Below are 72,089 nucleotides of genomic sequence, written 5' to 3' on the forward strand. Positions count from 1 at the left end.
CAGAACTTCTACATCTACATACATACTCCGCAATCCACGTGGCGGAGGGTACATCGTACAACAACTAGCATCTTCTCTCCCTGTTCCACTTCCAAACAGAACGAGGGAAAAATGACTGCCTATATGCCTCTGTACGAGCCCTAATCTCTCTCATCTCATGTTTGTGGTCTTCCCGCGAAATTTAAGTTGGCTGCAGTAAAACTGTACTGCAGTCAGCCTCAAATGCTGGTTCTTTAAATTTCCTCAGTAGCGATTCACGAAAAGAACGCCTCCTTTCGTCCAGGGACTCCCACCCGAGTTCCTGAAGCATTTCCATAACACTCGCGTGACGATCAAACCTACCAGTAACAAATCTAGCAGCCTGCCTCTGAATTGATTCTATGTCCTCCCTCAATCCGACCTGATAGGGAACCAAAACGCTAAACTTCCCCAGTTCACCATTCATCCCGTCAGGCTGTGGCCTTCGGCGGCTAGCCGGGGAGGTAGCCGAGCTCTGTCTCGCATACTGCATCTCCGCATAATCTTATAATTACAAAATCGCGTAATTCTCGCTGTATTACCTAGCCAGCGTGCCATACGTTTCCACATACAGGGTGTTTCAAAAATGACCGGTATATTTGAAACGGCAATAAAAACTAAATGAGCAGCGATAGAAATACACCGTTTGTTGCAATATGCTTAGGACAACAGTACATTTTCAGGCAGACAAACTTTCGAAATTACAGTAGTTACAATTTTCAACAACAGATGGCGCTGCGGTCTGGGAAACTCTATACTACGATATTTTCCACATATCCACCATGCGTAGCAATAATATGGCGTAGTCTCTGAATGAAATTACCCGAAACCTTTGACAACGTGTCTGGCGGAATGGCTTCACATGCAGATGAGATGTACTGCTTCAGCTGTTCAATTGTTTCTGGATTCTGGCGGTACACCTGGTCTTTCAAGTGTCCCCACAGAAAGAAGTCACAGGGGTTCATGTCTGGCGAATAGGGAGGCCAATCCACGCCGCCTCCTGTATGTTTCGGATAGCCCAAAGCAATCACACGATCATCGAAATATTCATTCAGGAAATTAAAGACGTCGGCCGTGCGATGTGGCCGGGCACCATCTTGCATAAACCACGAGGTGTTCGCAGTGTCGTCTAAGGCAGTTTGTACCGCCACAAATTCACGAAGAATGTCCAGATAGCGTGATGCAGTAATCGTTTCGGATCTGAAAAATGGGCCAATGATTCCTTTGGAAGAAATGGCGGCCCAGACCAGTACTTTTTGACGATGCAGGGACGATGGGACTGCAACATGGGGCTTTTCGGTTCCCCATATGCGCCAGTTCTGTTTATTGACGAAGACGTCCAGGTAAAAATAAGCTTCGTCAGTAAACCAAATGCTGCCCACATGCATATCGCCGTCATCAATCCTGTGCACTATATCGTTAGCGAATGTCTCTCGCGCAGCAATGGTAGCGGCGCTGAGGGGTTGCCGCGTTTGAATTTTGTATGGATAGAGGTGTAAACTCTGGCGCATGAGACGATACGTGGACGTTGGCGTCATTTGGACCGCAGCTGCAACACGGCGAACGGAAACCCGAGGCCGCTGTCGGATCACCTGCTGCACTAGCTGCGCGTTCCCCTTTGTGGTTGCCGTACGCGGTCGCCCTACCTTTCCAGCACGTTCATCCGTCACGTTCCCAGTCCGTTGAAATTTTTCAAACAGATCCTTTATTGTATCGCTTTTCGGTCCTTTGCTTACATTAAACCTCCGTTGAAAACTTCGTCTTGTTGCAACAACACTGTGTTCTAGGCGGTGGAATTCCAACACCAGAAAAATCCTCTGTTCTAAGGACTAAACCATGTTGTCCACAGCACACTTGCACGTTGTGAACAGCACACGCTTACAGCAGAAAGACGACGTACAGAATGGCGCACCCACAGACTGCGTTGTCTTCTATGTCTTTCACATCACTTGCAGCGCCATCTGTTGTTGAAAATTGTAACTACTGTAATTTCGAAAGTTTGTCCGCCTGAAAATGTACTGTTGTCCCAAACATATTGCAACAAACGGTGTATTTCTATCGCTGCTCGTTTAGTTTTTATTGCCGTTTCAAATATACCGGTCATTTTTGAAACACCCTGTAGATTTCCTACACCGTAATTTACAGCATTACTCCAACAAACAACAACTACTTATCTACAAAGCTATTGCGACGCTGTCAGTCGTTTTTTATTGACCCAAAGTGCTCGCAAGGCGACGGCCTTGGCGCAGTGGATACACCGGTTCCCGTCAGATCACCGAAGTTAAGCGCAGTCGGACGTGGCCGATACTTGGATGGGTGACCATCCGGGCCGCCATGTGCTGTTGCCATTTTTCGGGGTGCACTTAGCCTCGTGATGCTAATTGAGGAGCTGCTCGACCGAATAGTAGCGGCTCCGGTCAAACAAAACCATCGTAACGACCGGGAGAGCAGTGTGCTGACCACACGCCCCTCCTATCCGCATCCTCACATGAGGGTGACACGGCGGTCGGATGGTCCCGATGGGCCACTTGTGGCCTGATGACGGAGTGCTGAAGTGCTTGCAAAGTGATTAGACACGTTAAATGGACTCATGTAAGGTGCAAGACTGTTGCCACCTTACAACCTTTTTTTCAAACACCTTTTTTGACAGAATTTTTTAAACAAATGATCATAAAAACAAAGCAACTCAGGATATTTTAATTATTCTAGTTCCATGTGTGTTGAATCTCAGACTTGGCATGCTGTGAAGATTTCATGTCTCCACCGTCAGTAGGTCTTTAGAAAGCGGGTCATTTATTGCAAAAAATGTAGTTCAGAGATATTGAGGTTTAAAGCTTTATTACAAATTCTTATACAGACTTACATTTATGCGTCTTTTATGCACTAGAATTCCCCTGGCCCATAGTCTGTGCCTTCTTCAGTGTCACAGCAGACCATTGCTTGCCTCCTCCTTTTCTTTCTTGTTTCTTTTGTCATTTCCTGACCAGCTAACTTCACGTACACGAAGTAATCCAGTTCCCGCAGTCCTTTAGCTGTGTTCTGTCGAAATCTTACCCCTAATTTCTCCAGAACCTTAAGGCTTTCATGGTTCCCGCAATTGAAAGTTATTACAGCATCAGACACTGATAACTTTAGAGTCATAAGGCCAACAAATACGGTACCACACAACATAATGGAGGGACTCATTCCCATTCGGGTTCTTCCCATGTAAACACTTCTTTAGTAACTTCCTGGCAGATAAAACTGCGTGCTGGACCAAGACTCGAACTCGGGACCTTTGCCTTTCGCGGGCAAGTGCTCTACCAACTGAGCTACCCAACCACGACTCACGACCCGTCCTCACAGCTTTACTTCTGCCAGTACCTCGTCTCCTACCTTCCAAACTTTACAGAAGCTCTCCTGCGAATCTTGCAGAAACTAGCACTCCTGAAAGAAAGGATATTGCGGAGACATGGCTCAGCCATGGCCTAGCCCGCCCGCGAAAGGCAAAGGTCCCGAGTTCGAGTCTGGGTCCGGCACACAGTTTTATCTGCCAGGAAGTTTCATATCAGCGCACACTCCGCTGCAGAGTGAAAATATCATTCTGGAAACTTCTTTAGTAGCTCAGGATTTGCTAAATCGCTGTAAATAGGTTTGATTGCCTCCATTACTGCCAAAGGAAGAGAATGTTTACGTGTAAATTCACGCAGGGTGCCAGAAAATTCGGCTTGCCTATATTTACACCGAGTGTTTGGTGGAGGAGAACACAAAGCATGACATGGCTTTTCATCGGTTGATATTCGACGAAAGAAAGTTCTCCACACAGCTCTTTTCATCTTGTCTAAATTTTCACAGTTATCTCTAATGGCCTTCCAATAATATTCCCGTAATTCATCAATTACTTTGTCCGTTAGTCTTCCAGCACATTTTATTGTCTTGCCATCAGACAGTTTTGTGTTACCTAGCTTGGTTTTTAAGTTACACAGACGTGTTCCCATACTTTAATTGACGTGTCCAATGGACTCAAGTTTTTGTATAGGAGCATCATATGGCTTACTGTTTTGTACTGCAATGAAAGCCTCGCTGTCTCCATCACCTAAGTAATTCACATATGACACCTCTCTCCCGCTGCAAACGCTGGAAAATGGCAACTGCTCCTTTTACCTCCATTCCTCCACTTGTGCCATCATGACCTTTTATACATTGCTGCTTATGAAGTAATCTGTTCTTCTGGTTCACTGTACAACCTTGGCAGTACTTACTGAGAATTTCAAAATACAAAACTTTTCCAATGTCAACATTTATTCCAGATGTAAAACCATTTTTAGAATTAAACTCACGCTTTTGCCAGGATCCATCCACAGCAGTGCTGATGTCTGTGCCACCTTCATTTTGTTCAACAGCTTCTGATGTAGCAGGAACCATTGAATCTTCAGCCACAGCGTTTACAGAGTCCCCAATTGCTGTTACATATTTCATATACGTGAAGGGTGGTTTTGGCAAATTTAACACAGTGCATAGAAGATTACCAGCCCTTGCACCTTTACTAATGCATCTAAGGCCCCAGAACAGCCTCACGTTGGTTTCATACAATTCGTTACCTGAACACTTTGATGAAATATGAAATGCTTTTTCGTTTCTGCACTTCTGACCTTCAATAATTAATTTAGACACGACACCTATTCTAGCTCCAATATCCTCATAACGTTTAACTTCACCACCACAAAGACAGCAAGAGACAGTTTCAGAAAGAACTTGTGCAAGGCTTTCCAGATCAATAATGACGTTGTCCATAATATCATTACTTACACCACTGTTAGCCGTTTCTATACATACTTTCCTTTTCGATGCACTAGGGGGCGTGGTCACTTCAGCCAGGGGTCCTGATACTTTTGATCACATAGTGTATATTCTCCAACTGATGTTTTACGTTTGGAAATGACGACGTAATGTGACCTCTTTTTTTAAGAAAAATTTTATGTACTGTGGCTATCGCTTCACTATTTTAGTGTCAAATAGACCTTTAACTTATGTTATGGTCACACTCCTTCTAACAGTTATGTCGGAATATACACTACTGGCCATTAAAATTACTACACCAAGAAGAAATGCAGATGATAAACGGGTATTCATTGGACAATATATTATACTAGACTGACATGTGATTACATTTTCACACAGTTTGGGTGCATAGATCCTGAGAATTCAGTACACAGAACTACCACCTCTGGCCGTAATAACGGCCTTGATACGCCTGGGCATTGAGTCAAACAGAGCTCGGATGGCGTGTGCAGGTACAGCTGCCCATGCAGCTTCAACACGATACCACAGTTTATCAAGAGAAGTGACTGGCGTATTGTGACGAGCCAGTTGCTCGGCCACCATTGACCAGACGTTTCCAGTTGGTGAGAAATCTGGAGAATGTGCAGGCCAGGACAGCAGTCGAACATTTTCTGTATCCAGAAAGAACCGTACAGGACCTGCAACACGCGGTCGTGCATTATCCTGCTGAAATGTAGGTTTTCGCAGGGATGGAATGAAGGGTAGAGCCACGGGTCGTAACACATCTGAAATGTAACGTCCACTGTTCAAAGTGCCGTCAATGCGTACAAGAGGTGACCGAGACGTGTAACCGAAGGCACCCCACACCTTCACACCGGGTAATACGCCATTATGGCGATGACAAATACACGCTTCCAATGTGCGTTCACTGCGATGTCGCCAAGCACGGATGTGACTATCATGATGCTGTAAACAGAACCTGGATTCATCCGAAAAAAATGACGTTTTGCCATTCGCGCACCCAGGTTCGTCGTTGAGTACACCATCCAGGTGGTTCTGTCTGTGATGTAGCGTCAAGGGTAGCCGCAGCCGTGGTCTCCGAGCTGATAGTCCATGCTGCTGCAAACGTCGTTGAACTGTACGTACAGATGGTTGTTGTCTTGCAAACGTCCCCATCTGTTGACTCAGGGATCGAGACGTGGCTGCACGATCCGTTACAGCCGTGCGGATAAGATGCCTGTCATCTCGACTGCCAGTGATACGAGGCCGTTGGGATCCAGCACGGCGTTCCGTAGTATCCTCTTGAACCCACCGATTCCATATTCTACTAACAGTCATTGGATCTCGACCAACGCGAGCAGCACTGTCGCGATACGATAAACCGCAATCGAGATAGGCTGCAATCCGACCTTTATCAAAGTCGGAAACGTGATGGTACGCATTTCTCCTCCTTACACGAGGCATCACAACAACGTTTCACCAGGCAACGCCGGTCAACTGCTGTTTGTGTGTGAGAAATCGGTTGGAAATTTTCCTCATGTCAGCACGTTGTAGGTGTCGCCACCGGTGCCAACCTTGTGCAAATGCTCTGAAAAGCTAATCGTTTGCCTGTAGGTTTCATTTCGCGTCTGTAGCAGGTCATCTTCTTGGTGTAGCAATTTTAATGGCCAGTAGTGTGGATTCCAAACTCTTAACAGGAATTCAAAGAAAGTGATGTAGAAAAAAAAGGAAGGGAGCGGGGGGCGGGGATAGAAGCCGAATATCAGCTCGCAGCGTGCCCTCTCAGCAGGAGACTGCTGTTGAGTGAGCGCTGCATGACCTTTCAATCTACACCTCCTTTTCTTGTTGTTGCTACTGCCCATGATGGTGGGGACAGAAGATTCGAGAGGAGTAAGATTTACAAAAAACGTTTTACTTACACTATGTGATCAAAAGTATACGGACACCCCCAAAAACATATGTTTTCCATATTACAAGCATTGTGCTGCCACCTGCTTCTGGTACTCCATATGAGCGACCTCAGTTGTTAGACATCGTGAGAAAGCAGAATGAGGCGCTCCGCGGAACTAACGGACTTCGAACGTGGTCAGGTGATCGGGTGTCACTTGTGTCATATACGTCTGTACGCGAGATTTCCACACTCCTAAACTTCGCTAGGTCAACTGTTTCTGATATGATAGTGAAGTGGGAACGTGAAGGGACACGTACAGCACAAAAGCATAGAGCCTACCTGTCTGACACAGAAGAGGGCCGTAATGTGTAATAGGCTGACATCTATCCAGACCATCACACAGGATTTCCAAACTGCATCTGGATCCACTGCAAGTACTATGACAGCTAGGAAGGAGGTGAGAAAAGTTGCAGTTCATGGTCGAGCGGCTGCTCATAAGCCACACATCACGCCGGTCAATGACAAACGACCAGCCGCGGTGGCTGAGCGGTTCTAGGCGCGTCAGTCCGGAACCGTGCGACTGCTACGGTCGCCGGTTCGAATCCTACCTCGGGCATGGATGTGTGTGATGTCCGTAAGTTAGGTTTAAGTAGTTCTAAGTTCTAGGGGACTGATGACCTCAGATGTTAAGTCCCATAGTGCTCAGAGCCATTTGAACCATTTTTGAAACGACAAACGACGCCTCGCTTGCTGTAAGGAGCGAAAACATTGGACGATTGAACAGTGGAAAAACGTTGTGTGGAGTGACGAATCACGATACACAATTTGGCGATCGATGGCAGGGTGTGGGTATGGCGAATGCCCGGTGAACGTCGTCCGCCAGCGTGTGTAGTGCCAACAGTAAAATTCGGAGGCGGTGTTGTTATGGAGTGAGCTTTCACTCCTTGTTGTTTTGCGTGGCACTATCACAGCACAGGCCTACACTGATATTTTAAGCACCTTCTTGCTTCCCACTGTTGAAGAGCAATTCGGGGATGGCGATTGCATCTTTCAGCACGATCAAGCACCTGTTCATAATCCACTGCCTGTGGCGGAGTGGTTACACGACATTAACATCCCTGTAATGGACTGGCCTGTACATAGTCCTGACCTGGGTCCTATAGAACACCTTCGAGATATTTTGGAACGCCGACTTCGTGCCAGGCCTCACCGACCGATATCGATACCTCTACTCTGTGCAGCACTCCGTGAAGAATGGGCTGCCATTCCCCAAGATTCGTTCCAGCACCTGCTTGAACATATGCCCGCGAGAGTGGAAGCTGTCATCAAGGCTAAGGGTGGGCCAGGGCCATACTGAATTTCAGCATTACCGATGGAATGCGCTATGAACCTGTAAGTCATTTTTCATCCAGGTGTCCAGATACTTTTGATCATATACTGTATCTTTTCTCACACAGATGGCTCCAGTTCTTCATGTCTATGATTCTTGAAGCTTAAATTCTTACATTACAGGTTCTCATGGTTCAATTATCTAAATAATTTCGAAGAATGTCTTTGCAGAATTATTGTTCTCACGATAATTTATTGTTTCACGTTGTACTGTACCTTACTGTCTTTTGAATTTTAACACTAACAAAACTGTAATTACATTGTTCGTCTGAAATACAAAAATACGTCCGATCGTATCAGACGCAGGCTTACTAGTACTTCACTCCAGAGTGAATGAGATTTTCACTTTGCAGCGGAGTGAGCGTTGATGTGAAACATTCTGGCAGATTAAAACTGTGTGCCGAACCGAGACACGAACTCAGGACCTTTGCCTTTCGCGGACAAGTGCTCTACCATCTGAGCTACCCAAGTACAACGCACGTCCCTTCCTCACAGCTTTACTTCCGCCAGAACCTCGTCTCCTGCCTTCCAAACTTCACAGAAGCTCTCCTGCAAGCCATGCAGAACTAGCACACTTGGAAGAAAGGACACTGCGGAGACATGGCTTAGCCACAGCCTGGGGGATGGTTCCAGAACGAGATTTTCACTCTGTAGCGGAGTGTGCGCTAGTGTGAAACTGTGAAACTTCCTGGCAGATTAAAACTGTGTGCCGGGCCGAGACTCGAACTCAGGACGTTTCCCATTCGTGGGAAAGTGATAGTTCTGCAAGGTTCGCAGGAGAGCTTCTGCGAAGTTTGGAGGGTAGGAGACGAGGTACTGGCAGAAGTAAAGCTGTGAGTACCGGGCGTGAGTCTTGCTTGGGTAACTCTTATGGTGGAGCACTTGTCCGCAAAAGGCAAAGGTCCCAAATTCTTCGAGTCTCGGTCCGGCACACAGTTTTAATGTGCCAACAAGTTTCAATATTTCAAAGGGATTACATTTTTTCTTGCCACATGAATTTCTATTAGTTTGCAATAGCTTATTATTTTATAAATGAGTCCAGAAATAGACATAATAAACAGTAATAGATTGAGTAATTGATAACAGAAATTTTAAATTTGCCAAATATTCCGTAATTTACAATGTTTCTAAAAAAAAAATTCTAACTGTACATTCAGAGATGGTACATATCGATTGTAACAACGAAAACAAAGTAATACCTTTTCATAAATTTTAGCGTGAAATATAACATATTGAGTATACAATTATATGAAATTTTTCACGTAAACAGCAGAGATAATACTGACCTGTTCAAAATCCGAAAAATATTTCTGGTATCGACTACCACTGCTGAGGAAAAGTAATGCTAGAGGAGGATGTCCCTTTACAGCCTACAGGTCACATATCATACGTGATAATTAAAATTTTCTATTTGTAGGGATCCACAAGCTCCAGATGCTTAATATGCGTAGTAGTCCGTAATACGATATTTATTTCCGCGAACGACTAGCTAATTTCGACTAAGCGTCATTGTCAAGCGCGTTTTTAACATCTGTATTTCATGACATTTTCAAATCACTCTGATAACAAGTAAAAAGTAGCCATTTGCGTCAATTTAACGAAAGGGTCCAGTGACAGCTTGTAATATTACATTCCGAACTTTGGTAGCATACATCGTACTAAAATACAGTAACTGCCATAAACAGTAAGACATATTAACTTTTTTTAGAACCTCTATACAATTTGTAATTTATTCACTACAATGATATATAATTTGTTGTATGTATATTTTTTGCTTGTGTAGATTATTTAAGTAATAATTGTCAATAACACCCATTCTTATTAAGCTACAAATTAACAAAATTTCCTAAATATGAACAGAAAAAGGCTACTGTGGGGGCGGGGGAGTGTGGGATGGCCTCAGCTTGTCTTTATTTAGGCGTTCTCTTTTGAACAGAGAGTACAACAGCCTCTGCTTTCTCAGGCGTTTCTTAATCTCGTTATTAAACCGTGGTAGGTCTTTTCCGTCCTTAATTCACTTACTAGGCACGTAATTCTCCAGACCACGATTTAGGATCTGCTTAAATTCTACCCGTAATTCCTCTACGTCCAGCTTAATGAAGTAAACGATGTCAGATCATTGTCAAAGTGAGATGATAACAACCGCTTATCTGCTCTTTCTAGCAGAAACACTCTCCTAGTCTTCTTAAATGATTTGTGAACTTTCGTAGCCATAGTTGCTATAATGTCATCATGATCGCTAATCCCCATTTGTACACTTTTAACTAGGTGTTGACTTCCTCAGTGTTGGTTTGCTAATTTCTAAATTAACTGTTAGCTTTCTGTGGTAATCTCTTAGTTGCTAAGGCTATTTTTCTCTGCTGGCGTAATCGGCCTTGTAAATCATCTGCTTCTCTCCTCCCACCCTAAACTGTACAGCACACTAACTACTTTTCATCCTTTAATACAAAGGGTAAACTTTTCTTACAGTCGTCATATTGTGAGTCACATTCCCTCACAATGAATTAGGGGTGGGCAAGAAATCGCGTATCTGTTACAAATCACAGAGATTGAGATGTCACAGATATGACAATAACAACTTCACAAAATCTGGCTGCGATTTCAGTCACAGCTGAGTCGCAAGCAGCCTTTAATATTCAAGACCGAGTGCCGAATTTCGTACTTCTTCCTCTGAACCTCTTGTCTGGCTGCGATTTCCGTGACAAATCGCAAGTAGCAGTCGCAAGTAGCAACCAAAAAGAGCAGGTAACATTCAACGCCGTGTGTCGTCTGACAGCCTAAGTTCGTTCTACTGTCACGCTATTGACTCTAACTGCGATTTCCGTGACAAGTCGCAGCTAGAAGTAGCAAATAGCAATTAAAAAGCGCAGTTAACATTACAGGCCGTATGCGATCTGTTGTTCTACGTCCGTACTTTGTTCTGAGAACCTTGTGTCTCACGATATGGATGTATTACATGCTTATGGTCGAAGAAATGAACCAAGAAGCTAATTCGCTCTGAGAAAAAATTTATACTCTGTTGAGAATTGGTGCAGCCGAGGAATGTATGTGAGAGCCGAATAAAGATTGTGTCAACAGACAGACCATAAGCGTAGCCTGGAATTGCTGTGACACATTTAAACACACTCTTCATGATAAAAGCTAAAACTGCATGGTAATTTCAAGAACAGATAATGGATAAGTCTCCAATGAGTATTTTGATGTGTATTACACACGTATATCGTACATAATCTACTAATAATGCAATCTGGTGTCTTACTATGGAACTTTTACCAAATGTTTAACAGCTGCATTCACAAGACGGATATTTTTTCTGACAGTACAATATGCAGTTAAACTTTTGTCTGTATTTTCAGATATTGCATTAGTACTATTCCCAATATCAACTTGTAACTGTAAGATCAGTGCTTTCCTCTGTTTTCGCTTGCATATCATCAACCTTAAAACACGCAACGTTCCAAGATAACGTAGACCTCGGGCTAGTCTACAAGTCAGTCTGTCATCACAATCGACATTCAAGGCGGGAGGGATAGACATATCAGTATCACACTCTAGCAAGTCTTTAACAATAAATATATGGTAGAAAATTTTGGGGTATGGGATTTTCATTAATCACTCACAGTACAGTTCACATTTATTTATCATCCCTTTCACATAATGACTTCAATGACACACTATACAGATACTAATTTTGCTCACTTATGTTATCAATTACGGCTCTTTTATACTGTGAATTCTTCAAGAGTCGTTTTGAACCTTCACGATTATCTGTTCTAGATGTGGATGGGTACATGAAGCAGCCAGTAATCGAAATGGGAACTGCGTCTGGAAAATCACTAGGATTATTAAACTTTTGTATTCTACTAATTACTAGCAATTTAATTCACATTATGCAACTGTGATACGTCTGGTGATGCATGCACTTGAGTGGGGAGGTTTCACACTTTGCATAAACGATGCCCCTCCATTCATTCACAAACTTAGAAACTACCCTTACTTCTGACGAAGGCGGTGTAAAGACGCTGTGGCAAATTTTCCAGTTCTGTTGTCACTGATATTTTGAATTATCGCTATATCGAGTGACTGATAATATGGTTCAGATACTTGTGAACGTAACAACGTGGTTAGAATCCATATTCTAAACATGAATTCCTACGGTACTCTGTGGTAATTTGTGTTATGATTCTCAACATCACACTATTAATATTTTCACACTTGTTCCATTAATTTAAACTAAAGTCATAGGAAGAACATCTGTAAAATATACTTAATACTGATGGTGTTGAGATGAAATTTTGTCTGTGGGCAAGGGTTTCTTTCGTATATCTTGTAACAACTGAGGAAGAATCATTGGAAATATTAATGATACCATTTCAGGTAACTTTTTGTCAGTTAGGTTACCGAAACATTACTTTAGGCCTTCACAAATAATCGCCTGTACAGGCGAGAACATATTTCTGGGTTGCAGTGACACAGTTCACTTCTTACTTGCGAGTAATGACAGTGTAACATCTATAGTGATAAATCGCATAAAGCTCAAAAGTCACAGAAATGGCAGAAGTCACAGAAATGGCAGAAGTCACAGAAATGGGGCAGAAGTCGCAGAAATGGGGCAGAAGTCGCAGAAATGGGGCAGAAGTCGCAGAAATGGGGCAGAAGTCGCAGAAATTGGGCAGAAGTCGCAGAAGTGGGGCATAAGTCGCAGAAATGGGGCAGAAGTCGCAGAAATGGGGCAGAAGTCGCAGATATGGCAGAAGTCGCAGAAATGGGGCAGAAGTCGCAGAAATGGGGCAGAAGTCGCAGAAATGGGGCAGAAGTCGCAGAAATGGGGCAGAAGTCGCAGAAGTGGGGCAGAAGTCGCAGAAGTTGGGCAGAAGTCGCAGAAATGGGGCAGAAGTCGCAGAAATGGGGCAGAAGTCACAGATATGGCAGAAGTCGCAGATATGGCAGAAGTCGCAGACATGGCAGAAGTCGCAGAAATGGGACAGAAGTCGCAGAAATTGGGCAGAAGTCGCAGAAATGGCAGAAGTCGCAGAAATGGGGCAGAAGTCGCAGAAATGGGGCAGAAGTCGCAGAAATGGGGCAGAAGTCGCAGAAATTGGGCAGAAGTCGCAGAAGTGGGGCATAAGTCGCAGAAATGGGGCAGAAGTCGCAGATATGGCAGAAGTCGCAGATATGGCAGAAGTCGCAGAAATGGGGCAGAAGTCGCAGAAATGGGGCAGAAGTCGCAGAAATGGGGCAGAAGTCGCAGAAATGGGGCAGAAGTCGCAGAAGTGGGGCAGAAGTCGCAGAAGTTGGGCAGAAGTCGCAGAAATGGGGCAGAAGTCGCAGAAATGGGGCAGAAGTCACAGATATGGCAGAAGTCGCAGATATGGCAGAAGTCGCAGACATGGCAGAAGTCGCAGAAATGGGGCAGAAGTCGCAGAAATGGGGCAGAAGTCGCAGAAATGGGGCAGAAGTCGCAGAAGTGGGGCAGAAGTCGCAGAAGTTGGGCAGAAGTCGCAGAAATGGGGCAGAAGTCGCAGAAATGGGGCAGAAGTCACAGATATGGCAGAAGTCGCAGATATGGCAGAAGTCGCAGACATGGCAGAAGTCGCAGAAATGGGGCAGAAGTCGCAGAAATTGGGCAAAAGTCGCAGAAATGGGGCAGAAGTCGCAGATATGGGGCAGAAGTCGCAGAAATGGGGCAGAAGTCACAGAAATCGCGTAAATCGCAAGAGTAGTAAAAATCGCATAAGTTGCAGAAAAACCAGAGGGATACAAGTGCCGGCCACGGTGGTCTAGCGGTTCTAGGCGCTCAGTCAGGAACCACGCGACTGCTACGGTCACAGGTTCGAATCCTGCCTCGGGCATGGATGTGTGTGATGTCCTTAGGTTAGTTAGGTTTAAGTAGTTCTAAGTTCTAGGGGACTTATGACCACAGATGTTGAGTCCCATAGTGCTCAGAGCCATTTGAACCATTTTTTTGGATACAAGTAGTGAATTCATCAACTGCAATTTGTCACAGTTAAGAATTGCAGTTACTGAAAAGTAGCAATCACAGAAATCAAAGATATCGGAAAACCGCAGTTTAGCCCATCACTACAATGAGTACTCTCTGCTCCCCACTCCTCCATATTCGCTCCAACCTCTGTGCTTTGCACTATGACATATCTGGAACGCATTGCTTTCTCCAACCCCCTACCAATGTATGGGACCTCCCCCTCGCATACCAGAGTCCAAGGCAGCGGCTGTCCCTACTTGCAAAATTACAGCAGAAATGATTCGCGACGACTGTATGCTACAACTCACGCGTGCAAATGTGCAGTTTTTACCGGCCGACTTGACCGAGTTCAGATGCATATTTCAGGACCTCAGCTTTCATGTCGTACTACTGTCTGAGACGTGACTTAAGTCGAATATCACTTCCAGCTATGTAAGCCTCGATGGCTTTGTGCCTCTGAGACATGACGGGTGTAACAAAAGAGGTGGCGGTGTGGCTGCACATATGGGTGCAAACGACACCCCAATGTCCTGCTCACATCCAAAGACGAGGACAAACAACTGGAGTTTATGTTCATTGAAATTACGCCTCTCGATAGAAAGTGCCTTACCTCTGTAATTACAACGGCCTTGCCACAGTGCTAACACTGGTTCCCGTCAGATCACCGCAGTTAAGTGCTGTCGAGCTGGGCTAGCACTCAGATGGGTGACCATCCGGTCCGCCGAGCACCGTTGGCAAGCGGGGGTGCTCTAAACCCTTGTGAGGCAAACTGAGGGGCTACTTGATTGAGAAGTAACGGCTACAGTGTCATAAACTCACATACGGCCAGGAGAGTGGTGTGCTGACCACTTACCCCTCCATATCTGCTTCCAGTGACGCCTGTGGGCTGAGGATGACACGGCGGCCGGTCGGTACCGTTGGGCCCTACAAGGCCTGTTCAGACGGAGTTTAGTTTATCTGTATAATACGTACTATGCTGTGCAGCTCTAGCTTTGAATCTGCGCTCTCAGTTCTTGAATCTTTGTATGAACATGTAATTGTAGCCAGAGATGTGAACATAAACTTTATGAGCAACACTCCTTCAGTTTCAAAATTCAGGTATATGCTTTACTGCTCAAATCTTGCACTGCTTCCACTTGGGCCAACTCACCATACTGCAGACATACCTCTATCGATATTTTCGCGACCAAGTCCCCAAACAGAAATTCACACTGATCAAATTTCTGCACATGGCTTATCTGCTCAAGATGTAATATTCATGAATTATTCGTTGTAATGTCCAAGGAACAAACAGCAACTGGCCACTTTTAGAGATTTTAGCTTATAGCTGACGCCTATGATATCTCTTTGCAAGGAATGACCGGAAATAACTTCAACATGAATTATGAAGTGTTTAATTTCGCTGAGAGACTCAGTAATTTATAGAATATACATGCTTCGATAAAAACTCTAAGAGTCAGGAGACAACCTGCACCATGGTTTGCCAATCAACTGAAACACCTGATCACCATCAGAGACATGAAACACCTCATCACCATCAGAGACATAGTACACAGGAAATCTAAACGGCACCCGACCTCCGAGAATCATCTTGCCTAAAAGCGGCTGTGCACCCAATTCAGCCAGTCAGTGAGAAATGGAAAACTCAGACATGCCCACTCCTCAACTAAGGACTTTCACTGGCCCTTCATCATGCAGAAAAATCTGCAGGGGCTAGGAACAGGCAAATATCAGCGTACAGCTGAATCTCTGGTTTCTATTGAGGGTCCAAAAGAGTGTTTCTCCAAGACTACATCTCTACTTGACCAACACGCAAGGAGGCAAACCATTGAATTCCTTGAATTTTCTGCAGTGGGTACAAACGAAAAACCTTTTCTGCAGCTGGTAAGCCTTAACAGAGTCAGGAAGTCAACATTTCAATGTTACAATACAAATGATCAGTTTTCTCGTCGATTTATTACTGCCGATAATGGCGTATATTTTCAGACATTCACTGATAATTCAATGGCCTGGAAAAACGGAATTATTAAACCTCTACCTGAAAAAGAATATGTCAAAGAACCTTCTGACTACAGGCCCCGTAGCATTCCACCAGAATTATCTAAGGCTTTAGAATACGTAGTTCACAACCAGCTTACCACTTACTTAACCTCAAACAACCTTCTGCATGAATATCAATCTAGCTTCCGAATAAATCGTGGCATGACGATTGTTCTTGTAAAACTGACTGACGAAGCGAAACAAGCTATGGACAAACAGGTGGCGACCATTATGTGCTTTTTGGATTCCAGCAAAGCTTCTGACACCGCCGACTTTGGTATTCTTCTTGTTCAACTCAAAAGTCTACACTTTTCTTCAAGTGTGCTACAATGGATCCGCTCATACTTTACATCCCACCAATAGTATGTAATGATCTGAACAAAGGGTTCATAGTGGAAGGATGTTGTATCAGGGGTCCCACAAGAATCAGTATTGCGCCCATTACTTTACTCATTATATGTCAATGATGTGCTGACTATTATCTCCCATTGCAAATATCATTTATACCCTGATGACCTTCAGTTACATGTAGGTGCAAAACCAACAAATCTGAGTACAGCCAACCAGAACGCAAAACCTGACTTACTTGCTTTATCAGAACAGGCTCAAGACATAGGTTTGAAATTTAATGCATCTAAAACGCAAGTAACCTCCGTCATTCACAAAAGATTTATTACTCAACAGTTTAGAGTACCTTCTTTTCCATTGCAATGGCCCTTTGTATGTGAAAGTTTTCTTGCAATGTCAGGAGGTTTTTGTTGTGATTATTCGTTCTGTGATTATTCACATTTCATTTTGTTGAATGGTTCATGTCCATGTTTTATCAGGTGTTTGGTGAAGGTAGAATGACTGTTTTCATATTTCCAACTTCTTATATGTTCTTTACATCTAGTTATAAAGTTCCTGTTTGTCATCCCCAGATATACTGATTTACATTTCTGGCACTCTAGTTGGTATATGCCTGCTCCCTGGTATTTATCTGGTTTTTCTGTTGTTTGTAAATGTGACTGGAGTGTGTTTCTTGTTCTGTAAGCTATTTGTAATCACTGTTTTTTTAGTATATTTTCTATCTTGTGTGGTGCTTTGTGTTTGTATGTAAGAGTGTACAATTTTTTTCTGTTATTCATGTCATGAGTGTTATTGTTTTGTGTTTCTGTGTGTACTGTAGTGTCTGTGAGGTTATGTTCTCTCTGCTTGTTTTGATTTTTCTTTAGTTGTGTTTTAATTTTTTGATTGAGTTTTTGTACTATATGGGTGCTTTGTACTATATGGGTGCTGCAACCATTGTTAGTGGCTATGAGTTGTATTGTTTGTAACTCTTTTTCATAATTTTCTTTTTTCAGTGGGATATTATTTAGCCAGTGTAATGTGTCGTAGGGCTGATAATTTTTGATTTTGAGGGTAGTTAGATGATGCATGTATGATAATGTCTGTGGCTGCTGGCTTTCTGAAGAGGTCAAATATGTGTTTATTGTGCTCTCTCTTCATTGTTAGATCCAAGAAATGTATTTGCTTTTCTTCAATATACCCATTGTGGATGACGAACTAATAGTGCCAGACACAGCAACATTTGCCTCCTTTGACGTAGTAAGCCTCTACACCAATATCCCCTGGAAAGACACTCTCACAATAATACAAAAGAATCTAATCAAATACAAAAAGCTAAGCAATGCAGAAATTTATGAACTCATGATGTTGCTTGAATTAGTCCTCTCACATAACTATTTTTCACTCAATGGCAAATTTTACATGCAAAACCATGGTCTGGAAATGGGTAGCAGTCTTGCAGGCTTGCTTTCTGACATATTTATAGATAATCTGGAACAAAACTTCTTCTTAAAACACCCACAATTTACCGACAAAATTCTGTATTATAAAAGATATGTGGATGACACAATAATACTTTTCAATAGTCGAAAGAAGAACTAAATAACCTAGCAGATGAAATGAATAAAATGCACCAAAATATTAAATTCACAGTTAAACACCAGACCACTGAAGGAATTAACTTGCTTGACATGGCTATCTCCACTCACAATAACAAGCATACCTTCCAAATATACAGAAAACCCACTACCAGTGATGTTACCATTAGCAATACCTCACGCCACTCGAACAAACATAAAACTGCTTTCTTCAGGTCATCTGAAAACCATATGCTCAGCACGCCTATCAGTGAAGAAGATGCATGTAAAGAAATGAACATTCTTACATTTATAGCCCAAAATAATGGTTATAATTCATCTTTGATAAACACCCCTATCAGTGGATTCATGTAAAGAAATGAACATACTTAAATCTATAGCCCAAAATAATGGTTATAATTCATCTTTGATAAACACCCTATATGAAAAATCCAAAGTAAACTCAAGCAACCACCATCACCATAAAAAACTAAGACTGAAATGCCAAAATTTGTCTGTCTTCCATTCCTTGGCAAAGTATCATATAAACTTGCAAATCTGTTCAGTCCACACAACATAAAAATATCTTTTCACACTGACATTAAACTACAAAATAAAATTGTTCACAATAATAAAACCACTAGAGATTGGCATAAAAATTCTGGCATATACAATCTCACATGCTCCTGTTCTTCCTTCTACATAGGCCAAACAGGGAGAAATTTAACAACTCGCTACAGTGAACATATGGATGCCCTTCATCTCAAAAACTTAGATAAGTCCAGTTTTGCATCACATGTTGCTCATCATGAACACTCTGTTGATGATATCAATGACAGTCTTTCTGTGCTACACACTGTAGAGGAAGGGCTACAGATGGACCTCCTTGAACAATTAGAAATTTTCATGCACAAACTAAAATCACCCCAAAAATCCTGAATGAACAGACTGAGTCAACGCCAAACCTTTTCTTCCAGAATTTCCAGGCTATCCTGACAGCAATAAAACAACAAAAATGACAATAATTCGTCTTCATGCATAAATCTTGTTCGTCTCGCTGTGTAGCGACTATGGTATTGTATGACTTACAAAAACTTTTTAATTGTGTTTTAAATATTCACCTCTAACTGTTTACCTTTTGTATGCAGCTAGCAACATTTACTGAAATGTAAAACCAGTACTAGCAATATTTCTTTCATAATACAATGATGTCTTGCCAAAGACTATTAGTAAAGTGCAATATCTATCGTATCTGTGTTCTTTGAAAAAACATCAAACTTTCCACAAGGGTTTAGGGTTCTGTGATGCGAAGGTGCCGTTTGCGGCAGGCAACTGGCGTTTACTTTTTTTAATAATGAGACGTGCATTCTTTAAATTGAAATACCTAACCTTAATTCACATTACATTTCGTGAAGATAAAGGCCGTTACTCTCGATCATAATAAATTTAGTTAGTTTGTAAATGTTTTCTCGTAATGTTGTTCCCGTTCATGGTTTCATACACCCTGCGGTTGATTGTGCGAATCAGGATTTTTTTCTTTCATTTGTGCGTCCACAGTGATTGTAGATTCTGTTAGATTATGTATGGTATTTCAAAACCATCTTTGCAACTACATAGAAAAATGTGTGTTTAGTTCACAATGCTCGTTTCAACTTTTCCTTCTGGTAAATCAGCGTAATTGGCGCCAAGGGTGTTGATACTATTCTAACGTCCTTGGTTTGTTTTGTTCTTTCACTTTTATTGTCTTGGAGCATGTGGGTTCTGGCCATATTGACTATTGAGGAATGCAGAAATAAAGTTAAAGCTGTTGCAATCTCATGTTCTTGCAGAAACTCGTGTATTGCTTTTTCCAGGTATTAAATACGCGACTTAAGTATGACTCTAGGAAAAACGAATATATATTTTAGAACCAAGTTAATACTACATGTTTGTTGTATTTGATTTGGACGATTGAAGCAGTTTGACAGTATCTTGAAATGATCGTGTAACTGTACATGAAAGTAGGGTATGGGTTTAATGCTAGTTTCCAGTTGTTTACTGGACACAATTGAACGTTATTTTATTCCGTATGTAACTTGTTGTGATCGCACTACCGTTAGTTATGGTTTGGGACAAAGGTGTTAATTTCACATATAATTTTTTTCAGGTTATGTGGATTACAACTAAGAATTGCCTTTACTGAATATATGTTTTCCAAATACTAAATGGTAGAAAATATTTAAATAGGTATTTTAATACACACCAGTATCTGTACTCTTAATTACGAAAAATAGCAGGTCGTTATGTATGTATATCATATTTTCAAGTGCTTGCTATTTTCGCCACGCCGTATGAAAATTGCTACATGTGTCTACTGTGATTTCGTAAAAGATGCGTATCACATAGTGATACGTTGTTTGAAGCAGGTTCTGTATGCTGTGATCTCCAGCAATACTTTGTGAATGACAGGAAAAGCGCAAAGTGAAGTTTGCACCCTTCTAAATTCGTATGAGTCTTTATACCCCATGTGACGAAATGTTTGTGAAAGAACCACCAGGAATTAGAAGACTTTACTTAAACCTGATGTACTGCTCCTACAGACTGTAGCATGCCAAGTTACGTTGTCAGTACTTAAGATGTCAGTGCCCATTACCTCCTTGTAGGGATCCATTATTCTGGGACGAAAGAAAATGCTATGGAATGTTCCAGGAGTTTTCAATGTGCTTTGAGAATTAAAAGTTTGTTCTGCTGCATATTTTAGTACATCATATGCTTTTTAATGTAGTTTTCTATAAGAATAGTGGAACAGCCTCCTGGGAAGATAATTAAAAGCTGACCAAGGAAAGCTACATGTAATCAGGATAATCTTCATGGTTGCAATTAGGAGGAAGTCATTTCAAGAAATTCAGTTGTTTTAGAGAAAACTAAACCCATATTAAGATCAAGAATCAGAACTTTCGTAGTGCAGTGTCTAGTCTGCAGTATGTGTTATTCTTTAGTGAGCAGGTGATTTCTGCATGGTATTAGTTGCCCCAAACTGGGTAGCGATACACCCATGGAAAGTGTCAAAGTAACAGATGTGTGAAAAGTACATATTAAAATATCTGATAAAAATGTGGGTCACCAGCAGTCAACAATCTGTAGGGCTGGAATTTTATTTTGAATCTTTCAGCCTGAAATTAATTACTGCAGTGAGCAGAGTACTGATAGAAATGTGGGTGTAGTGGTAAACGATGTAAAGTGCAGCATGTGTGATTAACATCAGTCCAAATTGTATTGTTAATACCTTTTGTTAATGACATGATTATGGACCTTTCGGAGTGTAGTACATGTCCACAAGCATTTGCCTAGCAGGAGACAGCAAGCTCTGTAGTACCCGTTTGTTCTCCATGTGTAAAACAGAGGCCAGCTTTAGTAAATGGTTTTATTTAGAAAATTCACTTTGCCATTTTAGATGCCTTTATTGGTCTTGATGCTGAAATTAGTGGTCATGTGGGAAAGTACACATGGCGACTGTAGTTCAATCCATGGCAGTATACAGTAAGGCAGTGGGACAAAGGAACAACAGAAATCATTACTCATTTGTTGACATTACGTACCATTTTGAGACTCAATTTCTCCAGGCGTATTTCATGATGAAATAAATCTCGTGTGAACAACGGACCTTGTACACTCACACCAAGCTGTTCACTCAAGATTTATTACATCATGAGATATGCCTGGAGAAATTGAAGAATCATACTTTGAGATTGTTCAGACTCCTCACAACCTGAGAACTGTAAGTAATATTTTTCAGCTAGAGTCTGATTTAGCTCCTCAGCTGTGGGCTCATTTGCTACAACCAGTACTGGATAAAATATTGCCTTTAATCTGTACCTCATAGTAACAATGGCAACTGGATGCAACTGTTCGTCTGCCTGCTTGTTTTTCAGAGGTGTAGAACGGCATCAATTGACATGGAGGCGGTTCTAGGCGCTCAGTCCGGAACCGCGCGACTGCTACGGTCGCAGGTTCGAATCCTGCCTCGGGCATGGATGTGTGTGATGTCCTTAGGTTAGTTAGGTTTAAGTAGTTCTAAGTTCTAGGGGACTGATGACCTCAGATGTTAGGTCCCATAGTGCTCAGAGCCATTTGAACCATTTTTGACATGGAGACAATCTGGATAAAGGAAGAGAGGTCAGATGACGTCCCTAATGAGCCAGGTTCTGTGGTAAGTGGTTTACCACTGTTTAATTAATTTGTGTGCCATATGTAGGGGTGTACTTGGTTGTAGGATACCACCCGCCTGCTTTGTTTGACCTGTGGGAAATATGGAAGCGTCCGACCCCGCCCGTCTGCTTTGACCCATGACGTCACATATATGGCGGAAACGACCATAAACCACGATTCCAATATGGCGCATATAAAGTCGTTACATACACATTATGAGGACGAAAATACATTGAAAAACAAACACACACACTTTCCACAAAAAGCCTAATGACACTAACGGGACAAGCGCGGGAAATGGGGTGTTTTTGGGTGGGGGCAAACTAAATATAAAAAAATTTAGACACTCACCCCCATACTAAACCACACAAAACGACGAAAAAAACTGACATCACAAAACTCCCCAAATACCACTAAACACAATATCATCTGGAATGGGACACTTCCCTTGACCTATATAGCTCAACAGCAGCTCCCGATCCCATAAATTAGGATCAGACACTTCCCTTGGCCTATATAGCTCAAAAACATCTCCCAATACACACACACACACACACACACACACACACACACATATATATATATTGGGATCGAACACTTCCCTTGACCTGCGCACTCTTAATTTTATCCGTCATATCCATTCCTCAACAAAAACAACAACCGATTAATTTTACTAAAATTACCACAGGACATACAGCGAACAACACTAAATTAACCTTCACACAAAATCGTTAACTCACTGAAACGAATTCCACTACAAACAGCCTACACTCGAACAATTCTGGAGAATGAGCAAAAGCAAACTGAGCCCATAACACCACACAAACGAAAACCCTGAACATACCACCAGAGAGCACAACAAACCACAACACGACGACATCTACGAACACGCCACACTCACAAACCAAACTCCGCGCCGTCATGACGTCACACACGACAACACCCTTACGTCACGGGTCAAAGCCAATGCGTGGGATCGGACGCTTCTGTCGACCCGACCTGTGATATACACTCCTGGAAATGGAAAAAAGAACACATTGACACCGGTGTGTCAGACCCACCATACTTGCTCCGGACACTGCGAGAGGGCTGTACAAGCAATGATCACACGCACGGCACAGCGGACACACCAGGAACCGCGGTGTTGGCCGTCGAATGGCGCTAGCTGCGCAGCATTTGTGCACCGCCGCCGTCAGTGTCAGCCAGTTTGCCGTGGCATACGGAGCTCCATCGCAGTCTTTAACACTGGTAGCATGCCGCGACAGCGTGGACGTGAACCGTATGTGCAGTTGACGGACTTTGAGCGAGGGCGTATAGTGGGCATGCGGGAGGCCAGGTGGACGTACCGCCGAATTGCTCAACACGTGGGGCGTGAGGTCTCCACAGTACATCGATGTTGTCGCCAGTGGTCGGCGGAAGGTGCACGTGCCCGTCGACCTGGGACCGGACCGCAGCGACGCACGGATGCACGCCAAGACCGTAGGATCCTACGCAGTGCCGTAGGGGACCGCACCGCCATTTCCCAGCAAATTAGGGACACTGTTGCTCCTTGGGTATCGGCGAGGACCATTCGCAACCGTCTCCATGAAGCTGGGCTACGGTCCCGCACACCGTTAGGCCGTCTTCCGCTCACGCCCCAACATCGTGCAGCCCGCCTCCAGTGGTGTCGCGACAGGCGTGAATGGAGGGACGAATGGAGACGTGTCGTCTTCAGCGATGAGAGTCGCTTCTGCCTTGGTGCCAATGATGGTCGTATGCGTGTTTGGCGCCGTGCAGGTGAGCGCCACAATCAGGACTGCATACGACCGAGGCACACAGGGCCAACACCCGGCATCATGGTGCGGGGAGCGATCTCCTACACTGGCCGTACACCACTGGTGATCGTCGAGGGGACACTGAATAGTGCACGGTACATCCAAACCGTCATCGAACCCATCGTTCTACCATTCCTAGACCGGCAAGGGAACTTGCTGTTCCAACAGGACAATGCACGTCCGCATGTATCCCGTGCCACCCAACTTGCTCTAGAAGGTGTAAGTCAACTACCCTGGCCAGCAAGATCTCAGGATCTGTCCCCCATTGTGCATGTTTGGGACTGGATGAAGCGTCGTCTCACGCGGTCTGCACGTCCAGCACGATCGCTGGTCCAACTGAGGCGCCAGGTGGAAATGGCATGGCAAGCCGTTTCACAGGACTACATCCAGCATCTCTACGATCGTCTCCATGGGAGAATAGCAGCCTGCATTGCTGCGAAAGGTGGATATACACTGTACTAGTGCCGACATTGTGCATGCTCTGTTGCCTGTGTCTATGTGCCTGTGGTTCTGTCAGTGTGATCATGTGATGTATCTGACCCCAGGAATGTGTCAATAAAGTTTCCCCTTCCTGGGACAATGAATTCACGGTGTTCTTATTTCAATTTCCAGGAGTGTAGTTGTACTGAGCCATGATGTGTTGAGAAATTGAGCAGTGGTGTTTAAGATTGATAGTGAAATGTTGATGTAGTGTATGAAGATGCGAAGGCATAATTGTGAAGGCCGTGTGAGGTATGTTGTCCTATAAGCCTATTGTGCAACAGGAACGATATGGAGTATGGTTATTGTAGTAAAGATTCATTTGCTCTTCTGACTCAACCATCTCGAAATTTGTGAACTATGTGGCACAACATTCTACTCAATATAGCACTGAACAGTAAGACATACAACAAAGGAATTTCCATCAGTTACACAATAAACCCATGAGTGTGCAGGGATGCCAACCATATTTGACTACAACACACCATGGGCATGAAATTTTGAATGTTGTGGAATTTTTTGAACAGATCTTGTCACCCCACTGCCCAATATGTGGCAAACACATACATAGTCTTTGTGAACATCCTTCTTTGCGTGTCAACTGTGCAGCAATGGAGGAAATATGAATGTCTACATTCTGTGGGTTGTGGGTATGATATGTTGTGCTAACCTCACATCCATTGCTGCCCCAGCCTTGTCCCATCCTCCACCCTCTGCCTTCCCCACCACCCTCCTTTTCCGTTGTTCTCACAGCACCTTCTTAAGGAACCACTTCTTGCACGTGGCTGGAGAAATGTTCTCCTTTTTTGCTGTATACTGGTGACGAGGCCCCCTCTTGGGATCCCTCTCCCCGGTAACCCTCAGACCGGAGGCCCAATGGCAAATAATGGCCGAAGGAGCCACGACACGTGGATCCCAGGGCTATATGCTCATAATCTATCCCCATAATCAGTGCGGATATCCCCTTCAATGAACCTTGCCCACCAAATTGAAGGGGTAACAGTTGTGTAGGAAACATGTGACCATAATGCATAAGGTGAACAGTGCTGCACAAATACTCATAAGACATTGAAAGAAATGTTATCAGTTGGTGAACAAATGACATTAATATAAAGTGTTTGGGGTTCCCCCACAACGAATATTCTGAATATGTAGGATACATTACCATGAAATAATAGGTTATACCAGCAGTGACAACCTATATTAAGAAGCGCAAAAATTCGTTAAAACATCATGAAAGCATAACAAATAGACCATGTTGTTAAGATGAACTGAAAGTACATGTTGAGTACGTAACTGTCACAGAGAGACTGGTAGTGCTACATGGTGAAATCACAATGAAACTAAAACTACCAATTGGGGATGCTAGATTGGTCAAAGTGGCGCCTTCGTTGTAGAATAGGCAAGTGAAGCAAATATTGGAAATTTAAATAACAATACAAAATATATAACTCTTCAACTGAAGACAATTAATGCTGATTAGATATTCAGCAGGTCTGTTGTAGATTTAGCACAGGGCCCGAAGGACTCAGTCCCTCCTGAGGCCATCTGCCACTGCTTTCTTTCAATCCTTGCCACGTTTCAAGTTTCTGACGTTGTCTATACTGACATTTCGGAATGGTTGCTGGTCGTGTTGGTTATGTTCTTATTCTAGGGGATCATTATGAAAAACTCTCATTGCCGACTGGCTGCAGTGTTTTCACTGCCAAGCTGGTCGCCACCCCTCGCGCCCTAGAGTATATCTGCTCCTGCTCAGGTGAAACCTTCGTTATCTGTAGTGACTCCCTGAGCGGTTTACAAGCTATCGAACAGAGTTTCCCCCGCTCGTCTGGTGATGGCTATCCAGGAGTCCCTCCATACTCTTGCCTGTAGCAGCTGCTCTTTGGTCTTTGTGTGGACCCCGGGTCATGTCGGCATCTCGGGAAATGAACATGTTGACATGCTGGCCAAACAGGCTGTTGGTCCACCAGCCTTGGAGATTGGCCTTTCGGAGAGTGACCTCAGGTCAGTTTTGCGGCAGAAGGTACTTCGCACCTGGGGTGAAGAATAGCGCACCCTTCCTTTGTCCGACAAACTTAGGGCCATCGAAGAGGCTACCGGTGTGTGGCGCTCCTCCTTGCGGGTCCCTCGCAAGGACTCTGTTGTCCTCTGCCCGCTGCGCATTGGCCACACCTGGATAACACACAGCTATTTATTGCGCCATGAGGACCCACCTTTATGTCGCTGTGGGTTAGATTTGACAGTGGTCCACATCTTGTCGGACTGGCCACTTTTTACTCTGCCCAGGCAGACATTTGTGCTGCCTGGTATCCTTCCTGCACTTTTATCAGATGACGTTGCGGTGGCAGATTTAGTTTTGAGTTTTAATCATGCAGGGGGTTTTTATCGCTTGATCTCAGTGTTTGTCCTGTTTTTGTGTTGAGTCTGGCCTTTGGCCTATGATTTTGGGGTTTTAGTGCATTTCTTGGTGGTTGGCTTTTCCTTTTTTGTTTCTATGGTCGGCCAACCACTGTCACAGTCGGTGTGATTTTAATTCCTTTTTTCTGGTATCTGTCTGTGTCTTTCTTGTCCTGTGTCATGTCTTGTCATCTCCATTGTTTGTTTTTATTCTTTGAAGGTGTTTAAAGTTCATGGAAAAAGGGACCGATTGCCTTAGTAGTCTGGTCCCTTCAATCCCACAAACCAACCAACCAATCGAGTGGTCTGTTCTTTCTGACACCTACTTGAGAGACCGTGTGCTATCAGTTTTCTGACTCCAACCCCATCCATGTGCTCTCCACGTTTTAACAGTCATCCTACGATTGCAGACTGCATTCATTGTAAAGAGATGCACGCAAAGTGTCATCGTGTTCTTCATGATAGCAAAAGAGCTAGCTGGATTTCGTTCACTAGTTCTTTTAACAGTTCCACACCTTGCTCTGTAGTGTGGGACAACCTCCAACGGCTCTCTGGGAACAAGATCCATTCCCCAATTTCTGCCCTGAAAGTAGCAGACGATGTTATTGTGGACCCTGTTGCTATTTCCAAGACCTTGTGCCATCATTTTGCGGAAGTTTCGAGCTCTTCCCTGCTATCACCCTGCCTTCCTCCATCGGAAACGAGCAGAGGAGGCTCAGGCGATACTCTTCCCTTCTCCGAATTATGAGTGCTACAATGCTGCCTTTGCTATGAGGGAGCTAGGTCGTGCTCTCAGTTCATCCTGATCCTCCGTCCCAGGGCCAGACGCCATCCGCATTCAGATGTTGCTGCACCTTACTCTTGCGTACAAGCACTTTCTGCTTAACACATACAACCTCTTCTGGGCAGAGGGCACATTTCCCGGGCACTGGCGTGAAGCCAAATCATACCCATACCTAAGCCCGGTAAGGACTAAAACCTTCCTTCTAGCTACTGCCCCATCTCCCTTACCAGCTGCATTTGCAAGATGATGGAACTTACAATTCATGCCCGGCTGGTATGGTGGCTCGAGTCTCTCAGTTTACTGACGAGTGCACAGTGTGGATTTTGAGTGTGCCGTTCTGCAGTTGACCATCTCGTTACTTTGTCCACTCGTGTCATGAATGGTTTTCTGCAAAAATCCCAGACTGTGGCCATGTTTTTCAGTTAGGAGAAGGCCTTCGACATCTGCTGGAGAACTGGTATCCTCTGTACTCTTTACACGAGGGGCTTGCATGGCTGCCTGCCCCTTTTCCTTCAGGCATTTTTAGGGTTCCGTCTTGAGTGTCGTCCTCTTTGCTGTCACCATTAACCCTATAACGGCCTGTCTCCTGCCGGGCATCTCCGGCTCCCATTTTGTTGACGATTTTTCCATCCATTACAGTTCTCCACAGACCTGTCTCACTGACAAGGGAACCTCCCCATCGCACCCCCCTCAGATTTAGTTATAAGTTGGCACAGTGGATAGGCCTTGAGAAACTGAACACAGATCTATGGAGAAAACAGGAAGAAGTTGTGTGGAACTAGGAAAAAAATAAGCATAATATCCAAATTGAGTAGTCCATGCGCAATATAGGCAGCATCAAGGATAGTGTGAGCTCGGGAGTGCCATGGTCCCGTGGTTAGCGTGAACAGCTGCGGAACGAGAGGTCGTTGGATCAAGTCTACCCTAGAGTGATAATTATGATTTTCAGACAATTGTCAAAGTTCAGGTACTCACACAAAATCAACTTCACTCTCCAAAATTCCAGGACATGTTCAGATTTGCTTGGGCATATGCAGGATTTGACGGTCTACACACGGAAAAATTTGAAAACGTTAAAAACATATTTTTTGACAGAGCACAGGGAAAACTGAGTGACTGTGAAACTGTTGCATTCATTTGTTGCAGTTTATGTGACAAACTCTTGTGTTTTCATCACGTTTTTGGGAGTGATTATCACATCCACAAGAAAACCTAAATCGGGCAAGGTAGAAGAATCTTTTTAACCATTCGCCAAGTGTACAAGTTAGGTGGGTCGACAACATATTCCTGTCATGTGACGCACATGCCGTCACCAGTGTCGTATAGAATATATCAGACGTGTTTTCCTGTGGAGGAATCGGTTGACCTAAGACCCTGCGATCAAATGTTTTCGGTTCCCATTGGAGGGGCATGCCCTTTCGTCTACTAATCGCACGGTTTTGCGGTGCGGTTGCAAAACACAGACACTAAACTTATTATAACGAACAGAGATGTCAATGAACGAAAGGACAGATCATAACTTTGCGAAAATAAAGAAAGTAAAATTTTCACTCGAGGGAAGACTTGAACCAAGAACCTTTTGCTCCGCAGCTGCCCACGCTAACCACAGGACCACGGCAAACCTGAGCTCACCTCTCCTTGATGTTGCTTATCTTGCGGATGGACTAGTCAGTTTGTATATTTTGCTTATTTTTTCATAGTTCCATACAACTTCTTCCTGTTTTCTCGAGTGATCTGTGTTCAGTATTTCAAGGACTATCCACTGTGCCAACTTATAACTAAATCTGAGAGGGGTGCGATGGGGAGGTTCCCTCGTGAGCGGCATCTTCAGCGATGCCTTGATCGTCTTTACTCCTGCAGCGTCGACAGTGGCTTTCGCTTTTCCACTGACAAAACTGTCTATGAATTTCTGGTGACGCAAGTGGTTTCTCCCACCATCTTTACGTCGTGGGCCTGTTGCCCTTCCTTTTGTTCAAACTAATGAATTCCTGGGGCTCATGCTTGATAGGAAACTGTCCTCCCATGTGTCTTACCTGTCAGCCCACTGTACACGTTCCTCATTGTTCTACGTATCCTGAATGGTACTTTCCGGGTTGCCTATCGAACCACCGTCCAACGTTTGTACCGGTCCCTTGTCCATTTGAAACTCGACTGTGGGTGCTATGTTTATGCATCTACGGACCCATCCCTCTTACGCTGTCTCAACACTATCCACCATCGTGGCATCTGTTTGGCCTTTTACACTAGCCCGCTTGAGTCTGTGTTCTGAAGCTGCTGTCCTACTGTGGTGACTTTCTCCTCAGAAGTGATGCATGCTGTTTGTCTGCCATGCATGGCCACCCACCCTATGCCTCCTTTTTTGATGATTCCTTTGATTATCAGTATGGGGTGCATCCCTCTTCTCTGTTACCTCCTGGAGTCTGTTTTTGGCACGTGTTACAGCGGCTTACCTTCACACTACCTGCGACTCTCCCGGTGGGTTGAACCCTTTACCACCTTGGCTTCATGAAGCAGCACATGCCAACCTTGGCCTCCATTTGCTTCCTGAGGACACTACTCTAGCCTCGCTCTGTCGTCTTCAGTTTCACAACCTTCACAGGGATCTTTGCCATAGTACCTTTGTATACACTGATGGCTCTGACTGGCCGTGGGGTCGGTTGTGCCTTTGTCATTGGGACCCGTGTCTTTCAATATCGGCTTCCATCACACTGCTCAGTATTTACAGCTGAGCTCTTTGCCTTGTATCAGTCCACGGAGTACATCAGGTGACACAGCCTTTTCAATTGTGTCCTCTGCTCAGACTCTCAGCGCCCTTCAAAGTCTGTGTGTGCTGTACACTGCCCATTTAGTGCAGCAGGTCCAGGAACACTGTCACTTACTCACTGTAGATGGAGCCAGTGTGACGTTTGTGGGTTCCTGGTCATCTCGGTCTGCTAGGAAACAAGGTTGCTGCCGAGGCCGCAGTCCTTGTTTCTCAGCCCGTAAGTACCTGTATTCCCTCCAGTGATACCTGTGTCACCGTCTGTCAAGATGTGGTGTCCCTTTGGCATTGCCAATGGTCCTCCTTTCATGGGAATAAGCTCCTGCTTATTAAGCCTCTTGCAGCAGCTTGTACGACCTCCTCTCTGCCCTCCCGCCAGGAGGAGGTCATTTTAAATAGCCTGTACCATATTTACTCGAAACTAAGCCGAACCTGAAAAATGAGACTCGAAATAAAGGAAAATAAAAAATTCCCGAATCGGAGCCGCACCTGAAATTTGAGACTCGAAATTCAAGCGGAGAGAAAAGTTTTAGGCCGCACCTCCAAATCGAAATAAAGTTGGTCTATTGTAATATGAGAGACAATTTAGATCGAATGAATGACGATACAGCTACAATAGTTTGGTTTGAGTCGTAAGCTAAGCAGTTAAGCTTTACCAGGTATCCATTGCTATGCGTCAGGCGCTCTGTCTGTATTTATATGGGTACCCTTCCTTTTTCACGTGCTTCGTCTGGTTTGAATCGATTGCTTATTTTGCTTGGATCTGATAAGTGCCGTTTTCTTTGTTATAGGTGTTTACGTCACTCTAAGCTGAAAATGCATTACTGTACTGTGTCATGCATTGTTTGTCGCATTCTGATAGTGCGTATTTACGGCCTGTCGCCGCTCGCGGCATGGCTTGCCTTTTGTGTGCACTACCACCTCTCACAATTAAAAAAAAAAGAGGAATCGTCTCATTAGTGAAACAATGGCAAGAGACTGCTATTTGTTGTTACTTACACTGCTGCTTTCTTTGATAATGATCAACAAGAACCAAATAATAGACTGTGTATGATACAACATGTTCTGAACGAGAGTTAGGCAAACATTTTTCTCTGTTTGAAAATCTTTGCGGCCGCTTCTTTAGTTCATCAATTTCTGCACAGAAATTAGTCATCTTAGATTTAAAAATCTAGTCAGTTGCCGTGCTTCATTTCTGACTGTATCACTATTAGGCATAAGAATAACACGAATATAAACATGACACGATACGTATATTCCTCCGCGTTTACTGCTGTCTCACTCTAGTTTCGTAGCTTATTAGGCAGACAGGATTTAAATGAGATAGCAGGAAACACGAAAGAATACGTGGCAAAATGTTTATATTCGTATTATTCTTATGGTGCACGTTCCTATTAGCAACCATCTCTTCTCACAGGTAGGAAAAAATTCAGAACATAGGGTTGGTAATATTGACAAACATCCCAAACAGTCTTGCCAGTCAAATTTTCATTGTACATTGAAATTCTGCTACATTCGAAGATGAAAAATACGGAATTTGTATTTACTTCGTTGGATAATGTATGAAAATGCATTTTATTTATTGATGCAGAGGTTTTGGCGCCAGTATTTATCTTTGTGCCTACAAAGCATGCCTGTGTAGCGCTACATATATTTGACGTCAAAAGTTAGTTGGGCAGTACCTACCAACATTTTGCAGACCTTCCGCCTGATTTGCACTCAATTCTAAGCCGCAGGCGGTTTTTTGGATTACAAAAACCGGAAAAAAGTGCGGCTTGGATTCGAGTAAATATGGTTCATTGAGCATTGCCTTTTTAGCCATCCTCATTTGCTTAGTGGAGCTACCACACCACTTGATATGCATTGTGCCCAAGTTTTAAATGTCTACCAGTTCCTGATGGAATGCCTATTTTTTTAACCACTTACGTTCCAGCTTGGGTTTTCCTCCTGATTTATCGGCCGTTTTAACAAATGACGCACGAGCTGTTGACCACGTTTTACTTTTTATCTGCCAAGGCAATGTGGCAAAGGCCATTTAAATTTCAGATTTGGACCTCAGTTTGTGTATGGTGTCATCTTTAGCCCTTTCTCCACATCCCTGTTTTTAGCTGTTTGCTATTTTGTCAATTGGGACTATTGTATAGTCGTTTTTTTTTTAAGTCCTCTGTGTCTTTATTTTCTCTAGTTTTGACTCAGCTCCATATGAGCCCAGTTGTTTTTTGTGCCCTAAAGCAAAGCAAAACAAAACCAAAACCAAGGAGAACTGTCCTGGCTGCATACAGGGAATTAATTTTTTTGTATGGTGATGTATGGCTAATAAAGGATTCATAAAGCGAGACAAATAGCTCATAATATCTCACACCTATATTTCCTGTAGCAATCTCCTCTTGCAGTTTTCATTTGGGATAAGCACAGAAAGAATTATTACGTCTTTTGTGCTATTGCTGTTGTGCAGAGATATCTGCTTGTCATTCAATCAAATCTGTGTCAAAGTGTAATGGCTGATCAAGCAGCTCATGAGAAGTTGTTTGTAGGATGGCTATACAGTAACAGTAAAAATCAACAGCTAGGAATATAGAAATTAAATTTTTGGAACTTCAGGAATTCATATTGACACCAGCCTGAACACGGAAGAATATATCAACGAAATGTTTTTTTCCGATTTTCGTAATCCAAAAATCCACCTGCGGCTTAGGATCGAGTGCGAAGTAAGCGGAAGTTCTGAAAAATGTTGGTAGGTGCCACCACAACTAACTTCTGCCGTCGAATATATGTAGCACTACACAGGCATTCTTTGCAGGCACAAAGATAAATACTGGCGCCAAAACCTCCGTGTCAGTAAATAAATTTAAAAAAAAAGGTGGAAGACGAGCTTTTTTCTCCACCCCGAGTTTCACTGCATTTTCATACATTATCCAACGAAGTAAATACAAATTCCATATTGTTCATCTTTGTAGCAGCATTTCATACGAAAATCCGACTGGCAAGACTGTTTGGAATGTTTGTCAATATGGCCAACTCTACGTTCTGAATTTTTTCCTACCTGTGAGAAGAGATGGTTGCTAATAGGAACTTTTATGAATTGTGAATCACATGCAGTATTCTCCTCACCATAAGAATAATATGAATATAAACATTTTGCCATATATTCTTTCATGTTTGCTCCAACTCATTTAAATCCCGTCTGCCTAATAAACTACAAAACGAGAGTGAGACAACAGCAAACACGGAAGAATATACATATCATGTCACATTCATATTCGTATGCCTAGTAGTGATACAGTCAGAAATGAAGCATCGTAATGCACTAGATTTTTAAATCTAAATGACTCTAATTTCTGTGCAGAATGTAATGTACTAAAGAGGTGTCTGCAAAGATTTTCAAACGGAGAAAAATTTTCACTAAACTCTCATTCAGAACATCTTCTAATCTTCTATCATACGCAGTCTATTATTTGGTTCTTGTTGATCATTATCAAGGAAAGCAGCAGTGTAAGTAACAATAAATAGCAGTCTCTTGCCATTGCTTCGCTAATGAGATGATTCCTCTCTCTCTCTCTCTTTTTAATTGTAAGTGGTGGTAGCGTGCACGAAAGCAAGCCATGCCGCGAGCAGCGACAGGCCGTAAACACTCATTATCAGAATGTGACAAACAATGCATGACACAGTACAGTAATGCATTTTCAGCTTAGAGTGACGTAAACACCAATAACACAGAGAACGGCACTTATCAGATCAAAGAAAAATAAGCTATCAGTTCAAACCAGACCAAGCACATGAAAAAGGAAGGATACCCGTATAAACACGGACGGAGCACCTGACGCATAGCAATGTCTACCTGGTAAAGCTTAACTGCTAAGCCTACGACTCGAACCAAACTACTGTAGCTGTATCGTCATTCATTCGACCTAAATTGTGTCTCATATTACAGTGGACCAACTTTGTTTCGATTTGGAGGTGCAGCCTAAAACTTTTCTCTCCCCTTGAATTTCGAGTCTCAAATTTCAGGTGCTTAAATTAGGGAAATTTTTTTTTCCTTGAGTTCGAGTTTTATTTTTCAGGTGCGACTTAGATTAGAGTGCGGCTTAGATTCAAGGAAATACAGTAGGTGGGTACTGTGACCAGTGCCATCACAACAGGATTCCATGTTTGTTGTTCTGATCTGGAGACATTGTTTCCAATAATCTTGATGACCTGGTATCTGAAATTATACTGAGGGGCTGCAGGAGACTGTTTTCAGGCAGACTTTATTAGGCCAAATATGACAGTACAGTTGTAAATTATGTAACTTAATTCAAAATTTTTACGAAGAGATAACTATGGCAGATGGTGGATTTGCTTCTGAAAAGGTTTAGAAGTCAGTGTCATCTAACTCTTATTGGTGTGTACACCTTGGCCACGTTTCTTCATAAGCATTGTGGCTGCTTTTCTTGATCGGATGTCATGTTGAAGTTAAGGATTCACAGAAGAGGCTATTACCTGAAATACTTGTTAATTATAAGGCACTATATTTGTAGGCCAAAAGATGTTGTTTAATCATTGATATTGTAAAAACATTATTACTCTTTATATTGTAACACAATTATCAATATTGCCTATAATTGTCTTACCTAACTTCTTTGTCTGTTTTTACTTAATGTGACTTCTCTAGCACCAAGCACTTTGATGTGTGAAGGTTTTATTCAATATTTGTGAGCATTTATGTAATTGTAATTAATCTGTGGACGTAATTTAAAAAAATATATACTGTAAAAGAATGAAGAAGCTATATTTTATTTGTAGAACTGGTTCATGCATAGGGAAAGTAGGTTTGCAATCATGTAAAACTTGGAGGGAAGTTCCTCTGCAACAGAACTGGCTAGGCTGGAATATAAAATGTGTGTCTGGTTGTCGAATCGAAAGGTTCCTGTGTGGCACAAGTCAGTTGGTCACTAGCAGGCAAAGTGTGTGCATGTTGTGAACTGAAAGAGGCGAGAAGAACTGCAAGAGTGTATAACATAGCCTCAGATATGGATGTAATTTGGCTTTTTATTGATGGCATACTTGGGTTGACTCAGGACTACATAACTCTGACGCTAAGAAGAGAATTTGTGTAGTTAGTTACACAGAAAGAGTTGTGGATACTTTGGCTGTGATTGCACAGCTACAAATATAATTCATATACATTGTACTTCTTTGCTGTCAATAAACGTATCTGGTGCCCGTGTATCTGTGGCTGTATATACAGTGGCAAGATCTAAAAGTTTAAAGGATGGAGTGAGTGCTGCAGCAATAGTTCTTAGACCTAGTGTGAATATTGCTGAATAATATACAGCTGAAATATCAGAAGCAGCAGCTGAATGTATGTGGCTGCACACCTGAAATTTAATGGAACAGTTTTGTGCCACACATATACAAATATGCACAAAAAGTTTCAGTTAAAGGAACTAGGATCTCTTCAGTGTTCACTGCTTGGAAAGTAAGACATAGTTTGTTCATATTTAGCGGATGATCTATTACTGATTATCTGGCTTCCAGAGCAAACAAACCGTTGGTTTCAAACATTTGACTGTGGCATATATGTTTTCTTTTGCCATGGACTGCTTGTGGAATATGCATGATCATAAGTATTAGGGTCTCAGAAGCTTCTACGTGACACGTGTTTGAAAGCATTCCCCTCACTTCCTTTTCTTCACCCCCTCTAGAGAGAGACCCACATATGAACAAGGACAGAAGCTTTGCATGCACCACTTTTTTTCTTTTTTCAGTTTTTTGGAGACCCTAATCTCCCTGTGAAGCAAGATCCAGAACTGAATGTGGACGGCTCTGTGCATAATGTAAGTTTTTACATCAGTTTTGTATTGTGTATGATGTGCAGTGGGAATATTATGGCATTTAATGTGTACTTTAAAGGTGAATAATTTTAGGAAGTGAACTACAAGCTTTGATGAAATATATCAGCAATTTTTAAGAATTTTTGTAAAATTTTGACTGATTCCGTTACTTTGAGTAACGTGTTGGTTGCTATGAATAGTATCTGAACAATACACATAACAAGCATAGCTTTATTGAACATGACATTTGCTATATTATTTTTTTATCACCATTGTATTAATAAATACCTTTCATTCATTTTGTTACAAGTGTAGCAAGGAAGACACCTCTTTGCAGCAGCTGTTAATCTGTGTATTTGCCCAGTGTCAGTGCTCTAACAGAAAAGCATTAAGAGACAAAGCAGTCAGCCATAAGTAGTAAGATATCTGATGGGTATATGTGTGAAACTTCGTGGTCACCGTCCAGTGAAGTATTTTAAGAAATATCACCTCCATTACCAAAGTCGCACATTGGCTGTACGTACAGTACAGAAGATGGTTGTTCAGTGCACATGGCATAAAATTTGCATTGTAATGAGCATAACATTTCCTAAACAACATTCATTGAACACACTGTCACAGCAAGAACCTGTGTAAATAGCAAGAGAGTGGGTAAATTCTGGTGATACTACATGGAATGCCTTATTCATTATACTATTGATCAGGAAGCCCTCTGTTTGCTGGTTTCGGCCGACAGTAAAATTATTTGCATCTCTATATTGTCAGAGTTTAATTTTGAAATGACATATCACGTTGCTGTACATAACACCAGGCTGTATAGGAAAGTATAACTACTGGATACAGCAGGCCCTTGTGCCACTGAAACAATAGTAGATGCTAAAATAAGAGTGGAAGATGGAAGTATGCCAAGAAAGATGGGAATAAAACCAAATCAGATTTCTGTTGAAAGATAAATAAAATAACATTCAAGGAAGTCTGCACAAATATCTGATGGAAGATTGGTACACTTAAGAATTTTTGGAAGTTTTAAAGTCTTGATTTTCACAGACCTGTGGCAAGATGTAAGATGATCACATGTCTTTGTATTCTTAGCAGTAGTACCCAGCTTTGTAAAATAAGATACACTGGGATACTACAATTAGTACTTGGTAGGCACAGTCACAAAATGCAAAAGAAAGATAACTGAACCACCTAGGATGTGGTATGACAGAATAGTGATAAAAGTAGATAACTGATAAGAAGTACAGAGGTTCTCCACAGAATCAGTGAAGAAGGAACTTAGGGAACATCTTGACAAGAAAGGACATGATGACAGACATGTTAATACATCAGGGAATAACTTTTATGGTACTAGAGAGAACAGCGTAAAAAACACCATAGGGGAAGACAGTCTCAAGTACATCAAATACTCGACAGTGGATGCAATATTCAATTTAAAATGAAGAGGTTGTCATAGGAGAAGTCATGGCAGATCACATCAAACCAGGCAGAAGTGTCCGACCTCCACTAGGCAAAAAATAAATAAAATAAAAATGTTAATGTTAGACATCTGAAATATGAACTGAAAATGCGGTGTAGTAGATTTTCATGTTTTTTATCTAGTGCATAATGGAATCTGAAAGTGTCAAAGAGGAAGATTAAATTGGAAGGTAGTGTGTGCACATTTTTGGGAGAGGAATATGCCATAGTTTCATTTCTACAGGGCTGGTAAGAAGAACCTGGCATCGTATTATTTAATCAAATATGACTGTGATGGCCAAACTGGGGACATTAGAGGTTATACAGATTCCCTCTGCCTTCAAAGGCACTGTTCCACACAAATGTTTTGGAAATCTCCAGATCTTTCTGTAGTATTCTCTCTGTGTGAAACAAGGCACAGAGTGAGGGAGTGTTGGTAACGAAGAAAGTGGGCATAGTAAGTAGACGGTCAGGGGCAAGAGCAAATATGGTTATACCAGAGAGAGACAGGCACAGGCAGAGAGAGAGAGAGAGAGAGAGAGAGAGAGAGAGAGAGAGAGAGAGACTGATGCAGCAAGTTTAGTGCGCACACACAGTTTAGGGACAAGGTGATGTTCATGCAAGTGTGTTCAACATTGTAATTGAGAAATTAACAAAACTAGTAAAGCTGCCTATGTGAATGAGATATACAAAACAGTGATGTTTGTAGCCTGTAGTGCCAGTATACTTGTGCTGGAGGGCAATGCTGAGAAACACACGTGGTAGTTCTTTCTGGAAGAATAGTGCTGACTGCCCTACTGCAAGCTGGGAATTTCAAATTGGCCAGCCTGGAGAAGTTTTGATGTGCAGACAAACATTTCTGCTGGGTATAAAAGAGTGGAGCAGTAGTGCATACAGAACCTTGCAAGTAAATAGTTGAAGACACTGATAGCTGGACAGAAGGAGAAACAGACCTGCTAAAAATTTTTCAAAACATTTCAGCCAAAGCTGTGGTCAGGAGAATAAGTTAATTGATGAACCAGGCAGCAACAGGCAGATGAGATGATTAAGTATTGAGTCAAATTCTGTGATAAAAGGTTAGTGTTTGGAGGTAGCACAAAAGCACTGTAACTACAGGCAAGCTGTGATTTTAGCATTTGAAGGTGAATGTCAAAAACCCATGAAGTATGCTGAAATGGAGAAAGAATGGTCTGGTTCATTCCAAAGAACGTAATATTGTATAGTACAGGATGAAATAGTCAGAATGTGTGTTGGAAGAACAGCTGCTCAGCAAATCATATTTTTTTAAAAATTCCTTTTTGCATAAGAGATAATAATCAGTAAAAAGTTTTATGGTACTCAGAAAAAGAAATAAAAAGTCATGCCATGTGTATAGAAGTATACTGGCAGTTTTAATTGAGGTGTTCTTTTTCCTAGTTTGTTGAAGAACCATTGGGGATCTCTTTCTCTACTGAATTTATCAAGGAAGATCCTGAACAAAATTTGGAAGCAGATGGAACTCAGAATATTGTAAGCTTTAACATTTCTGATTTATTGCATGCAGAGTAAGGAAAATTTTCATAGGTTAATTGCTTAATGTGAAACATAAATTGCAGTGGAATTAGTGGCACTAATAATTTCTCAGTATCATTATAAAGTTTCACATGACTTGGATTATCATAGATTATTTGCTGACTGCTCTAAATACAATTTGAACAAGAATTGTCACAATATGTGTAATCCTATCTTCAGTGACCGTATTTGATATCAGTTTCTCATTGGCTTTTCACCTGTTGGCATGGTGTCTAAATTTCTGGATTGTACTTGATCCTGATGGAGTTTTGCTAGGCACCAACTACAGACCTGTTTTACTGCAATTGCAATTGTCCACTTTTTGGATTTTTCTTCACTTATATTTTTTATACAGTGACTCTTCTAATTATTTGCTACTCAGATTTTTCAGCAGTCACATTAATTTTTCCACAAGTTCTTTTACAAGGTTAAAAAACTGGAATGTTTGCTGACAACAGGCATACCAATTAAGTAGCCATTCACAACCTTATGGCACAGATCAGAAGATGGCTAATCAGTCCTACAACTGATCCACAACTAACAGCATGTATCTTGATGATAAAATCTTCTCGAGTTGAAAGCCAAGTCAATGTGTTGTTCTCCAGCAACCTTTCAGCAATTTTCGTACTTGCCATTTTCAGGCAAAGTGTCAGGTTCACGTCTCGCCCAGATCTTTATAGTTGCTGCACCACTGGCTTCTCTGCCTCACCCGGTCTGAACTCGACAAAATTGGACATGCTTTACTTGCATGCCACCTGAAACTGGCTTCGACACACTCACCTTTATGGTCATGCCTCACCCGGTCTGAACTCGACAAAATTGGACATGCTTTACTTGCATGCCACCTGAAACTGGCTTCGACACACTCACCTTTATGGTCATGCCTCACCCGGTCTGAACTCGACAAAATTGGACATGCTTTACTTGCATGCCACCTGAAACTGGCTTCGACACACTCACCTTTATGGTCAGCTTTGATGTTACATGCGTCTTCATGAGGGTACTGTTAGAGGACACCTTGAAACTATTGGAGAATCATTTCGATGAAGACACAGTGGAATTATTCCGCCATGCGCTCATGACCACGTATTTCCAGTGTGGGGGCAAGTTTTACCAACAGGTACGTGGGGTCACTATGGGATCCCCACTGCCACCATGTATTGCTAATCTATACATGGAATACTTCAAGGCTATTGCCCTAGAAACAGCACACCTTAAACCCAAGGTCTTTTATTGGTACCTGGACGATACTTTCGCAGTCTGTCCGCATGACGAGGACACTCTAATGGAATTTCTCAACCATCTGGACAACATACATGAGAACATAAAGTTCAGAATGGAATTGGAAGTGAATGGGTGCCTACCTTTCCTCAATATCCCAATAGAGAAGAAAACGGGACGGCACACTGCGACACTCGGTCTACCGAAACGAAACACACACAGACCTGTACCTAAATGCCAACAGCTGCCATCACCCAGCACAATGGAAATCTGAGCTCCCTACTCTTGTCCACAGAGCTCATAACATGCAACAGGGACAGTTTATCTACTGAGATTCAGCACCTGAAGAAAACCTTCCAGAAGAATGGATACACCGAAATGCAGATTAGACACACTCTCAAGATGAGGAAGAGGAAAAAGAAGAAGAAGAAGAAGAAGAACCTTCAGGAAGAAGAGAACAACAAAGGTTTGGCATTCATCCCGTACGCAGTGCCTCCCTTGGCCAAGATTGCTAGGATACTGGAGAGGGACAAGATAAAAACCATCTTCCAGCAAAAATCAGAAATATGCTGGGCTCAATGAAGGACAACTTGGATCTAAGAACACAAGGTGTCTACAGTATTTCCTGTGAATGTGGGAAACAATATATCGGACAGACGCAGTGTTGCATAACACAATGCATCTCTGAACATGTGTGCCTCGGACAAAAAGAAAAATCTGCGGTAGCGGATCACAGCCTCAGTGAAGAACACAGGTTTCAATTTGAAGCAACCAAGAGACTGTGTAGAGCGAAAGGTTTCTGGGACTCTATTATTAAAGAGACAGTGGACATACGGGTCAGTGATAACCTGGTCGATCAGGATAGTGGCTTCCAACTCAGCAGCGTGTGGAACACAACATTATCAGGAACGAGACGAAAGCGCACCGATGGAGGCAGGTTAGTGGCAGCGGATGCAATAAACAGGCTGTACAAAGTCGAGACGCTAGGACCCAGCACCCATGGCTCGCCCCCCCCCCTCCCCCCTCCCACCTCCCTCCTGCACCACCACGTGCCGCCGCACCAATTCTGCACCTGATTGGCCCAACCGGCACCATGGATGCAGAGAAGCCCGTGGTCCAGCGGCTATAAAGATCCGAACGAGATGTGAACCCGACACTTTGCCTGAAGATGGCAAGTAAGAAACTTGCTGAAACATTACTGGAGAACAACACATTGACTCGGCTGTCAACTTGAGAAGATTTTATCATAGAGATTCGCCAAGAGAGCCTGCATTCTCATATAGCATGTATCTTAATCCCACGAGGACTCGCATAATAAAATTTCATAGGAACGAAAATAGTTAGTGGTACCACTATAAGTAGACATTATTCATCATATACTAAATGGAACATAGTATGTAAACTTCCTAGGCATCCATGTAGATATTTTAACTTTTATGCGTTTGAGCCTAATAGACTGCACACTGCTACAATTGTCCTCCTCCAAAGTCTTCTGTCCATTGCTGCCATCCTATATGATCGACATAGGTGGTTGGTTGTTGCACGTCTTCAGAGGCCATCGCTCCACCTCTTCCTAGCTCTTCCTGCGAGTCTGCCTGTAGGTATGATATCCAGGAACTTCTGTGGCCAGCTGTTGTCTTCTGTCAGAGCCACATGTCCAGCCATCTTGCTACTAATGATTCCTGCTATATTGGCTTCTAGGCCCAGGTCTTCCAGCTCATTGTTGCATGATCTTCTATTTACCTGTGTTTGCAGTCGAAACTAGACGAAATATCTTCTGCATCACTTTTTCTCAAAAATGAGAAAATTCAGTCCTGCTTTTGTATACTCCACATCTCAGAGCTAGATATCACCACAGGTGCAATGAATGTTTTACGTGGCCAAACCTTCAACTGCCTTGAGACATACTGGCATTGATCGTGATTGCATGTGAAGAGTTGTCCATGAAATGTGCTCCCAGATATTTACATTCAGGTTCCCTTGTAGGACCAGTCTCCCAGACAGACATCAAATTAAAGTGGAAGTCAATGATATAGGCATATGCTGATCAGCCAGAACGTTATGACCACCTAACCTAATAAACAGTATGTCCACCTTTATCATGGATAACAGTGGTGAAGCATCTTGGCATGGAAGCAGTGAGGCCTTTTTAGGTTGCTGGAGGGAGTTGGCACCACATCTGGACACACAAGTTACCTCAATTCCGGCGAGGGTGTCCGGTAAGATCTGATGCCATGTTCAATCATGTCCTAGATGGATTAGATCTGGTGAGACAGGGAGCCAGCACATCAATTGGAACTCACCATTGTGTTCCTCAAACTGCTCAACACACTTCTGGCATTGGGACATGGCACATTATATTGTTGAAAAATGCCACTGCTGTTGGGAAACATGAGTGTCATGAAGGGGTGTGTGTTACCCCTTGGCTGTCATGGTGCCTTGCATGAGCACAACTCGACCCATGGATGCCCATGTTAATGTTCAAAGAGCATAATGGAGTCACTTACCAGCTTGTCTACGTCACACGGTACAGGTGTCAAGGAGCTGTTCACCTGGAAGATGACGGATTTGCAACCTCCATTAGCATTGGGATTCATAAGACCATGCAATTTCCTACCAACGTCCAGTGCCTATGGCCATGTGCTCATTTCAGTCATAGTTGCGGATGCTGTGGTTAACATTGGCGCATGCATGGGTCATTGGCAGCAGAGGAGTGTTTGGTGCACTGTGTGTTCACACACACTTGTATTCTAATGCCGAACAAAGTCTGATGTTACTTCTTCTACAGTTCGCTGCCCTGTTTTGTATTCTAATGCCGAACAAAGTCTGATGTTACTTCTTCTACAGTTCGCTGCCCTGTTTTGTATTCTAATGCCGAACAAAGTCTGATGTTACTTCTGCTACAGTTCGCTGCCCTGTTTTACCAGTCTGCCTGGGCTACAGTGTCGGACATCTGTAATGAAGAGGGAGCCGCCCAGCCCCAAGACATATGGACATGGTTTCACCTTGGTTTCGCCACATGCCAGACGCTCATGACAGCACTCTTCAAACACTAGACCAGTTGTGTAGTTTCCAAAATGTTCATACTGATCCTCCAGGCTGTCACAATCTGCCCCCAGTCAGATTCGGGTTGCTCACGTTCCCCAGTCTACACACAGACAGCACGCTCAGTGGTACTACACACATCGTGCGTGTGTGTGACTAGCAGCCATTCCTTGCCAGGTGATGCTGCTATCACCTGGACAGGTTTACATTGATAGTAGTCGGTTGTCATGTTCTGGCTCAACAGTGTATAAGGAGTGGCCTAAAAGTTCCCATTCAGAAGTTTGGAATCAATACGCCAATTAGGCTAGATCGCTGTGAGCATTGACTCAGTTATTTCGCCAATGCACCAGTTTGAAGATACCTATTTGTCAAAACAACATGACCTGCTGCATGAAGTAGTCCATAATTGCATGCTGCACGTCAGTGGTTTGGATAGGAATGTTCGGCCCTTTGAGCACTTTCCTAAGGGATCAAAGGTGTGGTAATCACATGGGAGAGATCAGGACTGTAGGGCAGGTGCAAGTGTCTCTGACTTGTGTTGGCATAACTTCTGCATTATGGCATTTGTGATTTGGGTCATTTATTATCATGAAGCAGCAGCACCCTTTGTCATGAATGTCTGCAGCTCATGGTCTAGTGGCTAGTGTTGCTACCTCTGGATCACGGAGTCCTGGGTTAGATTCCCATCTTGGTTGGTGATTTTCTGCCAGGGGAATGGGTGTTTGTTGTCCTCATCATTCCATTATCATTTGTAAACTTCACTAGATTGAACTGTCTACTGGTTGGCAATTTATACGGGCACAGATAAACTGCACACTTGAGCCACCCCCACAAGCCAATCATCATCATCATCATCTGTAATGCAACATCCCACAGTGGTGGTTTTTGGCACATGCTGCCCCAAACACATACATTATTCTTCAATGGAATTCTGCCAGTGTTTTTCCTTCTCGGCCCAATAAAGAAAAACAGCACATAATTTCTGTTAGAATGCATTTGGTAATAATATTGAGTTCACATTTCTGCATTTATCACATGCATCTTGGAAAGACACAAATGTCACACAGATCCCATGACTACATATCAGTGTTTACATACCCACATCAAAGTCCTGCAACATTGCATATGTGCTGCAGCAAAGCCCTTAGAAACTTTTAGAACACCTCTTATACTTATTAAGAAGGTTCACTCAGTGTGACTTAGCTAAAGAAAAGAATTTTAGCTTCTTTCAATTTTTTAAATTATTTCCTGGGCCAGCACACCTAAAATAAGTAAAATATTTGTTTTATGTTCATACAAGTAGTGTCCATGTACTGGTACGTAGGTCTATGATAGAACTTTTTCCTGAAGATATTCAGTTCCAATTTAACATTGTGTTCCTACTGCGCACCTCTGTAGCATGAATATTTATTCAATCTTAGCTATATTTCTCCTAAAATTATGCCATAGGTCGATACTGAAAGAAAGTATGCTAGGAGACATTTCTGCATGTTGGAACACTTGTGAAACATTTCTAATGCAAACAGGCTTATTTGAGCATTTTGGTTAATTTACTGGCATGCTGGTGCCACCTCAGTCAGATTCACCTGGTCCTACTCCACATTCCATGCCACTTTCCTTGACGTTGACCTCCATCTGTCCAGTGGCCAGCTTCACACGTCCGTCCACATCAAACCCACCAACAAGCAACAGTACCTCCATTTTGACAGCTTCCACCCATGCCATATCAAATGGTCACTTCCCTACAGCTTAGGTCTTCGTGGCAAACAAATCTCCTCCAGTCCTGAATCCATGAACCATTACACCAATAACCTGAAAACAGCTTTCGCAACCCGCAACTACCCTCCCGACCTGGTACAGAAGCAAATAGCTAGAGCCACTTCCTCATCCCCTCAAACCCAGAACCTCCCACAGAAGAACCCCAAAAGTGCCCCACTTGTGACAGGATACTTTTCGGGACTGGATCAGACTCTGAATGTGGCTCTCCAGCAGGGATACGACTTCTTCAAATCCTGCCCTGAAATGAGATCCATTCTTCATTAAATCTTCCCCACTCCACCAGGAGTGTCTTTCCGCCATCCACCTAACCTTCATAACCTCTAGGTTCATCCTTATGAAATCCCCAAACCACCTTCCCTACCCTCTGGCTCCTACCCTTATAACCACCCCCGGTGTAAGACCTGTCCCATGCACCCTCCCACCACCACCTACTCCAGTCCTGTAACCCGGAAGTTGTACAAGATCAAAGGCAGAGCCACGTGTGAAAGCACCCACGTGATTTACCAACTGACCTGCCTACACTGTGACGCTTTCTATGTGGGAATGACCAGCAACAAACTGTCCATTCGCATGAATGGACACAGGCAGACAGTGTTTGTTGGTAATGAGGATCACCCTGTGGCTAAACATGCCTCGGTGCACGGCCAGCACATCTTGGCACAGTGTTACAACGTCTGGGTTATCTGGATACTTCACACTGACACCAACCCATCAGAACTCCGGAGATGAGAACTTGCCCTTCAGTGTATTCTCTCCTCCCGAAACCCACCAGGCCTCAACCTCCGCTAATTTCAAGTTGCCGCCGCTCATACCTCACCTGCTATTCAACAACATCTTTGCCTCTGTACATCCGCCTCGACTGACATCTCTGCCCAACCTCTTTGTATATACATATGTCTGCCTGTGTGTGTGTGTGTGTGTGTGTGTGTGTGTGTGTGTGTGTGTGTGTGTGTGTGTCACATCCTTTCGTCTTTCCCTCTCCATCCTTTCGTCTTTCCCTCTCCTTCCCTCTTCCCTGATGAGGCAACCTTGGGTTGCGAAAGCTTGAAATTTGTGTGTGTGTTTCTGTGTTTTTCATTGTCTCCTATAAACATACCAATGCTTTCGTTTGGTAAGTTACAGCATCTTTGTTTTTAGATATATTTTTGAAATTCTTGCAGTTTAAGTGATTTTTAATGCCAAAAAAAATTGGTTCAGCACAAAGCTGTAGTTCTTAGGGTGACCATCATAATTTCAAGAACTACTGCTTTTGTCACCAAATGAATATTGTTTATTTAACAGCTGATCTGATAAAACTGATGTCATCTGGTGTAGTACTCACTACGTGTCTGATCTGCTTTCACTGGTTTACTTTCTTGCTCAGTGTTCCTTTAGCTACAGTTAAAAAATAAGTTTGCACCCCATAATATTTTTTCATGTCTTCTGAGCAGTTATTGCAAATAGATAAATTATCATCTGTGTAATTCTACTAGGAAACCATGTTTCCTTCCCAGTCTTTCAGCAATGTGTACAAAATTGAAAATAATACTTGACCTGTAAGCCAAATGTCTGGGTGTGGATATTGTGAACATTTATAGGTATCATACTTAATTTTCCAAATGCAGTGAACCCTGTGCATATGTGTTAAGTGTTTCATGACTGCATTAGTTTGGCAATATTTGTCAGAAAGATGAGTGGTGGTGCCTTTAGTCATGAAGCTTGTAAAGAACTTAATATCTTCTTGCAAATGTTTCAATCCTGATGTGAGGTAATGAACAAGTAAATGTCAGAGGAGTCTTAATTTCTTGTCATAAATGGACATGGCTCCTGTTAAAGGAATTGTGGGATCTGCGTATCATTGATTCTTAGAACCTTTGACAAGATGTGCAAGTTAACATCAAAAAAGGTAATTTCTGATATGAGAAGTTCCTTTTTTGTTCTTTGTATAATTTTAATTAATAGTGTAAACCAAGCATTAAAACATCATGTGGGTTATCAACAAATGAGGGAAGAGTTAAAAAGCATTTTTTATATAAAGAAAAAGCATGGAAGCATTAAAACAGTGTGCAAATTACTGAACAAATTTGTTTGCTTCATTGTGGAAATGACTGTAGCACTTGAAAATATTCAACAGCTTATGCTCAAAGTAATTGGGATTTGTTGCCTGATAAATTGGCATAGCGGTAAAAGTGGAAACAATACAAAAATTTCTTAATGGAATAAAATTTTAGAAGCACTCATTAAAGGGGTCAGTTGTTTGAAAATGAAAACACACACACACACACACACACACACACACACACACACACACACACAACTTTGTCGTAAGGTTCATTACTCTGTCAGAAGACTGTTAAAGGGAAAGAGGTAGCACTGTCCTATTCTTCAGTCACTGCAGAAGCTTCTCAAAGGGGAGCCAGTGTGGGAGGACTTTGTTATTGCCTTGCAGAAGTAGGCTGAAGCATAGAAGCAGCTTTCTGCTAAGAATGCTGTCCAGCATGGGTCATTGATTGTGGTGGTCGGTGACCAGAACCCGGCACTGCAGTCACAGGCACTATTTGACTCATCACAAGTATTGTGACTGAATAATGCAGAAAGTAATTTTTTTATTGTGAGCAATGAGTTGGACATTAATCCAGGTAGATTTCGTATTAGGCTTTTCACAGAGTAAATCTTTAAGGCCATAAGCATGGTTGTTGTTTGAATCTGAATCTCTGCACATTCATAAAAATATTTTGCAAAGCTGAAATGTCATTCTTCCCGATTTTACTTGGTTCCCACTCTTCTCTTTATTACACCACCAATGGCATCCACCACACCTTTACCATGGGATGTGACAAAGACAAAACTGTCAATGTCCACTTGAAATACTTACTGCATTGAACACAAATTAGACATGATTTGAATTGGGAGGTATGATCGTGTAAACATTGTCAATTTGTTGTATTGTGGAAGCTCAGCTTTAGAACAACACACCAATAGAGATCTTTCAATCTTCTACCACCGCTGGTGATGCCTTCTTACCTGGTGATGCCTTCTTACCTGGTGATGCCTTCTTACCTGGTGATGCCTTCTTACCTGGTGATGCCTTCTTACCACTGCTGGTGATGCCTTCTTACCACCGCTGGTGATGCCTTCTTACCACCGCTGGTGATGCCTTCTTACCACCGCTGGTGATGCCTTCTTACCACCGCTGGTGATGCCTTCTTACCACCGCTGGTGATGCCTTCTTACCACCGCTGGTGATGCCTTCTTACCACCGCTGGTGGTGCCTTCTTACCACCGCTGGTGGTGCCTTCTTACCACCGCTGGTGATGCCTTCTTACCACCGCTGGTGATGCCTTCTTACCACCGCTGGTGATGCCTTCTTACCACTGCTGGTGATGCCTTCATATATCATGAGAATACGTTTTATCAGTACTCAGTCACAAATTGTATGTACTGTTACTTGCTCGTGCAACCAATGGCCACTGAATTTTGTCCTGAATATTCTGTGGAATATTTTTCAGTGAAGTGTATATGTAGCATTCCAGTATATTAAATTCTTTCTGCTTTCTTGTTTCAAATTTGGAAGATTGAGTTTCCAGAATAAAGTTCAGTGAAGCAGTGAAATTTATATTTAGTGATTTACTTATCCGTTTCTGACATTACATCAAAAATAGTGCCATTAGCCTCTGCAAGTTTGTTATTTATAAATGTCAATCCATTGTTTTCATTTGACTTGTGTATCATAGTAAACTTCATTGTTTAACCTGGATTGAATCTTAGCCTACAAACTTACCACTTCATATAATAATTTGACATGCAGGATTTGCTTTTCACATTGGAGACTATAAGCTCCAGTAACTCTACTACAAGCCCCACTAACTCCCTGACTCTTGAAAACATGTTTTTTTCCGTTGCCACTTTTCAGTTCGTTAACCAGATAATCAAAGTTAATATGATATCCACAGGCACATACATTTTAAGCTGTATCATAAACACAACAAAATGTTTTGTCAGTAGTGTATATTTTAGTGTCTACCAAAAGCTGCTCATATACTCCCTTCATTGAGAATATTGTCTGTTGTTAGTCTCAAGATCTTTAACTGTTTTTGTATCCCTTCTTCCAGATGCTTGATAGCTTTCTATTCTAAAAAATTTAAATGTTTGCATTCTTCAGAAGAAAGACATTGAGAAACTGTCTGGAAATAGCTTTACATTTCTTCACTGCTTTCCTAAAATTCAGAGATAGCTACAAACCAAAATATGGTTTTGATGAGGAAATTCTACTGTCTTGAGTGGTTTGCTTGAAAAAAGAGACAGCATTGGTCGTATATTTTTACTATTGCAGAATCGATTTTCTGTCACTGAGTGACCATCTTCAGTGCTATATTGTATAACTTAAATTGGGATGCACTGTTGACACTATGCATTACGGCGATCACATGTGATCGCCGTAATGCATAGTGTCAACAGTGCATCCCAATTTAAGTTATACAATATAGCACTGAAGATGGTCACTCAGTGACAGAAAATCGATTCTGCAATAGTAAAAATATACGACCAATGCTGTCTCTTTTTTCAAGTATACCTGTTATCTGGTCGTTGTGCACAAGACAACATGGAGTCGCCAATCAATTGAGTGGTTTGTCTTTTCTTTTTCTTAATGGCACCTTTGCTGTCATGGATGCCCACTCAACATTTCATAAGTTATTCTTTCCTTTCTTCTGAAGTCTTGTAATACTCTTTGTCTGTGTTGAGCTATGAATTTTTCATTTTACTATCAGTTGTCTCCAGTGCAAAAAAGTATTTTAACCTCTTGCATACTAATATGATAAAAATTATTCAACTGATGAAACAATTTAATTATATCAGTTACAAAATAATTCCATCGTAAGACCTGTATCATACACCACCCATTTTTAGAAAAACAACATTGTCTAACTTAAAGTTAACCATCAAAAAGTGTATACATGCTTATGTAACAATTTTCTGTTGGGTAAGATACCATAATACTTCTTCTTTTGACATAACAACTTAATAAATATTTTTAGACGATACAGGACATAAGAAAAACCAAGAATTTAAACTTGAAATAAATGCCTCTGACATGGTTAACAATCAAAATCTCCTTTGGAACGTGTACTACATAGTACAAATCAGCACAAAGAAAGTGCCATAGTAATCAATAAGTCAATTGAAGATAAAAATTTTGTAAGTAGTTTGAAGACAAAAATTCCCCAGATTAACAAGTGTTACTGTAATGCTAATTGGTATCTCTCAAAAAATAATTCTATGAATTTTCCCTCACAAATTGGAAAATATAGATACAACAGTTCAACCTGGATGTAAAACTAAGACCAAATCTTCTTAGCATCATATCCTGGAATGGCTCAAAACTATAAAATTATGACAAAAAATGGCTGGTCAACGCGTAAGCAGGCAAAACTCGTAGCACTGTCAATAGACACATGGCAAAACGACAAGTAACTGTGATACTTTCTAAACTGTTAATGCCTTAGTCTGGGAAGAATGCGGTATAGGTTGGGAGAGGTTAGGAAAGAAGGGATGGTTACTCAGATTCGAACCCCAGGGTGAATTTGAAATACTCTGTTGCTTGTCCTGTGATTCATTGCACTTATTGTACTAAAATAGATTAAGCCACACTGTAGCTGTAAGTAAGAGCTGTACAAATCTGCCACTCTCCAACATTAGTATCATTCACATACATTTACTTTTGTAATCTGTAAACCACGTTAAGGTCTGTGTCAAAAGATACTTCCGTGAAGAAGTTTTCCTATGAGCTCTAATATGACTTTCCCTTTATGTTCATTTCCCAAGAAGTATGTGGTAAAACGCAATACGTTGCCAGACTTCTTGGCATGTATGGTTTTGGATTCCAAACAGTAAAGCTATATGGTGCACAATTTCTCTTGTAGCATCTGCCACTAGATCACTAGATTTCAGTGTCTCTAAAACTATTGTACTTGCTAAATGATCTTGCCACAAAACCCGCTGCCCTTCTTTGCATATTCTCCATTTCTTAGGATGATAAAATTGGGTAATGATCCCAGAATGATATGTACAGTACTCAAGAATGTCAAGCCATTTCTTTCTTGAGCAATAACATTCCTTAAGAATCTTCCAATGAATATCAGTCTGCCCTTTAATTTTTCTACTTTGTGGTCAGTCCTCTTTAGATCATTCTGAATGGTTACTCCCCTGTATTTTATGTTTGTGTTTCTATATTCAGTGTTTTATTGCTAGTAGCGTAATAAACATTAATGGATGTCTCTGCCTGTATGTGCGAAATAAGTTACTTTTATTTTTGTTCAGCTGATGAAATAGCTCAGCTGCAAGCTAGAAATTTGAATATGTCCTAGAAAATTGGGCTGTGGAAGCATACAGGGCAGATATAGCAGAGAAAGTAAAAGTGGAAAAGGAACTGGGACTGTCACAGTCCAGTTACTCCAGAGGAAGTGGATAAGTTGTGACAAGAATGGCGATTGGTGGATTAAAAACATCCAGTATGGTGGTTCTCCAGTGGTACAGAATATTAGCATTTGTAGGGGTTATGAGATATTAAAAATAGTACTCACTTGGAAGAAGAAAGTTTGTAGAAAGAAATTTAAATGATGTGCAGAGTACTAGCATTGATAAAGTTAAGGAGAATAATGTGGAACTGAGCTCCAGTATCTTGAGATAGTGTGGAGTATGAAGTGGTTGTAGTACCAGATGAAGTGCGTGCTGTACTGAAGTAAATAAATGTATGAGGAACAACATAGGTGACATTGATTGAGGTGCAGTAGTTGTCAGTAGTCTGACAGTTGGTGATAAGATTGTTTTGGAGGCCATGGAATCAGATTTTTATCAGTACGTTAGGACTCATTCCTTTGATGCACACATATTACATCAATCTTCTTTCTTTAATTTTATTGGAAATGTTTTCCACATACTGCTATACTTCAGAGTTACTTCTTAATTTAAATGTTTATATTGTTGTTGTATTGACCAATGTCTTTTGTTTTCTGATTTCTGCAGTATCTTTTATGGATCCTAAACTTAATTTCTGGTGTGTGCGCGTGCGCGCCCACATTCTGACTGAATGACAGCTTTGTAGTGTTAACTTCTGCAGTTCTACAGAATGAATTTTTTTATTATAAACATGTCTTAAGTGAAATGCAAAGCCCATCTTTCATGGTCATGCTCTGGTGACTTCTTTTTACTCCCCGTTTTGCTGACACTTAATTTGTGCATTTCTGTTATTCGCATACATGAGGATTGATTTTGGAAATTGCAGTATTGTTGTTATCTCTGCTTATCAGAGATTATTTGTAGTCATGTTTTTTGTACTTTTGTATTTCTGTATTTTTGCTTCACCTACACTGCTAAAATTGGTAAATTTTCTACAAAAATTAAACTGTCAGTCTTGAGATTATACATTTCCCAGCCAATTGGCATTCTACCTTTGATATTGGTTTGATAGTTACTTTTTGAATCCTCTGAATATCTCTTCAAGCACTCAATTGAACAAATATGGAGATAGTCCATCACATTCTCTAATTCCAGCCATAGTCTCAAACAAGTCTGAAATTTCCCACATGAATTTTATTTTATTTTAGGTTTTTTTTTTGTTAGTGTTCCTGTTAACAGCACTTGTTTACTTAGGTATTTCATGGTCTTCATTTCATTTGAATAAACTCAGTATGTTTAGAGTCATAAGCATTTTTAAAGTTTAATAGTACTCTTTATCTCTTGGTCATTTCTTGCAGTGTTAGTGTCAGATTATTGTCATCAACACATGAACTTTCTTACTAAGCCATGCCTCATACCTTGTATTTTAGCATTTCTGCTGTTGCATTGTTTTCTCCTGGTGTTAAAATTGATTCACAATTTCTCATTTTGTTTTCATTTGGAGGTTGAGATGTTCCTTGAATTACTTAAGGTTTTGTAAATTCCCATATGTCCTTTGGATCCTTAAAGTAATCTATCAAAAAGTTTTGCTTAAGATTTTCTAGTTCTCTGTTTATATCAAGATTGTCTGCTTCAGTCCTAGATCGTGGGACTGAATTTTGTTAATTTCTTTTTAAATTATTGATAGAAGTTAAAGATATTTTTCTTCAAAATACCAATCAATCAAATGTAGTAGCTGTTTCTTCTGCTTTCTTAGAACGTTTAGTAATTTTGTTTCATTTTTGAAGTTGCTATATTCTTCAATTTTTTGCTAGTATGGTCATTTTTTTTTCCAGGCCCGTAGACTTCATTCAGCTGCTCTCACACTCCAGTCTCCACCAGTAGTGTTATCTTATTCTATTCACTGGCGTCAATTCTTCTGCTACACAGGTTATTCCAGTTATTTCTTTCCAGTTCCATGAATTCATTTTTATGAAGCTCTTTATAAATTCTGTATTTTCTTCTTTAAAATTTAGTGTGCCAAATGTAGGAATCTTTCGTAAATATGGTTTTTCACATATTCTGGACCAGATATTGTACTTTCATTATTGAAGGGTAATAAAGAGTTTCTGAAAGGATCCATTTCTGTCTTTTTACTATCATTATATTTCTGACATTCTTCTGTTATTGCCATGTGATACATCTGAAATTCTCAATTCTGTCCTTTTAAGAGGGCATTATTTGTGTGTTAAGTGTTTACATATTTCATATGTGTCATAGGAAAATAGTCTTCCTCATCTATATGCCTATAAAATGTAATAATTGCTATGAAGTTGTCTACTGATCTCTCTGATTTCCACTGTGCATGCAGTAGATGTGACATAGTAATTTTTATGTACTTCATTTTAGAATGGTAAAATAGTCAAAATGGCAACTGTGAATAAATGTTTAACACTTCAGGCAGAAAACATTTTCATGTACACGTTTTTAGCAGATTGAGCATTAATTTTTGTGTACCATTGGTATGGATTTATTAATAAATGAATGCATTGTCTGTATGTCGCATAGTTTTTGTGATAGTCTACAACTGTCTAAATTTGGTATTTCTTTAGCTGTGAATTTGGTATTTTGTTATGCCAATATTTTAATCTATTGTAAATAGACACAGTAGTTTGGGTTTGTCAACATTTATTAGTGTTAGAGTATTCAACATTCAGTGCCCTTCATTTTGTGTTTGAATTGTTTGGTTTGGTTTAAAAGACTGTCCAACACCCTGAATACAAAGGCACCTATGCAGCAGTTGTGATGATGGGTTCACATAGAAGTGAAATAAAATTTCATAACAAAAAAAGCAGAACACTTTTGTGAGGCATATGTGAACAATAAATGAAGGATATTTTTGGTTGCTTTTCTTTTTGAAATATCGAGTTAGAAGTGTGGCTACAACTTAGCCTCTGGCTTGTATAGTTATACATAGTACTAAAAAGAGTGGTGAAATGAAGTGGGAATTCTTACTTACATGATAATCAGCTTCAATAACTGCTTCGGTTTCTGTCACATGCCTTCTTTATTGCTATTTACTAACATTACAAACAGCATATTTTGGAACAATCTGATGTTAGTGGTTGTTTAGAGAATTCTGTTTACTGTTGTATCATTTTTTTCACTGCTAATTTCTTGAAATATTTCAGGTGGTAAACTCAACAAGATATGAATGCGATAGTACAAGGTAAGTTTTTATAATTCACTGCAGAATTTTTTTGAGCACTCATAATTTTCTTTTAATCAGTATGAAAATACTTGAAATGTACTTTCACAGTTTTTCATTATTAATAAGTAACAATATTACGGGGCAGTATGGATACTAATGCGTTCTATATGACAACTGTTATGTGACACTGTACTGTAATGAAAACAGTGAACTTCTGATACCAGTACAAGTAAATGAAACTGCAGGTAGAATGACAGCTTCACATGAAGCTTCACATGAAAATCCCTGACATTCAACAGATATGTCTTGATGAGCACAAGCTAATGTCATAATATTGTACAACCAGTAAGATGAAAGGGACAGTGCCTTATAGAGGGAAACATTCCACGTAGGAAAAATATATGATATGTCTGCTTGTGTCTGTATATGTGTGGATGGATATGTGTGTGTGTGCGAGTGTATACCCGTCTTTTTTTCCCCTAAGGTAAGTCTTTCCGCTCCCGGGATTGGAATGACTCCTTACCCTCTCCCTTAAAACCCATATCCTTTCGTCTTTCCCTCTCCTTCCCTCTTTCCTGATGAGGCAACAGTTTGTTGCGAAAGCTTGAATTTTGTGTGTATGTTTGTGTTTGTTTGTGTGTCTGTCGACCTGCCAGCACTTTCATTTGGTGTGTGTGTGTGTGTGTGTGTGTGTGTGTGTATATATATATATATATATATATATATATATATATATATATATATCTAAAAAGAAAGATGATGAGACTTACCAAACAAAAGCGCTGGCAGGTCGATAGACACACAAACAAACACAAATATACACACAAAATTCAAGCTTTCGCAACAAACTGTTGCCTCATCAGGAAAGAGGGAAGGAGAGGGAAAGACGAAAGGATGTGGGTTTTAAGGGAGAGGGTAAGGAGTCATTCCAATCCCGGGAGCGGAAAGACTTACCTTAGGGGGAAAAAAGGACAGGTATACACTCGCACACACACACATATCCATCCACACATACAGACACAAGCAGACATATTTAAAGACAAAGAGTTTGGGCAGAGATGTCAGTCGAGGTGGAAGAGTAGAGGCAAAGAAGTTGTTGAGAGACAGGTGAGGTATGAGTGGCGGCAACTGGAAATTAGCGGAGATTGAGGCCTGGCGGATAACGAGAAGAGAGGATATACTGAAGGGCAAGTTCCCATCTCCGGAGTTCGGATAGGTTGGTGTTGGTGGGAAGTGTCCAGATAACCCGGACGGTGTAACACTGTGCCAAGATGTGCTGGCTGTGCACCAAGGCATGTTTAGCCACAGGGTGATCCTCATTACCAACAAACACTGTCTGCCTGTGTCCATTCATGCGAATGGACAGTTTGTTGCTGGTCATTCCCACATAGAATGCATCACAGTGTAGGCAGGTCAGTTGGTAAATCACGTGGGTGCTTTCACACGTGGCTCTGCCTTTGATCGTGTACACCTTCCGGGTTACAGGACTGGAGTAGGTGGTGGTGGGAGGGTGCATGGGACAGGTTTTGCACCGGGGGCGGTTACAAGGATAGGAGCCAGAGGGTAGGGAAGGTGGTTTGGGGATTTCATAGGGATGAACTAACAGGTTACGAAGGTTAGGTGGACGGCGGAAAGACACTCTTGGCGGAGTGGGGAGGATTTCATGAAGGATGGATCTCATTTCAGGGCAGGATTTGAGGAAGTCGTATCCCTGCTGGAGAGCCACATTCAGAGTCTGGTCCAGTCCCGGAAAGTATCCTGTCACAAGTGGGGCACTTTTGTGGTTCTTCTGTGGGGGATTCTGGGTTTGAGGGGATGAGGAAGTGGCTCTGGTTATTTGCTTCTGTACCAGGCCGGGAGGGTAGTTGCGGGATGCGAAAGCTGTTGTCAGGTTGTTGGTGTAATGTTTCAGGGATTCCGGACTGGAGCAGATTCGTTTGCCACGAAGACCTAGGCTGTAGGGAAGGGACCGTTTGATGTGGAATGGGTGGCAGCTGTCATAATGGAGGTACTGTTGCTTGTTGGTGGGTTTGATGTGGACGGACGTGTGAAGTTGGCCATTGGACAGGTGGAGGTCAACGTCAAGGAAAGTGGCATGGGATTTGGAGTAGGACCAGGTGAATCTGATGGAACCAAAGGAGTTGAGGTTGGAGAGGAAATTCTGGAGTTCTTCTTCACTGTGAGTCCAGATCACGAAGATGTCATCAATAAATCTGTACCAAACTTTGGGTTGGCAGACCTGGGTAACCAAGAAGGCTTCCTCTAAGCGACCCATGAATAGGTTGGCGTACGAGGGGGCCATCCTGGTACCCATGGCTGTTCCCTTTAATTGTTGGTATGTCTGGCCTTCAAAAGTGAAGAAGTTGTGTGTCAGGATGAAGCTGGCTAAGGTAATGAGGAAAGAGGTTTTAGGTAGGGTGGCAGGTGATCGGCGTGAAAGGAAATGCTCCATCGCAGCGAGGCCCTGGACGTGCGGAATATTTGTGTATAATGAAGTGGCATCAATGGTTACAAGGATGGTTTCCGGGGGTAACAGACTGGGTAAGGATTCCAGGCGTTCAAGGAAGTGGTTGGTGTCTTTGATGAAGGATGGGAGACTGCATGTAATGGGTTGAAGGTGTTGATCTACGTAGGCAGAGATACGTTCTGTGGGGGCTTGGTAACCAGCTACAATGGGGCGGCCGGGATGATTGGGTTTGTGGATTTTAGGAAGAAGGTAGAAGGTTGGGGTGCGGGGTGTCGGTGGGGTCAGGAGGTTGATGGAGTCAGGTGAAAGGTTTTGCAGGGGGCCTAAGGTTCTGAGGATTCCTTGAAGCTCCGCCTGGACATCGGGAATGGGGTTACCTTGGCAAACTTTGTATGTGGTGTTGTCTGAAAGCTGACGCAGTCCCTCAGCCACATACTCCCGACGATCAAGTACCACGGTCGTGGAACCCTTGTCCGCCGGAAGAATGACGATGGATCGGTCAGCCTTCAGATCACGGATAGCCTGGGCTTCAGCAGTGGTGATGTTGGGTGTAGGATTAAGGTTTTTTAAGAAGGATTGAGATGCAAGGCTGGAAGTCAGAAATTCCTGGAAGGTTTGGAGAGGGTGATTTTGAGGAAGAGGAGGTGGGTCCCGCTGTGACGGAGGACGGAACTGTTCCAGGCAGGGTTCAATTTGGATGGTGTCTTGGGGAGTTGGATCATTAGGAGTAGGATTAGGATCATTTTTCTTCGTGGCAAAGTGATATTTCCAGCAGAGAGTACGGGTGTAGGACAGTAAATCTTTGACGAGGGCTGTTTGGTTGAATCTGGGAGTGGGGCTGAAGGTGAGGCCTTTGGATAGGACAGAGGTTTCGGATTGGGAGAGAGGTTTGGAGGAAAGGTTAACTACTGAATTAGGGTGTTGTGGTTCCAGATTGTGTTGAAAGGAATTTTGAGGTTTTGGAGGGAGTGGAGCTGGAAGTGGGAGATTGAGTAGATGGGAGAGACTGGGTTTGTGTGCAATGAGAGGTGGTTTCTTTTTTATATATATATATATATATATATATATATATATATATATATATATATATATATATATATATAAAAGAAAGATGATGAGACTTACCAAACAAAAGCGCTGGCAGGTCGATAGACACACAAACAAACACAAATATACACACAAAATTCAAGCTTTCGCAACAAACTGTTGCCTCATCAGGAAAGAGGTAAGTCTTTCCGCTCCCGGGATTGGAATGACTCCTTACCCTCTCCCTTAAAACCCATATCCTTTCGTCTTTCCCTCTCCTTCCCTCTTTCCTGATGAGGCAACAGTTTGTTGCGAAAGCTTGAATTTTGTGTGTATATTTGTGTTTGTTTGTGTGTCTATCGACCTGCCAGCGCTTTTGTTTGATAAGTCTCATCATCTTTCTTTTTAGATATATTTTTTCCACGTGGAATGTTTCCCTCTGTTATATATATATATATAAGACGATTATGCTACTTAGCTGACAACCCGTGAAGACTTCATGTATAAGTGTAACTAACATTCTATGCCTTTATTCTTATGTCTACATATCTGCAGCCCTCTGCTAGAAGAAGGCTTTGAATTGTCATATGTAACACGGACATGTTTACCTTAACTATGTCAGTGCATGAGAAACAGTATGCTTTAATCGAGTTTAGAACTTGGAGAGTTTGGCCACATACTGAGCACCCTCACCATCAGAATTAAAATGCCAGACCACACACAACCACTGTGACATCTGCAACAACCTGATGTCTCAAATTAACAGTCATTGGTCATCCTGCATATGGTCCCAACTTGGCCCCATCTGACTTTCATGTGTTTCTGGAACTTAAACACCTTCAAGGACATGACTTTCATAGTGATGAAGTGGCACAGGCAGAGGTGAGGTTTCGGCTCCATTGAAGTCAAAACATTCTACAGTGACGGTACCAACAAACTGGTCTCATTGGGAGAAATGTGTGTCACCAGGGTCACCATGATGAGGAATGAACATGTAGACATGAAGAATATAAGTGTACAATGTTAAAAAAGTTTGTTTTATTTAAAAAAGTTTTAAAAATTTTTATACACAAAATTCTGAGGCATTACTTTTCAGCATGACTTTGAAAGAATATAGGAGTGTGGACGAACTGTTAAACACAGTATGGTGAATGCAATATCAAAGGCAAGATGGACACAAAGCCAAGACCAACCTCGATATTACAAGTGTTTATACCTACTTGATTTGCAGACAAAGAGATTGAAACAACACATTGTCATAACTTGATAAAATTTTGTGCGAAGACTGGCAACTTGCTTTACATGTTCAGACATACACAGATCCTATGACTGCACCACAGAGTCAACTCGTACAAATACCTGAGTATCAATATGTGGATATATAAAATTGTATCATCATATTGGCTCAGTCATACATAAAGCAGGTGGCAGATTTTGGTCTATTGCTAGGATACTCAGGAAATGCTGTCAGGCTGCAATGGAGATGCTTACTCACCCATCCTAAAATGTTGTCCGAGTGTGTGGGACACACATGAAATAGGTCTAAAAGATAAATGGAACTTGCTCTTCACAGCTGTTTGTAGAAAATGGAAGTAGCTGTATATACAGAAGTCACACTAGTCAGTGAGAATATACTAGACGAACGAGAAAATCTTTACCGAGAGACCACACTAATATATGGCTACTTTCCAGCAGTTGGAAGGGCAGCAGTTTGGGTGACTGATCTGGCCTTTTACAATTAACCTACGTGGCCTTGCTACGTCTTTACTGTGCATGGCTAAAAGGAGGGGAAACTACTTTACAGCAGGTCATGGGCAATTGCAGTTAAAGCTCACACCTACGATCAAAATATCTTGTGGCATTAAGATCATTAGTTATATAGAGGATTACCACTAACAAAAATTTAAAGTTGCACTACAAGCAGAATAGCAAAGTTCTTCACTGTGTGTACACAAAAAATTATTGTCTAAATTAGGCAGATCTGCCTCTTATTTGCACAAGACTTCAGGATTTATTTGTCCCTTGGCCTTGCTTCTGTTCAATTTTATGTTTTTTATGGGAAAGTAATACTAGGAATACAGATTAAAACAGTTAATTTTCCATCCAAACTGTCTGGCTGATAAAATTATGACACTCATTTTGTAATTTCTCTCTAGTTGCAGTAATTTAATCATTGCTTACAATTCTGTGATAAAACCACTTTCTTCTTATGATTTTAACCTAACTGATCTGAATACATCTGACTGTCATGGTCACAATCATTGGCCATTGGTTTTGCTACTGTATCACTGAAGGTTACTGGGTCACAAAAGAATTTTTCCGGGCAGGTTTTCAAAAGTTGGGAATAAATTATTCAGGGCATCCTTTGTTAGTAATATTTGAAAGAAGACAAACCTTTGAGTCTCTACCAACAATGATTCACCAGTTAAGTCTTCAGAACCTTACTAAAACTGAATCCAGTTGCTTTACGGAAGTTAAGATGCCTCTTGATGGTGACTTTTAAACTGCCAGTATGACAAGCTTCTGTGTTTCCCGAGCCACCTTTATGGTAGAGCATTCAATGAGCTATTCAATGGTGTATTCATTACTCTGAAGGGACTTGGGATATATATATATATATATATATATATATATATATATATATATATATATATATATATATATATATATATATATAACCGAGGGAAACATTCCACGTGGAAAAAATATATCTAAAAAGAAAGATGATGAGACTTACCAAACAAAAGCGCTGGCAGGTCGATAGACACACAAACAAACACAAATATACACGTCTCGTAGCAACGTTTCGATGGAATGCGCCCCATCATCTTCAGGCGAAGATGATGGAGACGCATTCCATCGAAACAGTGCTACGAGACAACCCATGAAGACTTAATATATGAAATTCACTGAGAAAGCCTGCACTCGCATATTAGTAACACTTGTTCTATTTAAAAATCTTACAGCTTCAAATGCAAAAATTCAGAGGCATTGCTTTTCAGCATGCCCTTGTATTTAATAGTATTTTTACTATTGTATGGCCCACATGGTGTTGATAATCCTGTATTCTTATGATCAGACATCCTGTTCTTCCTCCCACTGCACTTCACTAATTCCTATCATCTCCAACTTCAACCTATCCATTTCTATTTTCATGTTCTCTATCCCACCTAATCGATTAAGGAATTTATCACTCCACACTCTGAACTGTAGCCATAGTTGTTCCACACCCCACCCCCCGCCCCTCGTGTTGACATCGTTGTCCAGGGTAGTTCCTGTCCAGAGATCTGAGTGGGAGAGCTGTGTATCTTTATGAAATGGCAGTAGTTTCCCCTTGCTTTCAGCCATTATAAGTTACGACATAGCAAGGCCATGTAGGTTAATGGTAGAAGGCCAGATGATAGTCACCCAAGCTGCTGCAGCCTCCAACTGCTGGGAAGGCTGCTGGCCCTCTTCAACAGCCAGATTTTAGTGTGGGCTCTCCAGATGGCCTTCTATTGCAGCTGAATCTCCAAAATATATACATATATACACTACTGGCCATTAAAATTGCTACACCACGAAGATGACGTGCTATAGACGTAAAATTTAACCAACAGGAAGAAGGTCCTGTGATACGCAAATGATTAGCTTTTCAGAGCATTCACACAAGGTTGGCACCGGTGGCGACACCTACCACGTGCTGACATGAGGAAAGTTTCCAACCGATTTCTCATACACAAACAGCAGTTGACCGGCATTGCCTGGTGAAACGTTGCTGTGATGCCTCGTGTGAGGAGGAGAAATGCTTACCATCACGTTTCCGACTTTGATAAAGGTCGGATTGTAGCCTATCGCGATTGCGGTTTATCGTATCGCAACATTGCTGCTTGCGTTGGTCAGGATTCAATGACTGTTAGCAGAATATGGAATCGGTGGGTTCAGGAGGGTAATACGGAATGCCGTGCTGGATCCCAACGGCCTCGTATTACTAGCAGTCGTGATGACAGGCATCTTATCCGCATGTCTGTAACGGATCGTGAAGCTACGTCTCGATCCGTGAGTCAACAGATGGGGACGTTTGCAAGACAACAACCATCTGCACGAACTGTTCAGTGGCGTTTGCAGAAGCGTGGACTATCAGCTCGGAGACCGTGGCTGCGGTTACCCTTGACGCTGCATCACGGACAGGAGTGCCTGCGATGGTGTGCTCGACGATGAACCTGGGTGCACGAAGGGCAAAACGCCATTTTTTCGGATGAATCTAGGTTCTGTTTACAGCATCATGATGGTCGCATCCGTGTTTGGCGACATCGCGGTGAACGCACATTGGAAGCGTGTATTCGTCATCGCCATACTGGCGTATCACCCGGCGTGATTTATTTATTTATTTATTTATTTATTTATTTATTGTTCCATGGGACCACATTAAGGAGAAGTCTCCATGGTCATGGAACGAGTCAATACATGAAATTATAACACGATTGTAGAAACAGATAAAATGAAATATAAGAAACATATTCAGGCGACACGTCGTTAGCTTAAATAAAGAAAATCAAGAATGTAACACGGAATTTGCTTAATTTTTTAGCTCTTCCAGGAGCTCCTCGACAGAATAGAAGGAGTGAGCCATGAGGAAACTCTTCAGTTTAGACTTAAAAGTGTTTGGGCTACTGCTAAGATTTTTGAGTTCTTGTGGTAACTTATTGAAAATGGATGCAGCAGAATACTGCACTCCTTTCTGCACAAGAGTCAAGGAAGTGCATCCCACATGTAGATTTCATTTCTGCCTAGTATTAACTGAGTGAAAGCTGCTAACTCTTTTGCATGAATGGACACAGGCAGACAGTGTTTGTTAGTAATGAGGATCACCCTGTGGCTAAACATGGCTTAGTGCACGGCCACCACATCTTGGCACAGTGTTACACCGTCCGGGTTATCTGGATACTTCCCACTAACACCAACCTATCAGAACTCAGGAGATGAGAACTTGCTCTTCAATATATCCTCTCTTCCCGTTATCCACCAGGCCTCGATCTCCACTAATTGTTGCCGCCACTCATACCTCACCTGTCATTCAACAACATCTTTGCCTTTGCACTTCTGCCTCGACTGACATCTCTGCCCAAATTATTTGCCTTTAAATATGTCTGCTTGTGTCTGTGTATGTGCAGATGGATATGTGTGTGTGGGCGAGTGTATACCTGTCCTTTTTTCCCCCTAAGGTAAGTATTTCCGTTCCCGGGATTGGAATGACTCCTTACCCTCTCCCTTAAAACCCACATCCTTTCAGCTTTCGCTCTCCTTCCCTCTTTCCTGATGAAGATGATGTGACTTACCATACGAAAGCGCTGGCAGGTCGATAGAAACACAAACAAACACATACATACACACATTTTCCTTTTGTTGTGTATCTGTTGCCTTGTTTTTCCTTTTGCTGTATGTCACCACTTTCCATTTATATTTATCTTCTGGTTTTTGGCTTACTGAGTTTACTTAGACATCAACGGGAACACTTGAAATGTTGTTGTTTTTAAAATCCGATCATTCACTCGTATTTTCGCGATCTTCTTGCTTTTCCGTTTGATGGTTTTTACATACGCAGGACTTCTTTTCTTGTATTAATGTATTGTTTTCTTTCTTTGTGGTCGAAAGTTCGGTTTTTAATGCCTCAATGTCACTTTGTAGCAACTTTATAATTTTGTTTTTTGTATCAACTGCACTTACAAGATTGACCATTTCATCACGTAAACAACCGTGACAACCATGACATGTCCACAGAAAATCATCGCTGACGAATTTTAGACTTACTTTTGTGCTCTTTTCGTGTAACCAGTAGTTGCATTTGATACACAGAATACCCTTCATCGCACGCTTTTCACATTCTCTACATGAAGAACTGTTCATTTATTGCCTTTTTAATGAGAGAGAAGCATCACTGCACTTTCCTATTGGCGCCATCTTGGGTCATTCTTTCACCCATGTCCAAAAGCACACACACAGATATACATATGTTCTGTAATACTTACAAATGTGAAAAGAACTCCACTGCCCCCTTAAGCCACCAGTGTGGGCCACACAGCTGTTGCTTAGTGTTACTAATAGATGGGAGACCAGCAGCCATTCTTAGGCTTACCATAGTATTGGTTAATTCTCAATGTTGTTTTTAATGCTATGTTAGAAGAAAGGCCCACGGCAAATGACGGTGTCTACAAAATCTTTGCTAGATGTCACATATAAATAAGATAAAAGATTGTCAAGACACATTACCTTGTGTTACTCCAGACGTTGGTAAGAATAGATATAAGCATAACATACATGTGAACTCTTCTGCTCAGCTTTCAAATGTGAACTCATGTGAGGCAGAACAGTATTCACATGCAGGCATTTCACTCCCACTCCACTTCTAGGAATATATCAAGTGATGTCAGGATTTCCCAAACTCTTATTTCACATGACCCAGATGTTGAAACAAAGAGGAGGACATAATTATATTGTCTTTGCCTAGCAAGGATTGTCTTATTCAGGTAAGATCTTAATATTATTTAATCAAATCAAAATAAAAATGAATCTAACAATGGAAAAACCATGTTGGAATATCAGTAACATCATGAAAAAGATAGGTAGCTACTTACCATGAATATGAGATGTTGAGTTGCAGACAGGTGCGAAAAAGATAACCGTTACCCACTGAGCTTTTGGCCAAAGTCTTCTTCAGGAAAGAACACACACACACACACACACACACACACACACACACACACACACACACACACACACACACACACACACACGCAATGACGCAAAGAGAGATATGTCACACACATAACCACTATCTCCATTCCCTCCACTGGGAATTTGTGAGGTGTGCTTGCGTGTGTGAACGTGTGTATGTCTTCTTTTCTGAAGAAAGTGTTGGCCAAAAGCTCTATGTGCAACTTTTTGTTGTGCCAGTCTGCAATCCAGCATGCCATCTTTATGGTAAAAGTGACTCTACTTTACGTATCATCAGACAGTGCAACTGTATGCTTTGTCACCTAACATGCAATTCAGAATAATAGTCATGACCAATAACACATTACATTTTTGCTGCAGTGCACAAAATTTTGAACTGAAGTGACCATTGCAATGTAATGGACTACTAAAACTACTGATAGCACCGGCTGGTGAGGTGTGTGGTGCCGTCAATCAACTTGAAGGAGGAAGTGAACTTTAACTATGTAAACATAAACATATATCTAAAACAAAGATGATGTGACTTACCGAACGAAAGTGCTGGCAGGTCGATAGACACACAAACACACACACAAAATTCAAGCTTTCGCAACAAACTGTTGCCTCATCAGGAAAGAGGGGAAGGAGAGGGAAGGACGAAAGGATGTGGGTTTTAAGGTAGAGGGTAAGGAGTCATTCCAATCCCGGGAGCGGAAAGACTTACCTTAGGGGGAAAAAAGGACAGGTATACACTCGCACACACACACATATCCATCCACACATATACAGACACAAGCAGACATATTTAAAGAGGCAACAGTTTGTTGCGAAAGCTTGAATTTGTGTGTGTGTTTGTGTTTGTTTGAGTGTCTATCGACCTGCCAGCGCTTTCGTTCGGTAAGTCACATCATCTTTGTTTTTAGATATATTTTTCCCACGTGGAATGTTTCCCTCTATTATATTAAACATAAACATATTATTTTTTTGTTACAAAACTGTTAATATGAGGACAATCATGAGGTATAATGCCACAGAACTATATTATAAACACTTTTCATTTTTCATACTATGGTTTTAATATATGTACATGTGTGATGTGTAAAATATCGATGTACAACCAAGGTTGGCAGTACTGCACAGTTTGTAAGCTCTGTGAAACAGGAGCCGGTGGTTGGCAGGTGTAGAGAAAATGGGCAGTTGGTGTTGAGACGTCTTGTGATACGCTTGCTTTGAGAAGGTCAAGGATAGAGGGAACAAAATGATGTATTGGAAAAGCTGTCACATTGAAAATTATTGAATATCATCACAATCAGCATTTATAAAATAAAAGTTGGAAGTTTAAATATGTGTCAGTTCTTACGCAGCAGAATACACACCCTGGACCTCAAATTGATTTAACAAACAGCGGATTGTGAGATTCATCATTGGACCATGAGCATGCAACGACGACGAATAGAGGTAAGAAAGTTCTGTTACTCTAAATTCAAATTGTGATGATACCTTTGTTTCTCCATGTCTTCTGTAGTGGACTGTTAAGGCAGCCAGTCCACAGTGAAGTAGCCGAAAGGGCACGCGTCAACTCACGCCGTCTGGCGTTAAGTCTGGAACAGGATTCGTAATGAATGTGATAAAGAAAAGAACGTAGCTACTAGAACACTTAACTTTTATATTGTCCTTTGGTATACAGCATCGTGGATGATACAAGTGAGACTCTATCTTGAGGTACATGCAACGTTACAAATGGTTAATGGCGCCTTGCTAGGTCGTAGCCATTAACTTAGCTGAAGGCTATTCTAACTGTCTCTCGGCAAATGAGAGAAAGGCTTCGTCAGTGTAGTCGCTAGCAACGTCGTCGTACAACTGGGGCGAGTGCTAGTCAGTCTCTCGAGACCTGCCTTGTGGTGGCGCTCGGTCTGCGATCCTGACAGTGGCGACATGCGGGTCCGACATGTACTAATGGACCGCGGCCTATTTAAGCTACCACCTAGCAAGTGTGGTGTCTGGCGGTGACACCACATCTTCAACCCTGTATATACTCTGTTAGAGTGAGCAGCGTGATGGGGACTTGTGGTTGACTAGGCACACCAGGGAGACCACACAGGTTTAAAATGATAATTTGTAGCTTAATATATTACTACTGACAATAATTAATATTTTCCCCCGGAGAAAGAGGTGCATTACACCATCACTTTCTTACTTCAACAAATTGATCATTTGTTTGTTATGTATCAGAATATCTTGAAGCAACAGGAATTCTGTATTGACTGTACTCACCACAAAGTCTTTCATTCATTGTATTACATAGTAGCTTTCAATAGTTTGCGTTTTTAATGATTTCCTCAATAGTAATCATATTGGGACATGGAAAACAAAATTAAAATAAATAAACAGAAAGGAAGTTCACTGTTTATGTATGGGAAAGAAATTACTATTGTGTTTAGTTTGCAGTGTTTGGTAAAAGATGAACTGAGTTCCCAAAATGGCTTATCTTTCCTAAAACTGAAGAAATATCATCTTGTAATGAATTATATAGGCAAAGATGTTTTTTGCAAAATTAAGTAAAAGAACCACTTTTAAATACTGAAATCATTGTTTAAACTCTACTGCCTGAATATGTCTTGATTATTTATAATACTATGGAAAGGATAGATTTCTACTCACTATAAAGAGGAGATGCTGAGATGCAAACAGGCACAATCAAAATACCGCTAAACATCTAAGCATTCAGCATAAATGCCTTCTTAGAAAACAGAAAGCACGCAAGTGTACTCGCACACAACCATTGTCACTGGCTGCTGTGGCCAGATTGTGGGCTACAACTGCCTCTGACTTCAGCAGCACTCCAAGGTGGGTGGTGGGGTGAGAAGGCACGGAGTAAGCAGGGGGATGGATAGCGGGGCAGTGGTCGGGGAAGGTGGTGTGTTGGCTGTGAGAGCGTACAGGCGTGCGGTGGGGGGAGGGCAATGCTGCTGTCGCAGAGTCAAGATGCTTGCTGGCAGGGGCAGGATAGGCAGGGGGTAGAGGAGAGAAGTGGGTAGTGGGTGTGTCGGCAGAATGGAAGGTGTGTGAATTGCTGTAGTGATGAAGTGGGAGCAGGAAAAGTGATAGGTAGGTGGAGGACAGGGACTAATGAAGGCAGAGGCCAGGTGGGCTACAGGAACGAGGGATATGTTGTAAGGAGAGCTCCCCCTTGTGCAGTTCAGTTGGTAGGAAAAATGTAGATGTCACAGGGTGTGAAGTAGTCACTGAAATGAAGCTCATTGTGTTGGGTAGCATTGCAATGTCCATTTTGAACACTGCATGCCACCAGTCATTTTATATATTCAGCTGGTATCAAAATTTTGTAAATTTAAGTGCCAAAACTTAAACGGAGCATTCGGTTCCTCATTTATGGTCTAAAAGAAAATAATATTTGCTATTCTAAGAATAGTTATTTTTGTTTTTGTTTGTTGTTGTGGTATGTTACTTGCATTGACTATGTAGTTCTTCAGTAAGTCAGTTCTGATGTAATTAAATTTCCAGAAAAAAACATTGGACGGCTTGTGGGAAAGTCCATCAGCTGCATAAAGATGATGACATCCTCACAATAATGTGGTCCACGAATCTCAGTACACCGAGTTTGCCACAATTACCGAAGTTGGTATTAATTCAGAGGAATCTTAGCAATTAGTCAGTCACATTTGTTATTACAACTCTTGTCATCCAAATTAGAAAGTAGAAGCTAAATTCAAATCTGAAATCACCTCTTCTAATTGAAAGCTAGAGTACAACAAAAGTCACTGAGAAAGAAATCGATAACACTAAATCAAACATTATTGCCTGCAATAAATCACTTCAGGTCTCTGTCAAGCAAATAATAGAAGACTGCAGAAGAAAATTACGAGGAAAAGTCAAGGTTCACATTGCATTATTTCCTGGAACACTTTAAAGAGCTAGACAAGAGATGTGCTGCATGGACCACTCATTTTGGGAATGAACTGTTATCGGAAATCCACTGAGGAATGAGATGCCATAGTGAGGTGTGATTTACATATATCTGTCAGTCTGTTGTAAATATATTACAAAAATTTAACAAAAAAAGTATAAGAAACGCATTTTTCGACACTCATCGAATACAAATAATTTAACAACAATCAGGAGGTAACAAATGTAACCCAGACACCATTTTGGCAAACACCTAACCTATATTCACTCTGTGTACCAGCTGGTGATAATGCTAAACCAGAAGGTAAGTTAAAGCTCAAATGATTTCATATGTTTACACAGAATGGGAAAATTTTGCCAAACGCATTTCCTTCACTGTTCAGCTGCCTCTTTCCACTTCATTGGGGTGAAGGACGCAAATTAGAGTATACAGTGAATTTTATAGATCCAGAATATTATACTGATTGTTTGGAAATTATGTAAAGCAGTGACACTTTCTAGCAATTTGAAATGATATTTTTAATAAATGTTAGTCACTTGACGTGCAACTGCGTATTCCCACATTTATTTAACACAGATATTTACCAAGTCTGAAATTATATACCTTACAGATTATTTTACAGCCTTGTGAAATAGGGACAAAAGTTTAGAGAAACCAGCCCAGCATGATTTCATAGCATTTGCCATTGCTAAATTGCCAACCAGGGTACAACTATATTTATTAGGGAGTCCAAGAGATTAAGAGGAAGAGATTTTGGGGGCACTATGATCACTTGAGGTGCCATATACTATGGACTTTCAGGAAATAATTCCAAATGATTACCATGTTTGTGATGCAAACAAACAGTAAAAATTAACCAAATCAAAGCTCACAGAAAAGTCCATCTATGAATTTTAAAAATCAAAGTCAAAACATCACTGGTAATAAAAATGAACACAATCCGCATTTTGACCATCAATAAATACACAATAGTGGTAAAAATTACAATAATAAATATAACCCAAACACAAATTTGAAATGCAATAATCAAACTACCATTGTAGCCAGAATGTTAATTTGGTACAATCCAATGACACAAAGGCCAATAAATACCATTGACCAAATTTCAATTGCAGTTGTTCTTGTGAGCACCAATGTCATTGTACTAATGTGTGTATAAATCATAGGAGGCAATGGGATTATATAATGGTTACTCATGATGGTATTTCACGACACCCAAAATGATATGATCATGTATGTACGAATGTCCTGTTATAAGAAGTTCATGGTGATACAGGAAGACAATTCCGAGAATCATCTCATCAACAATACAATTTGTAAATAATCTAAAGACATTGTGCTGGCCAGTGTATCTGCGTACAACTATATATGTTTTTCTTAGCTCTGTCTGATACTACAGTTTTTGGGTATGTTTGTAATCTTAGTTGTATGGAGTAAACTCTAAATCTATTTTTAAAATGCCTGAAAATTAGTACATATCTACGGTTTTTGATGTATCTACGAAATAATTTTTAACAAATCACTGTGTATTCTGATGTATCCAATATCACTATCAAAAGTGATCAAAGAATGAATAAATAAATACATACATATTTAGTACTGTGATGATTTGATAACAGTTTTTCAGAGCAGACCTAAAACCTGAGTTGACATCAGCTGCCAATAGAGAAAGAGACAGAAGGCAGTACATGACGTCGACATGGAAGGAGTTGCGTGAACCGTAGAGAAGGGTAGAGGTAAGGTGAAGCAGTGGGAAACATGTTAGTGCAGTTTATGGCAGGGGATTGGGAGAGTTCATGGTATGCTGGAGAGAGACTTCCCAACTGCATAGTTCAGAGAAACTTGTGCTGGAAGAGAGGTCCAAATAGTCCATTTAGTGAAGCAGCTGTTGAAGTTACTAGTGATGTGGTGCACAACATGTTTAGCAACTGAATGATCTAGTCTGTGGTTTTCCACAGTATGTTAGTGGCCATTCAGGCGAGTAAATAATTGGTTACTCATCATGTCCATGTAGAATGCTGTACAGTAACTGCAGCTTAGCTCATATACACTGAGGTGAAGCAAGTCATGAGATACTTCCTAATATCATGTCCATGTGGTGTAGTGCAGCAACTCAGTGTGGCATGGACTCAATAAGTCGTTGGAAGTCCTCTGGAGAAATATTGAGCCACGCTGCCTCTATAACCACCCATAGTTGCAAAAATCTTACCAGTGAAGGATTCTGTTCACAGGCTTACTTCTCAGTTATGTTCCATTCATGTTAGATGGGATACACTTAGTGTCCAGAACATTCTTCAAAACAGTTGTGGCCCAGTGGCATGGCACACTGTTATTTGTAAAAATTCCATTATTGTTTGGAAGCATGAAGTCTGTGAAAGGCTGCAAATGATCTCATAACAGCTAAGAATAAACATTTCCAGCCAATGAGTGGTTCAATTGGACAAGAAGACTCAGTCAGTCCATTCCACGTTAACACAGCCCACACCATTATGGAGCCACCAACAGATTGCACAGCGCCTTTTCACAATTTGGATCCACGGCTCCATGGGGGCTGTGCCACACTCGAATCCTGCCATCACCTCTTACCGACTGAAATCAGAACTTAGTTGACCAGGCCACCATTTTCTAGATGTCAAAGATCCAATCAGAAATAGGTCACAAGCCCAGGAGAGGCACTGCCGGCAAAGTCAGTCTCTCAGCAAAGACACTTGTGTCAGTTGTCTGCTGCCACAGCCTGTAATGCCAAACTTTGCTCCACTATCCTAACAGATACATTTGTTGCATGCCCCACACTGATCTGCGTAGTTGTTTCGTGCATTGCTACTTGTCTGTTGCCACTGACAACTCTATGCAAACGCTGCTGCTCTCACTCATTAAGTGAAGGCCATTGTCCACAGCATTGTCCATGGCAAGAGGTAATGTCTGAAATGAGGTATTCTAGTTCCACTCTTGACACTGTGGATCTCAGAATATTTAATTCCTTAATGATTTCTGAAATGGATGTCCCCTGCCTTTAGTTCTAACTACCACACCATGTTCAAAGTATGCTGGTTCCTGTAGTGTGGCTATAATTGTGTCGGAAAGCTATCCACATGATGCACTTGAGTACTGATTATAGCTCTGTCAATGTGCTGCC

At 41.6% G+C, this 72,089-nt stretch overlaps 1 long non-coding RNA gene and 1 pseudogene across 1 annotated transcript; both read left to right on the forward strand.

Moving 5' to 3' along the window:
• Positions 1-2,248: 2,248 nt before the first annotated feature.
• On the forward strand, positions 2,249-2,366 carry LOC126214124 (5S ribosomal RNA; annotated as a pseudogene).
• An 18,740-nt stretch (positions 2,367-21,106) lies between these two features.
• On the forward strand, positions 21,107-39,192 carry LOC126213065 (uncharacterized). Its single transcript, XR_007541063.1, has 3 exons — positions 21,107-21,975; positions 36,158-36,226; positions 39,098-39,192. It is a non-coding gene; the product is annotated as an uncharacterized LOC126213065 (long non-coding RNA).
• The last annotated feature ends 32,897 nt before the right edge of the window (positions 39,193-72,089 follow it).

The sequence above is a fragment of the Schistocerca nitens genome, chromosome 11 (assembly GCF_023898315.1).
Source record: "Schistocerca nitens isolate TAMUIC-IGC-003100 chromosome 11, iqSchNite1.1, whole genome shotgun sequence".
Taxonomy (NCBI): domain Eukaryota; kingdom Metazoa; phylum Arthropoda; class Insecta; order Orthoptera; family Acrididae; genus Schistocerca; species Schistocerca nitens.